The sequence below is a fragment of the Aquarana catesbeiana genome, linkage group LG02 (genome assembly GCF_042186555.1).
Source record: "Aquarana catesbeiana isolate 2022-GZ linkage group LG02, ASM4218655v1, whole genome shotgun sequence".
NCBI classification, from domain to species: Eukaryota; Metazoa; Chordata; class Amphibia; order Anura; family Ranidae; genus Aquarana; species Aquarana catesbeiana.
In genome coordinates, this window is record NC_133325.1 from 592,237,093 (window position 1) to 592,309,181 (window position 72,089).

The 72,089-nt window shown below is 42.6% G+C and overlaps 1 protein-coding gene and 1 long non-coding RNA gene across 2 annotated transcripts; both read right to left on the bottom strand.

Moving 5' to 3' along the window:
• Window positions 1-28,038: 28,038 nt before the first annotated feature.
• Window positions 28,039-43,533, bottom strand: LOC141130032 (uncharacterized). Its single transcript, XM_073618018.1, has 4 exons — window positions 43,087-43,533; window positions 42,224-42,381; window positions 35,346-35,481; window positions 28,039-31,631 (listed from the first exon to the last, which is right to left on the bottom strand). Exons 2-4 carry the CDS (start codon window positions 42,322-42,324, stop codon window positions 30,894-30,896), a joined length of 975 nt encoding a protein of 324 aa, XP_073474119.1. The 5' UTR covers window positions 42,325-42,381; window positions 43,087-43,533; the 3' UTR covers window positions 28,039-30,893.
• A 23,180-nt stretch (window positions 43,534-66,713) lies between these two features.
• Window positions 66,714-67,572, bottom strand: LOC141130033 (uncharacterized). The gene is made up of 4 exons (XR_012241957.1): window positions 67,498-67,572; window positions 67,353-67,415; window positions 66,915-67,003; window positions 66,714-66,825 (listed from the first exon to the last, which is right to left on the bottom strand). It is a non-coding gene; the product is annotated as an uncharacterized lncRNA (long non-coding RNA).
• Between the last annotated feature and the right edge of the window lie 4,517 nt (window positions 67,573-72,089).

Consider the following 72,089-nt stretch of genomic DNA (forward strand, 5'->3'; position numbering starts at 1 on the left):
CCATGAAATTGCCAGCGAATCCGGAATCCAGATGTGCCGAGAACGAACGAGAGGAAGCGCCGACATGAAGGAATACAGAAAGGAGATGAAGAGAAGGTAAGGTGATATCTCAGGGTCTAATACTCCACCTTCCAGATGTATTAGCCCCGAGCATTTTTCCGGAGGAAGAGAACAAGTGTCACGAAAATGACCTTTGACCCCACAGTAGAGGCACAGGCCCAGAGTTCTGCGTCTAGCGCGTTCTTCGGGAGATAACTTGGTCCGGCCCAGCTGCATAGGTTCCTCAGCAGACAGGGGGTGCTCCTCGGATCGAAGAGAAGGGACAGGGAGCTCAGGCTGCCTAAAGAATGGGGAGTGCTGGTGTCTTTTTTCCAGGGCCCTCTCCTGAAAGCGAATATCGATCTGGTTACACAAGGTGATGACACCATCCAGATCAGCAGGGAGGGATCTTCCTGCTAATTCATCCTTCACTCTATCAGAGAGGCCATGTAAAAAGGTTGCAACTAGGGCCTCATTATTCCAGCTCAATTCAGCTGTGAGGATACAGAACTGAAGAGCATATGGTCCCACAGAAGCGGACTCTTGACGGAGATGCAAAAGAGTGCTGGCCGCTGAGGAGACACGTCCCGGTTCCTCAAAGATTTTCCGAAAAAGTTTCAAGAAATCAGACAGGCTAGAAACCACTGGATCATTCAGTTCCCACAGAGGAGCAGCCCAGGCTAACGCCTCGCCGGACAAGAGGGATATAATATAGGCTACTTTCGCCCAATTGGACAGGAAGTTTTGCGGCTGAAGTTCAAAATGAATTGTGCACTGACTAAGGAACCTCCTGCAGGCCTTGGAGTCCCCAGAGAAGCGACCCTGAGCTGGCAGTTGTAATGAATGTGTGGCTGCGACCAGTGCGATAGGTACAGCAGCAGATAGCGGTTGAGGTTGTTGAACCGGGGATCCTAATGAGACCTGAACCTGTTTAAAAGAGGAGGCCAAATCCTGAAGGAATCGCATCACCTGGGTCTGATGCGATTCCTGGGTCTCAAGTCTGCGGACTAAGCCCTGTAATGGATCATCTGCAGGAAGCGGCACGTCAGCCAGGTCCATGGCTGATCAAACTGTCAGGTCACCTGAGACCAGGTGACAGATGCACTCCGTAGGAGTCGGAAGTGCACCGCTAAGATAGTGGACCCTAGGACTGACTACTGCGGATAGTACCCAGGGAGGTTCAGGAAGCAGGTCTACTGGATCACTAACACAAATCCCAGTGGGAGCTAGAGCATAGATTCCCCAGGGTGCGGAGTCTAAGAGCCAGCAGGTGTTCACCAGAGCCTCTAGTGGTGAGGATGGACTGCGCTGCAGTCTGGCTCCAGGTCACGGCCCCTAGGGTCTCACAGCTCATGCTCATGGTAGACTACAGGAGAAGGCAGCAGTAGGCTGGAACAACAAGGATAATAAAAGGATAAGGCAGAGGTCAGGGTGACTAGCAGACAGCAACAACAGAGTACACGCCAAAGGTTCAGGGTCACGGGCAAACAGGGATAGTTGGGGACATGCCAAAAGGTCAGGGTCACAAGCAGACAGGAATAGTCGAGAACACGCAAAGGTCAGTAACAGAGACAAACAAAGAACACACGGCAAGCAGGAAACAGGAAACCAAACACACAATGAATACACAATGGTTGATCAGCACCGCTGGCTTGCAGTGCACGGGTTAATATAGGGTTTCCTGATAGGGGCCTGGGGTGAAGCCATGCTTAGTGGAGAGGTTATAAAAACAGCCAGGTGATTGGCTGGCCTCTTAGTCTGAACACATGAGGAGAGGTAAGCAGACAGAGAAAGATTACTGCATAAACATGACACTTACTTCCTTGTCAGACTATAGGTCATGACACAGGAAGGAGTTGACCAGCTGACCTCATTAGCACACACCCTGCATCATCCACCCTTCTACATACCCACCCATTCCTAGCTGCATGTTTTTTTAAATGAAATGCAATCAATCAGTGAACCCTTCTCACTAAATACACAATACACAATCAGATTTCATAGTGTATGGCCATCTTTATACAAGTACATAGGAAGGAGTGGACAGAAACACTCAGCTGTCCAGCCCCATTCACAACTCTGCATAGCGGGAACCTGCATTCCCACGTGTTTTTTTTTTTTTTTTTTAAGCAAGGGGGAGGCGTTTTGGAGCATTTTCCCTCATCACACATAGGGCAGCCCATTCACCTGAATGGACTGCCCTACACGCAGAAATCGCCCCAAAGAAGCTTCAGAACTATTTTTTAGAGCGAAGCTTGGTGTGTTTTTTACTATGATTTTTAGTGCAGTGCATTTCTGAAATGCAAGGAATCGCACAGATGTGAATGGAGCCTCATTGTTCTTGTATTAACGCGCCATATTAACTTTCCGGCCCCATTCACATCTAGCATAGTGGGAGCGAATGTTTTGTGTCTCGTATTACCTTTGACAAGCAACACGCAACTAGTAATTTTAGGTGTATAAAGATGGCCACACAATATACAGTTAGATTGTAGAATCTCTTTTAGATCTGCCATCAATTATGTAGTGCAAGGGCCTGCCTGATTGGATACAGAGCGATTGGCTAGATAGGTGTTTCCTCCTATTATATAAATTTGGTAAATCTAAAAGATTGTGCAATCAGATTGTATAGTGTATGGCCAGCTTTGTAGACCTAAAATTACTAGTTGTGCTTTCAGTGCCTTTAATTGTTAATGGCACACCAAACAGAAGCAAACACACATTTTGCCATGTGAAAAAAACAAGTGGCAAAAGCTGCAAAATGCAGAGTAAAAAAACGCAACCCACAAAATGCCAAAATATCCCATGAGCCACATGTAGCGCAGCCGTTGAAATCAATAGGCTTTTTTCTCTCTTTCCTTCTCAATATCTTTCTGTCTTTACCTCCCCCTCCTTCTCTCCCTCTCTTTCTCTCTCTCTCCCTCCCTCTCCCTCCCTCTCTCCCCCCCCCCCCTCTCTCTATCCCGCCCTCTCTCTTTCCCTCCCAATCTCTACAAAAAACTCTCCAAAAAAGACATGCACATATCAACACACTTATCAACTGAGAACTGCTATATGTTTATGGGCACATCTTTTTTGGACTTTCAATGGTCACATGCTTAATATTGATTTACACTATTTCTAGCACAGCAGCACCTGTGAAAGGAACCTTCCAACTAGAGGTTTACACATATTTGCACGTGTTTTTTAAGTTTTCACTGGTTACATGCTTGATATATTTTTTGTTTTTTTTTTAATTAATTTTGCACTTAATTTTATATGCATTACAGTTGCACTTTATTGTGTTTATTCAGGCTGTCAGCGCTGTGGTACTCATACCCTTTTTTCCACTCATCAGGCATGACCTGGACAAGATTCAGGAAAGACTTACCACAGCTGAAGACCGTATATTGGAAGTGGAGGATTCTACTCACTCTCATGGTTCAGTTACCCAAACTACAGGACCTGGTAAGATCACTCCAATGTAGAGCTGATGATGCAGAGGACAGGCAGAGAAGGAATAACTTGCGGATGATTGGGCTGCCAGAAGGGACGGATGGCTCCAAGCCAGTCCTCTTCACAGAGCAATTCTTTGCAAAGCTCCTCTTCCTCACTGTTTTACCACCAACATATTTGGTTGAGAGAGCTCACTGGGTCCCTACTGGTGCTAGGCCCCCAGGAGCCCCCGCCCCTGCCCCCCTTTGATCCTGGCTGAGGCATAAAAGCATCAAGATTTAAAATATGAAAATACCCATGTAATGCTGTTCCCTAATTTCTCAGAGGAAACGTCGCTCGTTTATAGATGAGCAGAGGCAGCTGAGGGATAGGAAAATCAAGTCTAGCATGCTGTACCCAAGTAGGCTATGAGTTCAATACAAAATAAAGTTAATTATCGGTGAGTGTTTCTGAAAAGTGCCACATCCAAATATCTAAACAGAAAGAAAAATATCCCCTGACTGGACTTTTAAGGCACTAAAATGTAATTATGTGTAGAAAAGTATAAATTTTATTAATAGTGTACATACATCATAAGATACAGTATAAAAAATATAGGCGAAATGTTAATGATACTGCTTGTAAGTTTTGACAGTCACCACAACGATTGACAGTATTTTCTTATTTTAGTGCCTTAAAGTCCAATCAGGGATATTTTTCATTCTGATGAGTTCAATACAAAGGGTTAGTCAAGTTCTTTGACACTCCGTAAGAGGCCTGTGATTGTCTGGATAAGGAATTATGAGGCGCATCAGTTTTTACTGATCATTTTATTGGATAAGAACAATTTCTAAGTAAATTCCTACTATCTCAGTTGCACCTGTTGTGCCTGTAAGCTGTTATAACCCATATGATGGTAAAGATGGCGCTGTATAGTGGGCTATGCTGAACATTTCCTCCTGTTCTGTTATGCTTTATCCCACCAAGTATCGTAAGTCTCTAAATATAACTATATAACTATACTGTGATACTTTCTGAATGGCGCAAGTATCGGATTCTATTATACAGAGTCTCCCATTGGAGACGCACCAAGACATCTAGAACTGCCGGACTGTAGGGATCAATGGTTAAGCCTCACGGGTTCTTGTTTTTTCTGGGACTAAGCCGAATACCAGACTTTTTCTTTTTGTTTTGTTTGGTTTCTGGTATAACGGCAAGGGTGTTTTTTTAAAACAGCTCACCAGCGTCTATGTCTGTAGCGCCCACCTACTTAGTTGTGTGCTAGATTAGCTAGTTAGGTGTAGAAATAGGCCAAATTACCAGTGTTTTACCCTGCGGTGTAAGCTGGTGGGTTTTATTGGCATGGGAGGTTGATTAGAGTAGAGGAGGGTGTGACCCCCTGCGCTCTGCTTGTGCAGTTTTCTTCTATTTTCCATGACCTATTTGGAGGATGGGAGGAATATAAGTATAGAGTGACAGGCAGTCTTCTAGAGACCCCTCTGGACCAATCATTAATTTGTTTGGGCAGGGGCGGGACTTCTATAAAAGGTTTGGTCACATGCTTCTAGGTTGTTCTGGTCTGTGGGAGTTTTGGAGCCAGAGGAGAAGTATGTAGTTTGGTACAGCTTTGGTGCTCTCCCATGCGGGGGAGGGGAAGCATGCGGTGTGGAGATGAGACTTCAGAGGAAGGATCTTCATGGGACAGATGCTACTACTGACAGACACAAGGACTGGGAGAGGATCCTCTATGTGCTTCATGAATGGTTGCTCAGTAACACACGTGAGTGTAACCCAGGGGAACAGTGCTTCTAAAGACTTTATAGGCATTAGTGTGCGGGTTCAGGAGAACAGGGCTGGGCCTTAGAGAACTAATACCCTGGAGGAATCCAAAAGTCATCTCTTGGACCTTATTCAGAGTATCGTCCACAGAGTTAAACTAGAAGTGCTGTGCAGTCAGGAAATAGTGACTAACTGGAAGAAGGAGAGATGCATTACACAATATGGAACTGGTGCAACATGGAAGTTTTATTCACAAAGGCTTCATATTTTCTGGATTGAATGTTGTATTTTCATGGCTTAAAACATTGGAAGTTATTCAAAGTGGCTTTTCAATGTAATGCAGCATTAAACACCAGAAGCAAGAATAAAGATGTATAAAGTTTAACTGTTCATGGACTCTCTGCGTGTCATATCTGTGAGGGAAAGGGGGTAATGGAACACACTTCAGGGAAGAACGAACTATTATCCCACGGGAGTAGGGCGCTTCATGTCTTTATGGCATCAGTAATTGCTATCTTCAGCCGTTCTTTTAAAGGCTCCAGCTCATTGTGACATAGTGAAACATATATATGCACAGGGGCTCACGTATCTGTGATGTTGCATGATTGAACACAATCTGGGTATATGTGACCCTTTCTGTGGTCAATTGTATATACATAGTCACATACATAGTTACATACATAGTTAGTCAGGTTGAAAAAAGACATAAGTCCATCTAGTTCAACTAAAAAAAAAAAATAATAACGATAATAATACAATCCCATAATAATACCCACAGTTGATCTAGAGGAAGGCAAAAAACCCCAGCAAAGCATGCTCCAATTTGCTACTGCAGGGGGAAAAATTAATTCCTAATTCCCTGAGAGGCAATCCGATTTTCTCTGGATCAATTTTACCTATAAATGTCAGTACCCAGTTATTTTCTGTACATTTAGAAAAGAATCCAGGCCTTTCTTAAAGCAATCTACTGAGCTTGCCAGAACCACCTCTGGAGGGAGTCTACTCCACATTTTCACAGCTCTTACTGTGAAGAAACCTTTACGTATTTGGAGATGAAATCTTTTTTCCTCTAGACATAAAGAGTGCCCCCTTGTCCTCTGTAAAGACCTTAAAGTGAATAACTCAACACCAAGTTCACTATATGGACAACTTATGTATTTGTACATGTTGATCATATCCCCCTTAATCTCCTCTTCTCAAAAGGGAATAGATTCAGCTCTAATCTTTCCTCATAGCTGAGCTCCTCCAGCTAGCACAGATAGATAGGCCTGTCACTGGCTCAGGCCTTAGCAAATGCACTTTGCAGGCAGGAACCACGGGCTCCTATGTTGTAGCAAAAATATTGTAGTCCTTGGTGCTAGCTGTCCACGTGGCTACTGCTCCCAGTACCACCTCTTCAGGCAGCCCTCCTGTCAGCCCTCCTGGCTGCAGCTGCCCCTCTCTACTGCCCATGCAACCACATTCCACTCCACTAGCTCTGCACCCCTCCCAGACTGCAATCTCCCAGTCCTCTCAGGTGTGCCTCCCCAGTCCTCCTGACTGTGTCTCACTCACCAGCATTCTTGGCTGCGACTTGTTGTTCCTTCCCAGAGACTTGCCCGGCAGTGCTTCTCCTGCTGTCCTCTCTTGCTCCTCCTGGCCAGGACACCTCTGTGTGTTGTAGGAGGGTCCCATCTGCACCCGAGCCCAGGCCCAAGGTCACCCCCTAGACTGGGGCGCTCCCTCAAAGACCATGACAGCCTAGCACTCTGGAAAGAAGTGGGAGGTCTGGGTGATGCTGCCTGTGAGTAACCAGCTCTACTCTGTGTCACTCCCAACCCAGATCAAAACACACCAGCCAAGCCTGGAAATGTACCTAATCTCACAAAACTCTAGCCATTCTACTTGTAGCACACTAGAGGGTACTACATAAGGGCAATTAGTTTATCTCCTGGTGTGGCTGGAGTGGGAGAGATCTCATGTGAAGATAGCAGCCACAGCCAGTAACAGAACAGTCACTTAACTGTCCTGCTGTGTGGTGCTGAGCAGTGTGGCTGAAGAATGATGGGGCATGATTTATGTTGAAGTGGGCAAGGACACATTCAACATGTGCAGGCCTAGTTTCCCACATTCATTGCAATTTCCAAAGGTTGATGGGAACTGTAGCTTCCTTTTATTGTAGAAAGAGAGGAGAGGATATGATGTAATCACTGCTGTTTCACCTCCTCTTAGGCAGAGCAGATGCTGTTATCTTTTAAATTACAATGAAGTATAGATATCTCCAACTCCGGCATGCCGTGCAAGCGCAGGTACAACTGTCTAGGCTGGAACACACAGAACATCCGATAATAACTCAGGTACTTAGCGCACAGAATAAAAAAGGCATGATCTCACAAATATATAATACACTCTTATCCAGAACGCAGGATGCAGCTAAGCTTCCGTGTAGACACAGGTGGGAGCAGGACCTGGGAGAGATGGGGGGCGAGGACTGGGAACTGTGCTTACAGTCTCTGCCATTCGTCTCGGTATCTCCATCATACAGGCTCTCCCAGCTATTTATTTTACACAGAACCTACCATACCTCTGTGCTGCTCCTCAGATGGGGCAGGAGTTAATCCCCTCTGTGCCTCAGATGTGGGGGGGCTAATGGGGATCTTATACACCTGATATGGTGCTGCCCCAAACTATTCAGATATAGGAGAGTGGTAGCTGCTACCATTTCATCTGTCTATCAATCCACTGTTCCGCTACACCCTCTCACTTGCTTGCTGGGCGCGGTGCATGAGGAATTTTTCACCCCCCCAACTAATGTAGCGGTTTTGAGATTGCTGTACATTCCCCACAAGCAAATAGCTCGTTTATGGCTATCACCGCATAGCCCAACAACGAAGCAGTGGATTGAACAGGTAAATAATAAAGCTGACATATCAACAAAGAAATGCGGTTAATAAGTTCTATAAAATCTGGCAACCTTGGCTGGACACCACGGGCCTGGCACCCTCTCAGCTAGTCATCAAAAGACTGCTCCAAATGTAACCTTCTAGATGCTTAAACTATTAGCCAATTATTTGCACCGTATCACGATAGTATAAAGCCTTGAGTATGATTAAGGAATCGGGGATCATTATCAATAGCCCCTTCCTTACTGACCAGCCAGTGGTATAGACCACTGCTACCCAATGGGGTCTTGGTTGTGATGGGAAGCTTCAGTTAGTTTTACCTTCCCGATGGAGGGTAGTTAGTTCAGCCACAGTTTCCTTTTGTTTATGACTACCAGTGTGTCATCTACATTGTTGTCAACTTACTAGTGAAATGTGTGGTCCTAAACACAGAGACGAAACACTCCTGATAAAAGTATTATGTTAGCAATGTTATGTTTGAGTGCTATGCTTTAGATCAACACCTGAATACTATACTGTTACTAATGTATATCCCTGAAGTTATATTGCTATATCTGCTAATATTGTACATATGTTTTCGTGACACAATAAGAACCTTTCTGATTAAAAAAAAAAATTACAATGAAGACTTCCTTAAAATTAAGTTAGACTTTTCTCTTTAATACCAAGGAATTTCTCAAGTGTATTAACTGTTTAGTGTTTTGTGTAGGGGAGTGTACCAATGGGTGTTTTTTTGTCTATCCTGGAGTTCTTCTTTAAAGAACATCTAATGATGTCTACCGACCCCTTTATCACAAAGTCTCCTGCCACATTCAGCTATTACAAAGCTGGTCTACATCTACCTCTAGATGCTACATAAGAGTGCCTTAGATCTAGGAGAGCAAAAAAAATCCCAAGAAATTCTTTAAGTATGTAAACAGTAAAAAAGGGAGGACAGACCATATTGGCCCCATAAAGAATGAGGAAGGACATCTGGTTACAAAGGATGGGGAGATGGCGAAGGTATTGAATTTATTCTTCTCCTCAGTCTTCACGAGTGAATCGGGGGGCTTCAGTAACCAAAACTGCAGTGTTTATCCTCATGACACAACACAGGAAGCACCTACATGGTTAACAGAGGACGGAATTAAAATTAGACTTGAGAAACTTAACATTAATAAATCACCGGGACCAGATGGCTTGCATCCGAGGGTACTTAGGGAACTCAGTCAAGTGATTGCCAGACCGTTGTTCCTAATTTTTACAGATAGTCTACTGACTGGAATGGTACCAGCTGATTGGAGAAAAGCCAATGTAGCACCTATATTTAAAAAGGGCCCAAAATACATCCCTGGGAATTACAGACCAGTTAGCCTAACATCGATAGTATGTAAACTCTTGGAGGGGATGATAAGGGACTATATACAGGATTTTAGTAATACGTACGATATCATTAGCAGTAATCAGCATGGATTCATGAAGAATCGTTCTTGCCAAACCAATCTATTAACCTTCTATGAGGAGGTGAGTTGCCATCTAGATAAAGGAAGGCCTGTAGACGTGGTGTATCTGGATTTTGCAAAAGCATTTGACACAGTTCCCCATAAACGTTTACTGTACAAAATAAGGTCTGTTGGCATGGACCATAGGGTGAGTACATGGATTGAAAACTGGCTACAAGGGCGAGTTCAGAGGGTGGTGATAAATGGGGAGTACTCAGAATGGTCAGGGGTGGGTAGTGGGGTGCCCCAGGGTTCTGCGCTGGGACCAATCCTATTTAATTTGTTCATAAACGATCTGGAGGATGGGATAAACAGTTCAATCTCTGTATTTGCAGACGATACTAAGCTAAGCAGGGCAATAACTTCTCTGCAGGACGTGGAAACCTTGCAAAAAGACCTGAACAAATTAATGGGGTGGGCGACTACATGGCAAATGAGGTTCAATGTAGAAAAATGTAAAATAATGCATTTGGGTGGCAAAAATATGAATGCATTCTATACGCTGGGGGGAGAACCTCTGGGGGAATCTAGGATGGAAAAGGACCTGGGGGTCCTAGTGGATGATAGGCTCAGCAATGGCAGGCAATGCCAAGCTGCTGCTAACAAAGCAAACAGAATATTGGCATGCATTAAAAGGGGGATCAACTCCAGAGATAAAACGATAATTCTCCCGCTCTACAAGACTCTGGTCCGGCCGCACCTAGAGTATGCGGTCCAGTTCTGGGCACCAGTCCTCAGGAAGGATGTACTGGAAATGGAGCGAGTTCAAAGAAGGGCAACAAAGCTAATAAAGGGTCTGGAGGATCTTAGTTATGAGGAAAGGTTGCGAGCACTGAACTTATTCTCTCTGGAGAGGAGACGCTTGAGAGGGGATATGATTTCAATCTACAAATACCGGACTGGTGACCCCTCAATAGGGATAAAACTTTTTCGCAGAAGAGAGTTTACCAAGACTCGTGGCCACTCATTAAAATTAGAAGAAAAGAGGTTTAATCTTAAACTACGTAGAGGGTTCTTTACTGTAAGAGCGGCAAGGATGTGGAATTCCCTTCCACAGGCGGTGGTCTCAGCGGGGAGCATTGATAGCTTCAAGAAACTATTAGATAAGCACCTGAATGACCACAACATACAGGGATATACAATGCAATACTGACACATAATCACACACATAGGTTGGACTTGATGGACTTGTGTCTTTTTTCAACCTCACCTACTATGTAACTATGTAATCTAGATCTAATTTTCGATCTAGAGCATCCTTGAACTTAACCGCAAGGTAATGTGTCTTGCCAGTTCCAATAATGATGCATTCACCATCAGACACAACAACAGAAGACTGACCTTTTACTCTGGTCCCTGACATTCTTCATGGATTAACTCCTCCAGTTCCTTAAAGAAGACAAATTAAACTGAATCTTTCTAAAGATTTTGGAAGTACTTTCTGAGCTTGTGGAGAGTTATCTCCATTTCACTACAGGCAATTGCCTCCTTAACTCCCCTTGTAAAAGGCTCTATTAGGCAACAGTCAAAGCCTGTGGCCCCTTTAATGTCTTCATCCTCCAACAAACTTTCTAATATGGACGCCACCTACTGGCTGTGGTTGGAAGTGCTAGGCAATTCAGCTGCCGACTTATGGGTAGGAGCTTCATGTATTGACTCGCAGCAACTTTTGGTAATCTGTGATATTTTGTAGACGGGGAGCAATGATAATAAGAGGTGAGATGATGACCTTGATCAATGTTACCTAGGATGTCTGCACCTAGATGTCAACTTGTCTTGTCCTTTAGAAGAATCACTCCATCTTACAAGAACATTGGGACTAAGGATGAGCTCAGGCGCATTCGCAACCCACACATGCAGAGCCCATCAGAAAGTCGACACTGCACAGCACTAATCACAAGCAGTGAGACATTTTCCCGATCCATGGCTGCAGAGATCGAGAAATGTCTCACTGCCTGTGATTAGCGCTGTGCAGTACCAACTTCCTGGCGAACGCGCCTGAGATAATCCTTAATTGGGACCAGATGCTCTCTTTTTCTCAATAACTTCACTACTTATCTTTACCTTAGAGACAATGGGTGGTCTGACTGGGCATCATTCTCCATAGAGACAGGGTAAAACAACAGACTGAAATGAAACACGACATGACACAGTGATCCTAGAGCAAGCATAAAGAATGAACCCGAGATAGGAAGACCCCAAGTGAATGCATCCAGCATGCATGAGTAGTGCACACCACCATGTGTTGTCCAAAAATGCCTAAACCATTTAAAACTGGCACCTCTGGCCACTAGTGATGATATCAGTGCCTGAGCATGCTCAGATCACAGTCTCCATTCTAAAAGCCATCTTGGAAATGGCAAACCAGGAAACTGGCCACAGCGGCTACATCATTTCCTGTCATGATTAGAGTGTACTTGCATTGCTGCAGCCATATTGGAAATGGTAAACGCCCATAACACAGACAGTTGCAGAAAAGCACTGACAGGGAAAATGCTGCCACTTACGCCAAAGCTTTTTTAAAGCTTTGACAGACGTGCACCACTAGAATGGGACTTCAACCATATAGCTCATTTAGAGATTCTACAAGAAGCACTTGCACCCAGTAGAGGCAGAACCATCCCCCCCCCCTACCACCATAATAGGGCTCCAACCATATAGCTCATTCAGAGGCTGAACAAGAAGGACTTCTACCCAGGAGAGGCTGAACCTAGCTGGGGTGGCAAGTGGTATGGGACACCTCACAACTCCAGTCCTGATCAAGTGAGGAAAAAAAGGAGAAGACCGCAAGCTGTCTCTCTCTTTGATTTATAGTTAACCAGTCCTATCAGGTTGTGGGGCAGAGCCACAATCCATTTTGTGCTGCCATGATGCACGAGGAAAGTGTTTTTTATCCACCAGTTTTTGAGCTCTGCACAGCAAACCACTGAAGCAGCAGTCCTGTTTTTCCAATGTAAGGCATGAGCAGTGCACATACCATCATGGTCACAAGTTGAACTTATCTCTACCCAAACAACTCAATGCAATCCAAACATTAAGATATGTAGTGAAGGTAACTTCTGTCTATCTTAGAGCTCTGTTCTTACTTGTAGTTACTTGGTTTATCCTTCACCTGTAAATATACATGCATTTTTATATATTTATTCACTCCTACAAAATATTGATAGGAAAATGTTAAGAATCACCTCTTAATAGTTCACATAATGCTATGACTTACATTGTGTTAATTTGTAACCTCATACAAGAAAAAGTAAAAAATCAACATCACAGCTGAATTATTTTAAAGCATATATATTCCCACACTTTAATCCCAGCCTGAAATGAATATACTTGTAGCGCCCTGGGGTTTAGTCAGGAAACTCCTCACCAAATTCTAATTCCTCGTCAGAAGTAGCTACCTTAGAGAGCCATTAATTTCTCCCTAAGTTTGGCCTTGTTGTACTTCTCTCTTCTACCATTAGATGGCTGGGCACTTGGTGGTATTGGTGGTACTAGATATGAGAAAGGCAACTCAAGGTCGGGTTATGGCTATATGGGGTATCTCAGCCAATGGACAGGGGTTTACTTGAATCCCTTGGCCTGTTGGGAAAGCCTATATAAATTTTGCGTGGAGTCAGGTGATATAGTGTCAGGGCTGGGCTCAACCCTACCTTCTCTAAGCTGGCCGCTCAGCTGTCGGCTAATTGCCAGCTCCTATCTCTCCACAGTGACTCACCTGCTGATGATATCCTGCTCGTCAGTCCTGCCTACTTAAGCTGTCCAGCCCAGATGATCTCTGCCTTCGCCTTGGTCACATTTCTAGAGACACTCTCCTCCTGTTCCTGTTAAAGACTTGCTTGGCTGACATTCCTTCTGGCTCCAGATCCTGCTTGCTGTTCTACTACGCTCATCTCTGGCTCCCTGACGTTTTGGCTTGTCTGACTATTCGTTTCGGTTCCTGAACTCTGGCTATGTTTTGACTACATTTACTCTATTTACTTTTTTTATTATTATTAAACAAGTGAGATTTAACTGTACTTCTGTCTCTGTCTGATTCATGGTTTCTGACATCTAGGTTTTGTGCCACCTGCACTGCCGTCTAGGTGGACGTGTGTCATCTGCCCGGGCTGCTAGACAAAGATTGGGCCTATATTGGGGGCATCTGGCTTGCAAGCTGTGTGAGGGCCTATCCAGAAGTAAGAGTGCAGTGCAGGGTTGGGACTGTGGTTTGCAGTTCAACCAGAAGTGACGGTTATGCCGGCCGGAGAACCTGTCATGGTCGGAGGTAAAAGGGAGGCTGAGGGACCAACCACCTTTACTAGGGACCACAGTGAGTAACTGAAGCAAGCTTGAAGGTATCCGAAGGGCCAAGCTGGGGACCCAGCAGGGAAGCGTGGGTGACGCTTGAGGGAGATACCACCGCAAAAGCCTTGAGAAGCTTACAGGATTCAGAGTTATTGAATCAGAGGGTCTGGTGAGAGACCAGGAGCTCAAGGGGCTGAAGAACTACAAGTAGAAGTTGTAGTAAAGCTGAGAGAACTGTTACGTTTGAATTAGGAACTGTTAAGTACTGTAGCCATAGGGGACAGCATACCTCCACGTGCAGAAGTGGCACCTTGCTGGGGCCTTTCCCTGTACGGCTGTCCTCCTATTAAAGTCTTGGAGTCTGCCTATTGAAATTGCAACTACTTAAGGATGTCCTGGCCCCAACCCTCTTTGCCTTGCAAAATATAAATGGTCTGTTAAAAGAAATAAAACCTCTTTTGCATCCAAGAACTGTCTGGCACCCAATGACTTTTACTACCTTTACACCCACTATGCCTGACAACCCACTACATATTGAAGGATGTCAGTGGTCTGTGGCCTCAAAGGTTCTCATTAGACTGGAAGAGGTTAGAGATTCTGCTACATACTGTACCTTCAAACTTCCTAAATTACTACCCCCACACATAATACAGAGTGAATAAAATGCATTATGTTATCTCCAATAATTAATCATGTTGCTGAAATGACCTCTACCAACATTCGAATACTTGATCCGGATTTAACTAAACAACAATATATACAGTATAAATGCTTAAGGTTCATTGATGCAAGTCCAAACAATTACAGTATCTGAAAACAACTCACATTAATACATTCTGATTCATTAAGGAATGAGAAGGAAAGTGAAAGGAAACATTAATAAACCATAACTAGCATTCCCAGCACAAAATGATAGTTTTGTAGATGAAAGTCAGCGCATGTTTGCATGCAGCTCAGCATTTTTCTAAACCACAAAAAAAGTACATGCAGGGCCTGCATACACTAGACAAGTGTATTCAGTAAAGTCCTTAAAGCCTATTTCTGAGCAAATTCAAAAGCCAATCCATCGCTACCATCCATTCATCATTTTAAAAAAATCTTTTTTTTACTTTCCAGAATCTACTGTCAGAGGACCCTCCGCAGCACCTCTTCCGCCGGTGATAAAGTGCCACAGTCCAACCCTGCCACTGACCAATCTTTATCCAAGTCCTCGCTTTGTTGTTTTTAGAATAATGTGTAGACACCCATCAATGGACAGCCAATTGGAAGGCTTCATATCACCAGGCAGTGACATGGTCCTTAACCCTTACAGCAAGAAAGAGAACAGTGCTTGCAATTGTTGATTATGTTGATGTTGTAACAATATTTTTATTAAAACGTATTTAAAAATGTGATTTCATATGGCAAGAGCTTTCCTTTGACCTGCACGATATTCTAGTAAAAAACCCTTACAGATTTCTTCCTAAGCATTGTAAATAATAGCTTTCCTTGGCACGTCAAAGATGATCTAGTTGATCCAAGGTTTTTATCTTATAATACAAAGCTTAAATGATTTCACCAGCACATGTGTCAAAGCAAAAAGATAAACATTTATTAACCACCTCATTGTGCTTAGGCCTCATGCACACTGGGTGTCAAATGTTTTTAAGGGCATTTTGTGTTTTTATTTCTCCCTCTTTGTTAGCCTATGCATACATACATAGGAGTCTACAGTACAGTGACCAGACATCCTGGTTTCCGGAGAGAGTTCCTGGACTGAGGATACTGTCCCCAAATCCAGCCTGTCCCTGGATTTGTCCCTGGATTGCAGGTGCAGGGCTGATCCTGGGTGGGTGCTGAGGCAGAGGGGGGCTGTCCGTCCCGGGTGCCACACACTGGGGGGTGTCAGGCCGGCATCACCTGCTGTGGCAGCTTTAATTTGAATTGCCGGGTGCCCACCTTCACACAAGTTCTGCCTCCAATGCTGGGACGTGTGATGTCTATCATAAGTAGGAGCCAACCCAGGGGGTGAGACTTGTGTGACAGCGGGTGCCCAGCGATTCAAATTAAAGCTGTCACAGCGGGTAACTCCAGCCTGCATGATGATCCGGGCGGCTCTCCTCTTCCTCTCCTTTCTCTGATCCCTGGCACAGGTGGCACTGCATTGCTGGGCACTGGTGAGGCTGCATCGATGGGAACTGGTGAGGCTGCTTTGCTGGGGACTGGTCAGGGTGCATTGCTGGGCACTGGTGAGGCTGCATTGCTGGGCACTGGTGAGGCTGCATTGTTGGGCACTGGTGAGGCTGCATTGCTGGGCACTGGTGAGGCTGCATTGCTGGGCACTGGTGAGGCTGCATAGATGGGCACTGGTGAGGCTGTATTGATGGGCCCTGGTGAGGCTGCATTGATGGGCACTGGTGAGGCTGCATTGCTGGGCACTGGTGAGTATGCATAGATGGGCACAGCTGAGCCTTGCATTCTTTATGTAGCGCACTTCTGAGCCCTGCACTCTGTTTTTTCTCTATCTTATCTTCATAACATTTGGTAGTCATATCTCCAAAAATTCTAAGAAGTATCTTTTTTTCATCTCATGGACAAAATATGAGAAATAAGCTATATATCATACAATCATTCCATAAACACATACCACATACACTGCATATATAATTTGAGGAAAATATGCTTATAAAATAGTTTACCATTTGCCAATAAAAAAGAAATGTCCCCGGTTACCATTTTAAAAATCTGGTCACCATAGTCTACAGGCATTTAGAGACAGGAGTGTTTAGAGGCAAAAAAATACCAGCACTTGCACATCAAGGAGAGGAGAGTTTGAGCAGGAAATTCCCTGAATATTCCCTAAATTCGCTAAATGCATTTGCATGTGCGTAAACACGCCTAAACACACCTAACCCTAGGAAAATTCCCTAAATGCATTTGCATGTGTGTAAACACGCCTAAACACACCTAACCCTAGGTGCATTTAGCACTTTCACTGCTCAAGAGATTGCAAATCACTTCAAAAACAAGACTGATGCAATTCATGGGGCATCTCCACTGCACAGATATCTATCCCACTTAACATACCCTGTAGAAAACCACCCTCAACACTCTCCCCTTTTACATAGTTGGTGAGGTTGAAAACCTGTTGTGTGTGTGTATGTATGTGTTTATGTCGATAGTACATCGTTAATCCCTGCATGTTGTGGTCGCTGAGGTGCCCATCTAATCATTTTTTGAAACTATCAATGCTCCCTGCTGATACCACTGCTTGTGGAAGAGAATTCCACATCCTTACTGCTCTGTCAGTAAAGAACCCTCTATGCAGTTTAAGGTTAAACCGCTTCTCGTCCAACTTTAGTGAATGGCCGCGTGTCTTTTTAAATCCACTTTCACTAAATAGTTTTTTTTCCTATGCTAGGGTCGCCAGTACGGTATTTGTACATTGATATCATATCCCCTCTCAAGCGTCTCATGTCCAGAGAGAATAAGTTCAATGCTTGAGAATAAGTTCATTAGCTTTGTTGCCCTTCACTGGACTCCCTCCAGTTCCAGCACATCCTTCCAGAACTGCACGGCATATTCAAGATGTGGCTGGACCAGAATCTTGTAGAGTGGGAGAATTATTGTTTTATCTCGGGAGTGAATCCCCTTTTTAATGCATGCCAATATTCTGTTGGCTTTGCTTGCAGCAGCCTGGCATTGCATGCCATTGCTGAGCCCGTCATCTACAAGGACCCCCAGGTCCTTTTCCATCCTAGATTTTCCCAGAGGTCTCCCTCTTTTGACCTTGCTACTACCGAAGAGGTTCTTAAAGTTTTCTCAGAAGCCCACCTTACCACCTCTCCACTGGACCCTGTTCCCTAGCAACTACTATGGTTACTCTCTTCTTCTATCCTATGCTCCCTCACTCACATCTTCAATCTCTCCCTTTCTATGGGCACCTTCCCTTCCCCTCTAAAGCATGTGCTGATCACCCCCATACTTAAAAAGCCCTCACTGGACCCCACAAGCCTGAACAAAATAAGACCCATCTCCTTGCTTCCGTTTGCCTCTAAACTTTTAGAGTGAGTAGTCTACAACTATCTGAGCTCCTACCTCATTGATAATAACCTCCTTGACCCCTTAAAGTCTGGTTTTCGTTTATTGCACTCCACTGAAACTGCCCTACTAAAACTCACTAATGATTTACTAATTGCTAAAACCAATGTCTACTACTCCATACTCATACTACTAGAACTCTCTGCAGCCTTTGATACTGTTGACCATCCCTACCTTCTAAAAAAACTCCACTCTCTTGGTTCTCCTCCTACCTATCACAGCACTCCTTCAGTGTTACCTACAACTCTGTCTCCTCCTCTTTACTCCCTCTTTCTGTAGGGGTCCCCCAAGATTCTGTCCTCAGACACCTCCTTTTCTCCATCTACACCTCCTCCCTTGATCACTGGAAAAACTCCCATGGCTTCCAGTACCATCTCTATGCTAATGACACTCAAATCTATCGTTCTACTCCTCACCTCACTCCTTCAGTCTCCTCACGCATTACTAACTTACTAACTGACATATCAGCATGGATTTCCCACCACTTTCTCAAACGTAATCTTTCTAAAACTGAGCTCATCATATTCCCTCCTGCCAGTACCCCTTCCCCTGATCAGTCCCTCCCCTCTTGCCAGGGTGCTAGGTGCAATCCTGGACTCTAACCTTCCATTTCAGCCCCAAATCCAATTACTGTCCAAATCTTGTTGTCTTCACCTCCTTAACATCTACAAAATATGCCTCTTTTTAACCATTGAAACCACTAAACAACTGCTGCCAGACTCATCCAACTGTTCAATGTCCGCCACCCCTCTCTCGCAATCCCTTCACTGGCTTCCCATTGCCCAACAAATAAAATTCAAAACATTAACACTAACATACAAAGCCATTTACAATTCTGCCCCGAGCTACATCACCAATCTTGTCTCCAAATATCACCCAAACTGTCCTCTCTGCTCCTCTCAAGACCTCCTGCTCTCTAGCTCCCTTGTCTCCTCCTCACATGCTTGTCTCCAGGACTACTCTAGAGCCTCTCCCATCCTATGGAATTTCCAACCCCAATATGTCCAGCTATCTCCTACTCTGTCCACTTTTAGGCAATCCCTGAAAACTCAACTCATCTCTTCCGGGAAGCCTATCCTTCCTTCAGATAAAAAACAAATCTTCTGTTTTACCCATCAGTTCATTCCTCACAGTAAATGCTTTTTGCTCCATCAGCCCCTCTCAATTAGAGTGTAAGCTCACAGGAGCAGGGCCCTCCTAACTCTCTTGTATTAAATTGTATTGTTGCTGTATTGTCTCTCTTTATATTGTAAAGCACTGCTCAAACTGTTGACGCTATAAAAATCCTGTATAGTAATAATAATAATAATAATAAAAAAAATACAAAATTAAAAGGGTGGGCTAGGGACAGCCAGGCAAGGGCAGAATGGGCTAGATGGTGCTGCATGTCCTCCAGTCAGCAAATGAGGCAGGCTCTATCTGACTTGTTCCAACTTCTATTGCACACCGTGGGAAGCTCATAGTGTGCAGTGAAGTAGTGAAGTCAGATTGAGCAATTTCAGTGCAGGAGAGAAGCTTATCCAACTGTCCAAGTCAGAAGGTAAATCTAAAGTTCAGTTGCTTTTTAGACAACCTTTCAGTAATATATAACTGCACTCTCTTCTCTTCTCTCTCATCAATCCTTTGTTAAGTATAACATTAATAAACAGGTTAACATAGCAAACAGTGTGATTGTGATCATTTTGAAATACTCTTCAATGTGCATGAAAAGTAAAACAGCGTTCTGTTTGACTACTAGAACTGAATAACAGCTTTAATTTTAAAATTTGAAGCTTTTGGTGGCAGAAACTAATTATCTCCATGAATATGATACAATAGCACAAAAAATAAGTAAAAAAATATATATAACAGTAAAAAAAATATAATTGCTAATTTAATAAAAAAAAAAAAAAGTTGCTGTACTTTTAAAAACTTTAGATGATCTTTATTGTCTCATTCGTTACATTTGTAATATTAAAGAAATGATAGAGATAATAAAGAAAATATCTATTTATGCAATTTAGGTACTGGAAGTCACCAACATACAAAAACTTTTCAAAAAAAGATGAATGTCAGCCATAGAACATACAAGAGTTTGTATTTATGTTATTTGTCTAATAGACAAAAAAGGCTTACATGAACACATGAATAGACTGTGTACCTGTATTCAGATAATTTTTATTAGCATGCAGTATATTGAAAAAGGCTAACTAGGTCATATTACATAATATGTCCTTGGACGTTGAAGGGTTTTAATTTTTTAAGACTTTTATGCTGAAAATGAATCAGCGGAGCATGATGTTCACTTCATCACAAGAGTACAGTTCTCTGCAGAATTAAAGCTGAGACGTAGGCAGATATAAATGGAGCTTGTCAGTTTTGCTGCAAAGTTCATGTACTAACAAAAAACATGTTCATAGGAGTAGAGAGCAGACAGAGAGCTTATCAGTCTTCTACCTTTGCTTTCGCTGTCCACTTACAGGCCGAGGGAGGAATAAAACCTATAAGGCGCCTTTCACACGGACGGCTGTTCTGCCACAGTTAAAAGCATATAATATGTTCTGTGAAATTCAAGACTCCAGGCACTGCGATCAGCTGCATTTGTACAGTGTGATTACCTGTGTTTACGTGCGGTTACATGCGGCTGCATTTAGCTGCGGTAGTCATTCCCTAATGTTTTTTTTTTTGGTCCCTTGAATCTACCCATGATGCATTTCGGTCCTCTGTATTTCAAACCATCTATTTCCTGTCTCTTGTTGACTGGCTGAGTGTGTACTGGAGTTTTGCAGTGAGAGGAGTGTTCTGTGTATTGTGCTGAGATCGTTCAAGATGAATGCATGTATGGGTAGTTTGATGGCAATGCTTATATTGCTGCTCATGAGAATGAAGAGGAGAGATCGAGTGGAGGAGATGTCCCCGTCTTTACTGGGTGTCCGTGAACATTTTTGTGATTATTTCCTTACTGACGATGGACAGCTACTGTGGCAGTATGATTATGTTTAGTATTTTCTTTGTTACCCATTTGCATCAACCTTCTTGCTTTCACTGTTTAAAAGATTTTTTTTTTAAATAAAGTAGTTGACAACTTTGTCCAATTAAATTGGATTTATTTTTACCTTTGCTATGTAAACTAACAAAGGGTATAAAAATAGAAAAACCTTACAAAACATTGATGCTTGCATCTGTAGAAAAAAAAAAATTATTTTATTTTTATTCCTTTGGAATGTTGAGATTTTTTTTTATTTTCAAGTAAAACGTGAACAGATAACATCCCATAAAATATAGAGTGACTCAGTAGAACAGATAACATCCCAAAAATCCCTTATATGAACCTTCAAGCAACCACAAATATAGCGTATTCCTGATATGCTGTGTAGAAAAAAAAAAATTATTTTATTTTTATTCCTTTGGAATGTTGAGATTTTTTTTTATTTTCAAGTAAAACGTGAACAGATAACATCCCATAAAATATAGAGTGACTCAGTAGAACAGATAACATCCCAAAAATCCCTTATATGAACCTTCAAGCAACCACAAATATAGCGTATTCCTGATATGCTGTTCTAAAACCATTTTTTGACTACACAGATGTGGACACTAGGTGCAGGAAACTGAACTTAAATATTTTTTTTTAAGATCATTGCTATAAACAACAAGTGGCTTGTTCAAAAGAGGGGTGCAGGTAGCAACATCAGGCATCCATTTTGAAATAAAGTTCTTCAGAGTGTGTCCAACATTCTCCTGAGAGATGGCCCCACCGAAAAAGTGTCAGGAACCTAACCTTGGTCTCCTTAACTTAAAGGGGTTGTAAACATTAGTCCGTGTAAAGCAGGGATCTTCAAACTACGGCCCTCCAGCTGCTGCGGAACTACACATCCCATGAGGCATTGTAAAACTCTGAGATTCACAGACATGACTAGGCATGGTGGGAATTGTAGTTGTTGAACAACTGGAGGGCCATAGTTTGATGACCCCTGGTGTCAGTGTTGCCAACAGCCCGTAAAAACAAGGCATTTTTCCAGTGCCCGTGAAAGCCCGTAGTAAGGGAAAAGTGCCAGTAAAAATGGCGGCGATTGGCTCAGGTCAGAACTGCGCATGCGCAATTCCGTAAATCCCCAAGAAGATCCGATCTTCTTGAGCCGCCGCCGAGTCTCCTCTGCTCTGCCCAGCAACAGCCAGCCCACCCCAGCCAGAGCCAATGATCTAAGTGCATTTTTGCGCCAACACAGCCGCCAGCCCCATAAACAGGCGGAGCCGAGCGGGAAGACTAAACCTCGTGGAGTGGAGAGAGACCTGAGCGGTGGCGGTACGGGGTCGGGGAGAGGACGTCATGCGGTGCACGGAACAGTCGGTCACGGACACGGACTAATAGTCTCCACCTCACCACCACCACCCGAGCAAGTGCACGGGACGACTTGGAGCCGGAGGAGACACGGAGTGGACCCTCACCCCTGCTGCCTGCCCGTCTGACTGAGCCTCAGCCGCTCAGGCCAGCCTGCCCTGCTGCCCGCCTGCCGTCACCATGCCTGGTGTCTCTCGAGGCAGTGGTGAGTGTCTGTCTCTGTCAGTCTGAGTGTCTTTGTCTGATGATAGCTGAGCTGCCTGCAGCCTGCCGCCACTCTCTAGTCTGCATTGCCAGAGTGCCAGTACTTCCACTTCCAAAGTTCCAAAACGAAGCCACCCAGGGCCGTGAGAGAGGCCGCCAGGCGCCAGCCCGCCAGGCCAAATAGCCTGGGCTGGGGGGGTCCCGGGGGGAAGCGTACTCAGCGAAGTCAGTGTGGGGGTGGTGCGGCGGCCAGGTAGCGTGGACGAGAATCTGTCTCACAGACAGTCAGTCTCTTTCGCAGCGTCGCTCCTGGCCTGCTGGTCTTTTATATGCCCTTTAGGCTATTTGAGGCTGAGCATATTATTTATATTAAATTAAAAAAATACTAATTTCCACTGCCAGTGATAATATACTTACTAATACTAATTGCTAAAATACAGAGTGATAATTGCAATGCTCAGCTCTTTTCACATTGGTGAATTTAGTGGTCAAAGTTGATAAATGTCCCCTGTAACTGTTTTGTTGTTGATCAGTATTCAGTATCCCCATATATTGGGAATAAGCAGAAAAGTACTCCACTCGGTCTGTGAGTGACTAACTGTGTCACTGTGTGTGTACTGAGTCTGTGGGGCAGGCTGCCTGCAACGTAACTTGCAGAGGGGAGGGAGGAGGACCGACCAACTTAGAGTCACTGAATGTGAGTGTGACTGTGAAGATCAAGCAAACAGAATTATTCAGAATCATAATGTGCACTTGTGCAGACTGCAGAGGCTCAGGGCAGGCCCAGACAAAGCCCCCCAGTGTTGACCATGACCCTGTGAGTGCTGTGCTTGCTCCCTCCACAGTGCACTCAGTGAGTAGACTGTGGAAGATGCATGGTAATGCTTGCTGCAGTACTAGTAAATTTTGTTGCTGGCTGGGGCCTGGGGGACCCTGGGGTGGGGGGTTAGGAAAATTGGGTTGGGCAGCCATGGAACACTGTGACTAGTCTGATTAGAGCTACCTGAGAGAGGCTGAGCATAGAGACTGGTGGTGCTGACAGTATACACTGTGAAGGACTATCTCTCTGGTCTCTGGGGCCCAGGGGGCATAGCACCACAATCTGTTTGTTTGTGTGTTGTGCAAAAGCGTTCTGTGTCTGTGGGGGGGGGAAGCAGTCTCTCTGTGGTCTGCGTTGGGGACAGCCTGTTTCATGTAGATTTTCCTCTTCTCCCCACTGTGACCAGCCTGCTGCTTCCAGCCGCCTTGGACCAGCCTGCTGCTTCCAGCCGCCTTGGACCAGCCTGCTCCTTCCAGCCGCCTTGGACCAGCCTGCTCCTTCCAGCCGCCTTGGACCAGCCTGCTCCTTCCAGCCGCCTTGGACCAGCCTGCTCCTTCCAGCCGCCATGGACCAGCCTGCTCCTTCCAGCCGCCTAGGACCAGCCTGCTCCTTCCAGCCACCTTGGACCATGTTTTACTGCCCTGGGGAAAGGGTTGCCTGCAAATACCACAGCTACAGATTACGGTAAATACACAGCTTCATTTGTGTGTGTGTGTGTGTGTGGGGGGGGGTTTAATCACTTAGCTGTTTTTCTCATTTTAGGTTTCCTCTCTCCTGTTTTTTTATATAGGTAGATTTTACCAAACTTTTCTTCTTGGACCAGCCTGGTCCTTCTAGCCTTCTTGGACCAGCCTGCTCCTTCCAGCCTTCTTGGACCAGCCTGCTCCTTCCTTCCTTCTTGGACCAGCCTGCTCCTTCCAGCCGCCTAGGACCAGCCTGCTCCTTCCAGCCGCCTTGGACCAGCCTGCTCCTTCCAGCCGCCTAGGACCAGCCTGCTCCTTCCAGCCACCTTGGATCATGTTTTACTGCCCTGGGGAAAGGGTTGCCTGCAAATACCACAGCTACAGATTACGGTAAAGACACAACTTCATTTGTGTGTGTGTGTGTGAGTGTGGGGGGGGGGTTAATCACTTAGCTGTTTTTCTCATTTTAGGTTTCCTCTCTCCTGTTTTTTTATATAGGTAGATTTTACCAAACTTTTCTTCTTGGACCAGCCTACTCCTTCCAGCCTTCTTGGACCAGCCTGCTCCTTCCAGCCGCATAGGACCAGCCTGCTCCTTCCAGCCGCCTAGGACCAGCCTGCTCCTTCCAGCCACCTTGGACCAAGTTTTACTGCCCTGGGGAAACGGTTGCCTGAAAATACCACAGCTACAGATTACGGTAAATACATAACTTAATTTGTGTGTGTGTGGGGGTTTTAATCACTTAGCTGTTTTCTCATTTTAAGTTTCCTCTCTCCTGTTTTTTTTATATAGGTAGATTTTACCAGACTTTCCTTCTTGGATCAGCCTGCTCATTCCAGCCTGCTCCGATTAAGTTACTTCCCTGGGGAAAGGGCTGCCTGCAAATACCACAGCTACAGATTATGGTAAGTACACAGCTTGGGAGTTCTGGGGGCGTGACCAGAAGCGGATGGAGGAGAGAGAAGAGGAGTGAGAGAGCGTGTTCGTCTCGCTCCAAGAGTATGAAGCCCCAGGGGTAACCCAGCTAGCCCACTTCTGTACTGGCAGTATTGGCAGCCTCTTGGCTACCACCTCTCCTGTGACATTGTCCCTGATTCATATGTCGACAGATGGCATTTTTATTGGATACCAAACAAAAGAAAATTTGTCTACAGTAGATGATTTGTCAGCTGTTCATCAGTTCATGGTGCAAGTAACGACATTTTACACAAGAGCTGTAGCTGCAATTAAAAAACGAATGCCTATTGGAAACAGAATTATTCAGCTGTTGGCTTTACTAAAACCTTTAAACAGGTCTACTGCAAATTCTGGGGACATTTTAGAACTTGCCAAGCATTTTCCTCAAATTGTTCCCCCATCTGAATTTGACGCACTGCATACTGAATTTATAGAATATCAAGTGACAGATTTTAGTGATCCTGAGACTCACACTTATGATTCTTTTTGGCACATGGTAGGACAAAGCTGCACTATCGATACAGACAATCTGAAAATACCTAAATTCCCACATCTGGTTAAATTTGCAAAAAATATACTTTCCCTTCCCCATGGGACAGCTGAGGTAGAACGTGTGTTCTCTTCTGTAAAGTTAATAAAAACTGATCATAGGAATAAACTTTCCACTCCAATGTTGGAAGGACTGCTGTCAGTAAAGAGTGGCCCAGGAAAGATTACTCAGCACATGATTGAAAAGGTTGACGTCACAATGTATGACCACAAGGTTGAAACTTTATCAAAACGTAAACATAAGCAACTGTGTGTGTCTTCTGCTGCTGGCAAGGACAAATATGATCTGGTGGTGGAGGAAGAGGAATGACTACAGAAAAATTTGATTCCTTTCTGATGTAATTGTACACCACATTTTAGACAGGAATATTCTGTTCTGTTACATTTAGATTATTTTCTCACATGGATTACTGTTGTGAAAATGATGGTGGATAACTGTCTCCACAAAAGCTGCTAAATGTGTCTTTACCAAAAAAAGTAATTTTGCTTCAGCTTTTGGAAGCTGTTCGTCACTGTTAAGAAAGTTTACACTTGTATTGTTGTCAAAGGGACAAAATTACATATTTACTAAATAGCAGTTGTCAGTGGAACTGGAGGTGAAGCCAAACCTTCACATGGGGACGCCTGTTCCATTGTCCACTGCTGCAAGGTTGAAGTAAATTCTTTCTCACTTTTGTAAAAATGCATTTCTATTTTGCCAGTTATGTTGAAAAGACTGTTTGTTTTTATTGCTGTCTGTGAGTGTTAGGCTGGATTGTGCATTTTTAGTGCATTTTGCAGATTTGCACTACAGAATGTGTTCCATAGGAAACCATGGTAAATGGACTGTAGTGCAAATCTGCAAAATGCAAAATGCACTAAAAATGCATAGGTGTGAATCCAGCCTTAGGGGGAGTTATTCTCTATTTTTGTCCTATTTACTTCTGTCACCAAAAGAGAACTTGATTCCAGAACATGAATAGAGGTGAATGTTCAAAATTTTGTGTGACCATATGGTGTATTGAAAATAATCAACTCTCTTTAAATTCACATTTTGTTGCTTAGTCTGAAATGAAGACAGTCAGTTTTCATTTTATCCAGCTGTATTTACTCATAGCATCCAAGTGAAGGATATAACACCAACATGTCCGAAAATAAAGCAAAAACTGAATCGGTGAGTTGGAAACTATCACAAATACCCTTGTCGGAGTCTAAAATGTGCAATGTTAGTAGAGACATATCCTAACAGACCAAAGGCTGAAATTAAATAAAAAAAGGTGTTTCAACAAAATACTGACAAAGGGGTGGTTCCTTTTTTAACTGTTCTGTTTGATTTTTTTTTGTGTGACATGTTGGTGTTTTTGGCTGACATGTTCTAAGAGGGGCTCCCCACTGACAACCAATGTAAGGATGTTTATGGGGCTCCCCATTGACAAGTTCAACCAGTGTAAGGGGGATGGTACTGGGGTTTTAACACTGACAGCCAATGTAAGGGGATGTTACTGGGGTTTTCCCACTGACAGCCAATGTAAGGGGATGTTACTGGGGTTTTCCCACTGACAGCCAATGTAAGGGGATATTCGTAAGGGCAGAAATAGTCAGCACAAAGCACCACATCCCATAGTAAATATGCAAACAAGAGAAAATGGGAAAGGGGGTTTAACCTCCCTGGCGGTATGATTATTTCGGATTTTAGGTGCTGAAAGCGGTACAATTATTTTGCATGGAAATTTGGCGTTTTATATTGTAGGTCTGTAAATCTTAACAATAACACACTTAAATCTGTCCAAACCAGAGTCTAGTAGATATCCCGGGTATGATAAAGTTTGAAACACAAAAACATAAATTATAATATAATAAATAAAAATAAATAATTAAAATAAATTTAAAAAAATAGTAATAAAATAAATTTCCCCACAATTCACTATCGCTCAATTCTGTAAGTGTTCTAATTTACTATCGCTGTTTTCTAGCTGGTCTAAAGCCACTTTTGACGTAAAGGGACACTTTTTGGTTGCTATGGACAATCTCCAGTTTCCAGGCAGAAAGAACAGTGTATATCATGTAAAACTGCATGCAGGGCATGGGCCAGAGCACTGGGGACAAAAGGGATGTGAAATCATTTCATACAGTACTGTAATCTGTAAGATTACAGTACTGTATGTGTTATGATTTTGACATTTTTTTTAATTTGCCGCCAGGCTCCGCCCCCGTGCGTCGCGCCGCTCGCAGGGAACGGAGCCTGGCACGGAGAGGCTTCGGAGGAGGACGGAGCCCTCGGACACTGCGGGGGACATTGCAGGATCCCGGGGACAAGGTAAGTAACGCCGCCCCAGGATCCTGCAATGCGATCCCGAGTGTGGCTCGGGGTTACCGCTAATGGTACTGAATTTTAACCCCGAGCCACACTCGGGAAAACCGCCAGGGAGGCTACGGTAAACACCCCAGGGATTTTTAAGGTGCTTAGAAACACTAGACAAAAAAGTTAGAGAAGAATGTACGCAATAATTCTAAAAAATGTAATTTTATTGAAAATTAACTCTAAAAACATGTGTCCCTAAAGAGAGAGAGACTCCATCATAAAAAGATAATACATTGATCACAGTAGTTAAACCCATTCATGGGCACATAGAAACAGAGCCACTTAATTCCGTAACAATCTGCCGCTCGACATGTTTCGCTCTAATATGAGCTTCTTCAGGAGTTTATGGCAAAGATTGTAGTGGGCTCTAGACAATGAATAAAAAAGACATATATGAGATATTAGGTTAAATCAGTTAACAATAAGAAAAGCTAACACCAGTAAGGTTTAGCAAAGTAATATATAGACATGAATATACACTTTTAATCATACATGCATGGGGCAATATTGAATATATTACAAAATGTATATGCAAGAGAAATAAAGTATTGATATTCATAGTCTTACCAGGCTGTCGTTTTCAGGCAATACACTGAAATTAGGATAAAATAGCTTGCTGCAGTACTTTCAATATAGAGGCTCTCATAATATGGATTCTCTGTCTTGATATGGCCACGGAGGGATATAAAGTTTTGTATATCCTTAAATTATAAAGTTTATCAAGAATTAATGAAGGGATAGAACAAGGGGCCCCCCTTAGTGTTAAAGTTTTAAAGGAAAAAAGTTTTTATCTTGAATAGAATCAATAATTATTTACTCGAAGCGCAAAAACACCTCCTAGCACACAATGAAGGCAATGACCATAGTGGATCAAAACATTATAGAGGAGCCCTGGTCAGGAATTGAGGAATAGGGCAGGAATGGAAATTCCCATGCAGCAGATTCTACAATAGAGACAATGAAAACATAGTACGAATTAGAGAGACTTGTTAGGAGAAGCTCAAGTCACAGTTTGACCTGGCAACACATGAGACACTTACTTGAGAAGATAGGCGGGCTAAGGAGCGATCCACACACTCCCTGTGGTGTGATGCCTGAGACAGAAGATGTGCGGTGTCTAACCGCCTTTATAATCCCTCCATCCCGCCAGGATGCGGACGTCAATTGAGAATGCCAGGCTACAACAGAAGGGAAGAACGCAGCGGCGTGATAAACCGACGCTCGCTGCGTGCGCGATCGGTAGTGCGCATGCACGGATCAATATAAATGTAATAGAGCCTAAAAAGCCAGCGACGCCATCTTTGAAGAGGGCAAATGCATGACAGACATAGCGGCCTCAGTGTGAATCACTAGATGGAATATAAATTGATAGAGCACAAGTATATAATAAAAAATATTTATATTAGAGAAAAAGAAAAAGAACAAAAGGGCTCAATAACCGAACAACTGTTGTTAAAGAATGGGCGCAGCATGATAAGAAAATTTCAAATTAAGGTATTGCTCCCATATATGCTGCAAAAGGGACTGACATCTCTAGTGCTCCCAATAGAGGAGCGATTGATTGTTCACTCGTCAAACTAGGTGCCCCGGGCGTCCATGTGGACCTGGATAGACAGAAATAACCATACATGAGAAACCACATTTATAATAAAGTATTATTGAAAAATGAACTAAATTATTGAGGTAAGGACAGCCTGTAAGGTAATAATATGAACCCAGTAGGGGGTTATTGCATAGGAAACCATAATATACATACAAATAAACCTGAAAAAAAATTTTTTGGCCGTAGGTATAAATATTCAGAAGAAGCAAGAAGCGTGTGCAGAAAAGAAAAGAACAGAGAAAAGAAAAAAAGAGAAAAGCAGAGTAGCATAAAATTAAGAAAAAGAAAACACTGATAAAAAATAGTGATGATAGTAATAAGTTTACAAAAATGGTTTGAAGCTGAATGCATCATTCATGCCCGGATATTTCAAAGCTGACAATTCATGGATCCAACGAGCCTCCTTCTGAAAGAGTAATTTATCATAGTCTCATCCCCTGTCACCAGGGGGGATGTGTTCAAGGGCAAAGAAATGCAGACAGCTACTGTCAAAATTATGTTGTAGGCCAACATGGCGGCTGATGGGAGTTTCCATTCTCTTTTTTTGTATCAAGGAAACATGATCCCTTATCCAGCAGAAGAAAGGTCGCTTGGTCTTGCCAATGTAAAACATTTGACATTCACATTGCATGATGTATACAATGCTTACTGATTGGCACATTACTTCAAAATTAGGTCTAAAAAGGCAGTATACTTCGTGCCGCCAAAATAAATCTACAGAAGTTGCAGTGATGACAAGGTCTACTACCTTTATTAGTCTCGCTAGCAACTTTCGTATGGCTTTCAAAGTGGCTATGTACCAGAGAGTCCCTCAGGGAACGAGAGCGCCTGAAGGTAATCTCCGGATGAGGTTTCAAATGCTTAGCAACCCTTTCATCCCCCATCAACAAGTACCAATATTTCTTTAGAATTTCACGTATTTGCAGGTGTTGGCTGGAAAAGCTAGTAATAAGTTGAACACCATTGTTGACTCTTGTTGTAAGACTACCGTTGCCCGAGACGATAGGCCAGCCCGGGGGTTTCAAGGGGTTTTTGTGAATCTTGGGGAGTGCATACAAAGTTGGTGTTCGTGGGGAGGAAACATTCAAAAATTCCCAGGTAGATTTATTTATAAGGCCTTTGCGATAAGCTGAGCCAATTAGATGCTGGTAATGATTAGTTGTTAGGGCAAGGTGATTGGATGATACCTTGCGGCACCATTCACGATTTTGGACCAACGCCAGCACCATGGTTTCGTACTGGCTGTTGTCCATCACCACCAAGTTCCCACCTTTGTCCGAAGGCTTAATCGTGATGTTTTTATTGAGTTGTAGCGATTTTAGGGCAGCCAGTTGGGGGGTGAGTCAAATTTGACTCTGATGTATTTCTCCACTTCGTCTCAATAATTTCTTTGGTCACTTGGCTTGTAAATGCCCAAACATTAGGATTCCCCTGTAGAGTAGGGAACCTCTGAGATTTAGGTTTGTAGTTCTGAGGTTTGGAGACAATGGGAGGACGACCTGATGGGGGTGGGGGAGGAGAGGGGCCAAGAGCCATGAGCCTCGAACAGGTCTGTTTCATCAAGGCCTCCCTCCTCCCACAGCTCCATCAGGTCCTCCATGGCTTTGATATCATTAATAGACATGCCCTTCCATAAGGGATTATCCAGAGTGGAGTCCTGAATGGAGGTGGCTGGTTTGTCATACAGGGTTTTGAACATAAGTTTTCTGGAAAATAAGTTAAGGTCTTTTATCAATTCGAATTGGTCCACCTTATGCATGGGACAAAAGGTTAAGCCCAAATTCAATACAGAGATCTGTTCCACCGAATGGGGGTAGGAAGACAAATTGATCACCTCGAATTGGCTTTCGGAGGTTTGGGATTCCCCAGGTCTGGACTTATAACTTTTTTGGACTCCGATATTGCTTGTGAAAAAAATCGGAGCTGAACAAAAATCCAGCTGTGAAGAGATAGCATTAGTGTTGCTTACCTGTGTAGAGGTCAGTGGTAGTGCGCTGTTAGTTGCACAAATATTAGTGATCGGTTCGGAGTGTCCCGGTGCATTCATGAGTGAATTTTTTACCGCACCAGCTCGGGTGACCATAGGTGCCTTAGTGTTGGGAGTGCGCCTGACTGTGCCTGCGAGTGCATTTCCTTTCAAGTGTTTGGGATTTGAAGAACCCTGAGATTTAGTGAATCGCGTAAATTCTTGTGCCTGTAATGAAGAAACAGAAGAGACAGATGAATCGGAATCATTAGGTTCACTAGTTCCTTGTCTAAACTGGCGTGTTGGATTATTCCGTTTTTTCCTTTTATAATTGTTGTGGGCCCAATTGTAGGCCTGTTTATTGTCATATGCCAATTTATCTCTAATATATTTCTTTTCTTTTGTTTTTAGAATTTCTGCGACGTAAATCTCTAAATTTGATTTGAGATCGTTTTCACGTATAGGGAAAAGCCCATCAGTGGTGATCAATTGGTTGTCCTGACATAATTTTTCGATTTCTTTATCAAGTTGGGAGAGTTCAATGGTATAGTGTTTACAGAGAAGCTCCATCATTTTCATGGAGCATCTCTGCAGGTTGTCCTCCCATTTAAGTTTGAATTCTGATTCCATCTGGGTAATAGTTGGAAAAATTTGAATTCTCAAACCCCACGGGGAAATATTTTCTTCTGTGTATTTCCAAAAAGGTCTTGATTTTTTCACGAGCATGCGTTGCAGTCTCGAGAAAAAACGTTCCATAGACAAGCCACCGCTAGAGGCATTCTGCTATTTGTGAATATGATCCATGAGGCTTTCAAAGGCATTTCCACAATAGTTGGCCATTTCTTAAATCTACAATCTACAATCTACAATGTTTTCATTGTCTCTATTGTAGAATCTGCTGCATGGGAATTTCCATCCCTGCCCTATTCCTCAATTCCTGACCAGGGCTCCTCTATAATGTTTTTATCCACTATGGCCATTGCCTTCATTGTGTGCTAGGAGGTGTTTTTGCATTTCGAGTAAATAATTATTGATTCTATTCAAGGTAAAAACGTTTTTCCTTTAAAACTTTAACGCTAAGGGGGGCCCCCTGTTCTATCCCTTCATTAATTCTTGATAAACTTTATCATTTAAGGATATACAAAACTTTATATCCCTCTGTGGCCATATCAAGACAGAGAATCCATATTATGAGAGCCTCTATATTGAAAGTACTGCAGCAAGCTATTTTATCCAAATTTCAATGTATTGCCTGAAAACGACAGCCTAGTAAAACTACGAATATCAATACCTTATCTCTCTTGCATATACATTTTGTAATATATTCAATATTGCCCCATACAGGTATGATTAAAAGTGTATATTCATTTCTATATATTACTTTGCTAAACCTTACTGGTGTTAGCTTTTCTTATTGTTAACTGATTTAACCTAATATCTCATATATGTCTTTTTTATTCATTGTCTAGAGCCCACTACAATCTTTGCCATAAACTCCTGAAGAAGCTCGTATTAGAGCGAAACATGTCGAGCGGCAGATTGTTACAGAATTAAGTGGCTCTATTTCTATGTGCCCATGAATGGGTTTAACTACTGTGATCGATGTATTATCTTTTTATGATGGAGTCTCTCTCTCTTTAGGGACACATATTTTTAGAGTTGATTTTCAATAAAATTAAATTTTTTTAGAATTATTGCGTACATGCTTCTCTACCTTTTTGTCTAGTATTTCTAAGCACCTTAAAAGTCCCTGGGGTGCTTACCTTAAACCCCCTTTCCCGTTTTCTCTTGTTTGCAATATAAGGGGATGTTACTGGGGTTTTCCCACTGACAGCCAATGTAAGGGGATGTTACTGGGGTTTTCCCACTGACAGCCAATGTAAGGGGATGTTACTGGGGTTTTCCCACTGACAGCCAATGTAAGGGGATGTTACTGGGGTTTTCCCACTGACAGCCAATGTAAGGGGATGTTACTGGGGTTTTCCCACTGACAGCCAATTTAAGGGAATGTTACTGGGATTTTCCCACTGACAGCCAATGTAAGGGGATGTTACTGGGGTTTTCCCACTGACAGCCAATGTAGGAATGTAACTGGGGTTTTCCCACTGACAGCCAATGTAGGGATGTTACTGGGGTTTTCCCACTGACAGCCAATGTAAGAGGGGATGGTATGGGGGGAAGACTTGATGTAAGAGGAAACTTTAATGTAAAGGATGAGTGGGGACTCTAATGTAAGGAGGACGCACACAGGGACAATGATGTGAGTACTTTCATGCAAGGATGGATTGAATGCTGATGTAAGTGGGATTTTTTTTTTATTTTTCACTTGGATGTTAAGTTGCACTGAGTAAATGCAGCTGGCTAAAACTGCATCGGTCTTCATTTCAGGCTTTTTTTTTTTTAAGGGGTGGTGATTCTTTTCTATACCCACTACAGGTGCCAAAAATATGGGTTATATTAACCCGCTCTAACGCTCTTACTAATTCAAAAATAAAAGAATATTTTATCTTGAAATCTCCTCTATATTACATTGGTTGTTTGTTGTATTTATGTGTAGCATAAATACTAAAATTTGCACTAAAAAATGTAATTTTTGTACGTTTTGGAAATGCCAGTAAAAATGTGGTTTTGCCAGTAAAATGTGGGTGTTGTGTCAGTGAATTTTATTCTGGTAGGTTGGCAACACTGCTTGGTGTAAAGGTATAATCAAGTGCTTCAGAGTGTGTCCAACATTCTCCTGAGAGATGACCCCACCGAAAAAGTGTCAGGAACCTAACCTTGGTCTCCTTAACTTAAAGGGGTTGTAAACATTAGTTCGTGTAAAGCAGGGATCTTCAAACTACGGCCCTCCAGCTGTTGCGAAACTACACATCCCATGAGGCATTGTAAAACTCTGAGATTCACAGACATGACTAGGCATGATGGAAATTGTAGTTGCTGAACAACTGGAGGGCCATAGTTTGATGACCCCTGGTGTAAAGGTATAAATAACATTGCATTAACAAAAACTGAAAAATAAAACAGTCATTAAAATAACAAAACTACAAGTTTTCATACACTGGGTAAGCGGAATGCAGGGAAGAATGGCTTGGTTCACTGCCAACATCTATATTTGATCCAGATTGGGTAGATGAGGGTGAACTGACTGGGTGTGGCTGCACATGCATTCTTTGAAAACCAGGATGAGATGGGAAAGGCATATACGTTGGTGGCGGTCCTGCGTATGGGTTCATGACAGGTTTGGCCTCATGGTACTGATGACTTGGCATTGGTTTATTCAAAGAGCCACTAGGTGTATTAAAACTCAGACCCCATGACTGAAATCTTGGATATGGGCATTGCTCTTTGCAAGCAGAAACTATATACGTAAGATAGGCATGTATGCCCTGACTTCAGTACGCTTATCAGGAGGAATCTCCCTGACTACACACAGTAACATTCTCAAAAAGATCACATCAGGGTCTGAGATGTTGAGGAATTCACCATATTTTGTGGCAGGGTTTTGTGATTGGTTTCTCATTTCTTTAATTATACGATCAAAATATTCCTCAAAAGGGGCTCTTGCTGATGTTCAACGAGTGGTGGAAGTAGACCGGACTCTCCTATTAAGATTTGCCTGCAAATAGATAGAACATATAGAATATGCTTCTGATGTTGAGGTCACACTTGGTGGACAGCATACTGATAAACCGGATGCTTGTCCAAATATTGAAGTCGTGTCAGAGCTTGCAGCACCTGTTTTGAATAGATCAGACAGAGGCACATGTTTTTGCCCCCAAAAAACGATGTCACTGTATTAGCAGCAAGACCTCCAAAGCCAGAAGTACTGATGTGGTACTTTGCCCAAAAAAAGAAGCTGTTGTACCAACACCAGCTGCCATTGTAATATGTAAGTAATAGTTTTTTTGTGGATGGAGGTTGTGACGTTTTGAAAATACATACCGCAGGTTCTTGATTGACTGGTTGATAATCTTGGGATGAAACTGTCTCTGAATTGGTTTCTTGACTTGGGTCAGCGTCATCATTTTCTGGTGATGAACTTGCATGCCTTGCTCTTGCAGGAACACTTGAGACAGTTCTAGGTAAGAATAACAACATTACAAGATTAAAAAAAAATACCATGGTTTTAGTGTTTACAGAATACTGTCATGTGTATACTACAGAATAGACCTCTATCTGGAGCTGGGGGAACATTAAAAAAAAAGGGGTTTAGACACCTTTCACACTGGAGCGCTGTGCTGGCAAGACGCAAACAAAAATCCTGCTAGCAGCATCTTTGGAGTGGTGAAGGAGCGGTGTGTATACCGCTCCTTCACCTCTCCAGCCCATTGAAATCAATGGGACCGTGCGGCTATACCGCCCACAAAGTAAAATAAATAAAGTTAAAATATAAATATATATATATATATATATATATATATATATATATATATATATTATATAGCACTAACTCATGGTGGAGCTGCTGGTTTAAAGCGTGCTGTTACCGTCACCTTCGTTACCTCTATTTCACCAAAACCAGGTCTAGGGTCCGTTGAGTTTAATACCAGACAATGGAGGCACCGGACACTTGAGTATCTTTTCCAATGCTTTAATAAACATAAACTGAAGGAAGTAGTAGAAAAGCGGTAGAAGGAGAGTTGCAGGGAAGTTCAAATACCTTTTCTTGGTGTAGTATTAGGAATTGAGAGCTTGCAGATGAATGTACTCTCTCTTTATAGTTGAATCTTTGCCCGCCTGGATAGGTTTCTCTCCCTAACCTAGCAGCCAGTACGCAGCACGAACAAAAGTCTCTGCCACAGACTTGATTGGAACAAAACCATTACGATCCTCTGCCACGGGATGTAATGGTTTATGATGAATAGCAAACACAGCACTAGAACCTTTAAGCCGACACGGCAGTACTATGCGGTAAGATTATTTTAGGATGCGTCCTCCAACCGAGTCACCAGGCCCCTCTCCAGACCAGCACTCTGCATGATCCTTCCATGACGGGTCCTCCCCTGGGATCTTCTCAGTTGTCCAGCTTCTTCCCATAGGACAGACAGCTCAGGACCATTCCTCTGCCACTGTGGTAGGCCCCAGACAGGCTTCTGGGCTTGCCCACACGCTGCAGCGACGTGGGCCTCCTGGACGGAGGACCACGAGGTAGTACTCCTAGCACATACCTGTCGGCCAGGAGGGCCAGCAGGTGGAACGAAAATGAAACCCTAAAACATGGCGTCTGTCCCATAAATACCCTCTCCCAGAATACAACTCGGAGGACCACCTCCACCGAGGACAGAGGAGCACTCATACACTTCAGCGTGTTGCCTTTCCAACACGACCCATGGTGACAACAACGCAGTGCGAAACTACATGCAACTCAGCCAAGCTGGAACAGAGGCAAATCTGACTATGTATGAACAGATAACCCACTAGATTCACCTATAAGCGGTAAATTGAAAATCTAGCGCTACATATACATATATATTATATATATATATATATATATATATATATATATTTGTAGTCAGAGTCCTCCTGTACCGACAATAGTGATTTACCAAGACCTGCGGTGTGCCTTGGTCTGATTGGTCGGTATACCTGAAAAGAGGGCAAAAGACACATGAGTAGGTGTGAAGCATAGAGAGTTTAATGAAAATGAGATAACAAAAGATCAATCCAACAAAGAGGCAAATGCCCTAATGACCTCCGTATGTGGTTCAGGAATGTACCTGCTAAAACAGGAGGATCTCCATCTCCCCATGTGCTTGATGATGAAAGGAGCTACCCCCTGTTTGGAAGTGGCAGATGCCGCCCCGATCCTGAAAGAGTGGCCGGTAAATAGTGTTAGATTTAAGCCTAATTTAGCGATCAGGATCCTAACATGTGCCATGAACTGTTTGGAAGTTAGAGGATCTAAGGGAAATGGCAACAATGGGCTGCCCGGTGAGGAAGTAGCCAGAAATCTGGAAAGTGAGTCCAGAACCTTGAACGGACACCATCTGCTATTGGTGCCGTAAAACTTGACCACATGACCTTGACCCACCTGTCTGGTTTTATTGTTGTTAAGCTGCAGGGCGAAATGGTCCGGATACCTACTGAGACTGCCCTTGGACAGGAAAGGTGCCTGAAGTTTGACCCGTGAAACCTCCCCTGGTCTGAGTAACCCAAAGAAACTTAAGTACACAGCAGCCTTAAGCACCAGACTGGGACCTATACCAAAAGGGGATGATGACAGTAAGTCCGAAATATCCCTTACCATCTGACCAGTGATAGGCAGTCTGGAAACCTGCACTTGACCCTGTGATTTCAGAATACCCCTCAACAAGGCCTTGAGAGGGTGAGCAGCAAAGATAGATGGACTAGAAGGGTCTTGAAGGGTCTTGAAATGCTGTACGCCTGCCAGATACAACTTGATGGTACTAGCGGACATAGCCAACACACTGTGGCAATAGGCCGCAAATGCCATTACAGATTTGATGTCCCACGGACAGCTAGAAGGATGAAGCTCCAAAAATTTTTGAAATTTCATCCAACCCATGGAGTACGTTTTGAAAGTGTTGCTGGATAAAGATGCGTTGGCCAAACCGATCGCCTGTGTCCAGAACCTTTTCAGTCCATGGTGAGCAGGGAAAATGGAGGAACCAGTTTGCCCACCCTCTCTGCTTCTGGGTGCTGCAAGAAAAATTTATCAAATTTAAAACGAGACAATGCATCAGCCGCCCTATTGAAATCCCCACTGATGAATTCCCCCTGGAAATGGAACCTGTAGGTCAAACCTAACCAAGTCAACCTGCGCAAGAAAGACATGATAACCAGGGACCCTGACCTGCCTTTGTTGATAATGTTGGCGGTAGCCAGATTGTCCGTGAAGAAAATCACTGAACTACCTGCCCAGCCTGGCCCCCAAGTGACAGCTGCCACCACAATCGGGTAGATTTCAAATAACGCTGAAGTCTGTGTAAATTTAGGTAAAAGGAAAACTTCCTGGGGCCAACGGCTAGCCAGCCATTCAACCCCACACATGGCGGCGAACCCCCCTGATGCAGCTGCATCAGTGAAAACCCTGGGCGATGTGCTGGAAGGCTGGGGAATGAGCAAAGAAATGCCATTCCAGTCCCACAGAAACTGGTCTCACATGACCAGATCAGCGCGTGCGTCCGCTAGCAAGCTGGCACCAGCAACACCCTCCTGAAAAAGGGGCAAAAGGGCCAGCAACCTAGAGACAAAAGCCCTACCTTGCGAAATGATCCTCATTGCATGATTTAGCATGCCCAAGAGTGACTGCAACTCCTGCTTTGAGCAGACTGGAGACCGGACGAATGCGTGTATGGTCTGCCGAATTCTGTCCAACTTCTCTTTGGGCAGACTAGCAATCATGCGATCGGAATCCAACATGATACCTCAAAATTTAATGATATTGGCAGGACCTTCCACCTTGTGAATTGCCAGTGGCACATTCAATTCCGCAAACAGATCCGTGAGACACTGCAAATCCCTGGGTGGCCGGCCAGGGTCCTCGACGAGCAAAAAATCACCAAGGTAGTGTACCACACCAAGACAACCTTTGCAGTGACCCAAGATCCAATGTAGAGCCTGGGAGAAAATGTCGAACAAACAGGGACTATTCTTTGACCCAAAAGTTAATTTGGTAGCAAAATAGTAATGGCCCCGCCACATGATGCCGTGCCATTGCCAAAGCACAGTACTAATAGGCAGAAGCTTGAAGGCATCAGCAATGTCAGCTTTTGACAACCAAGCCCCCTTACCCAACTGAAGAATGAGCTGAATGGCTGAATCCACAGAAGAAAATTTCAACGAAAATTCCTCAGAGGGGATCAGTGAATTGAGACTCGGAACGTGCGAAAAATGAGGTGCAGACAAATCATAAATAAGACGATGTTTATTAGAAAATTTTCCACACACAACCCCAATTGGACTGACCCTCCACATACTGAAAGGTGAAGACTTGAAAGGCCCAATCACAAACCCTTTATCCACCTCTATAGCCAACAGATCGTCTACTAGCGAAGCATGGTGGTCTGCGGACAAAAGATTGCTACATTGAAAGGTCTCAGTAGGCAAAGTGATTGACCCTGTGTGGAACCCAAACGTGAACCCATCTAACAGGAATTGCCCGACACCAGAGGATGGTGACCCTCTAGATAAGCCCCTAAAGTGGAAACCTCGACTCAGCTTAGTCATGCCGAACTGAAGGGTTTGACCAAACAGGAAGACTTGGGATGTGCCGAAAGCAATTAGAACACACGTGCAGGAGCCTACACTGGTTGTAATTGCAGCCGGAATGATTAAAATTGTTGCATACCTGCGATTTGCCTAAGAAATGGATGGTCCTACCCAACTTGTCCACCTGTCCGGACGGTCCTGTGGAGGACACACCGGCCCCTGCTTGCTAACCCCTGGCGGACCTGGGGCCTCAAAAACTGCACACCAAGCGGAAGTATGTGCAGAGGACTGGCAGGTGCTGCATACCGGAGACTTCTGGCTGGCAAAGTGCCTACAGAAAAGTTCCATGTCGATGTTGCTCCAACACATGACCACCTGGAACTGAGCCCAAGTGGCCACCGCTTTGGCCAAGAAAGAGTGGTGATAGTCGTAAAAACTACACCCTCTGTACTTGTGCGCTAGAGCCACCACCTTGTGAAGACACAAATCTAACTCCACCCTCCTATCCGGACTGACCGCACAAATGATAGCACGAATTCCGCCACACTAAGCTTGTGGTTGAGCCTGGGATCTTTGGTTTTTAAGACAACCGACACATCACCGCAAGCATAGGACTTGTTTTCCGTGATATCTTGTGAAGCTATCAGCAGGGAAGCCAAATTAACGTCCTTCCCTTCCAATATGTCTTTCTTAAGGTTGGCAGGAATGAAATGAGATGGCGAAACAGATGGGAAAGTTGCTAAAGGTGATGGAGTTGCCACCGGCAAGGAAACAGCAACATAACCTGCAGGAACACTGGGAAGAACTAGAGCTGGGGGTACAGGTGACACCTAGGTTCTAGCCGCATGTGCTTCCACCACCTCCATTCTGTCCTGCATCTGAGACATGGATGTGGAAAGTGTATTTAGCAATGCATGGATCTGCGTGAGCGAATTGTGCACCGACACCTGACTTAAACTGGTAGAAGGGAGTGGCTGCACCAGATTGGGGAACAATAACCTAAAAAGTTCCGCCTTCCTGGCCGTAGCTGGAAAAGAAATGACCTTACGACGAAGTTCTGCCATGAGCCTGGGCACAGTCCAACTTCTTAGTGACGGGGTGCTGCCCTGCTCCGAACCCCCAGTAAGGGATGGAGGAATCAAGGCGAACTCATCGCTTTCTGACACGTGTGACATGGTTGAATCTAAGATGAAAAACAAGAAACATTTGAGAAAAATACGTACCGCCCATCCAACCCTCCCCCCACCCCTCCCCCTAAATGATCAGACTTGAGAAACGTGGGTGCAGTAATGTGCCAAACAGCACGTGAATGAAACTTAATGCGCAACCACCCTACGTGTGTGTACTGAGTGAGCCCGAGCAACCTGTAGCGCCAAGACAGGCAATTGAAAACGAACACTCAGGGCTACAAGTACCCACAGAGCGTGGTCGGTACAAAAATGAGAATAGGAAGTGAAAGTGCAACGTATGACGTATAAATGTCGGTCGAGAACCTGTATTGACACTTACAAGTGAATTCTGGTCCGTAAGGATCTAAAGTCGTGATAGATCCTGATTTGTGAACTGACTGTAACCCTTCGTGACCCAGAATGACAAACACACACCTGTTGCTTTTGGCGTAAAAGCTGGGTCAACATGAACGAATCACCCGCGAGGTGATGCACCTAAACGGAAATTGACAGACAGGAAAACCAAACTAAAACACTTACCCAGCAAAAGAAATGTGTCCAACAACAACCCCTGACAAACCTACTGCTCCAACCCTCCTTGGACTTTCTCTTTTTTTTTTTTTTTCCAAAACCTGAACACACCTGATGCTTCCTGAGCAACACAATGATCCCTGTGAACAAACACTGTACAGGAACAGAACCTGAAAAATAAACATGAGAAATGCCATGTCAGCAAGGACACCCCAGACATGCCGTGGCAACCCCCCCCCCCGCAGTACATAGCCCACCAGAAGGAGTGGCGCTGTACTAGACCCCCTGCGCAGAGCCTGCCCATGCCTGCAGACCCACACACAGAATGCAGGCCAAATACAGGGAGCGATTCCTGCTGTGATCACCCCCTCCCCCAAGCCTCGTCCGAACCTCCAGTGACCAGACCACATAGAGAAGGGTCCCCCCATCCCCCAGCATACCTGGGGGCCACTCAGATGTGCCCCCCCTCCAGGACTGCAGCTGTCCAGGATGACCCAGCCCGCTGAGCCTTTGCACCTTGATGAGAAAACCTGGCCAGCCTGCAACCCCCTCCCGCACCCCCCGGCAGTCAAACTATGCATCCATGCCCACTGAGCATAAAGTGACTGGCCGCCCCTCCCCCTTCCTCGGCCGCCTGATCTAGGCAAGCGTATAAGTCACATGCCCTGACACCCCTCCGAGCCATCGAAGAGGGGCACCCCCCTCACCTACCTTCCGCCCACATGACTGGATGACTCTACAAGGTGCTGCGGTGCACGGAGATGAGTGAATCCACCGGAAATGACGTCGGCAACCCGGAAGTTGAGCCGACGCTGAAACGCTGAACCCGGCTGTGAAGGAGGGCTATATAGCCCTGGACTCCTCCCACAAATGCAGCCTTTCAAAATATTATATATATATATATATATATATATATATATATATATATATATATATACATACACTTACGAGCGCATCTCGGAGGTGTGCCTCAAAAGTGACAAATCCTGTACATGGGGGTTAGGCCTACGACGAGTTGTGGGTGCTTCTATCTGCAGACCTCTCTTCATTTAGTTCCTTCTTGTACCAGTCGCGTAGGGACCTCCATCATGTATAAACCTCCTTTCCTGCAATATATATTTCATTGTATAAATTTGTTATATATCAAACATAACGCATGTTAGGAACAGAAGTTGAGAGAGATCTGCTCTCACCCCCCACCCAAGTAACACTTCTAGGGGAGACACCAACCATTTGATTTCCCATTAGTATTGACCCCTTTCACTGCCAGTGACATGAATACAGTAATCAGTGGCTATTTTTTAACTGTGACTGCTACTGTCACTGGTCCCATAAAAAAAAAGGTCAAAAGTGTCCAATCTGTCTGCCAAAATGTCGCTGTCTCTCCCGCAAATTTTTTTTTCCGCGGATCACCTTACTAGTACAGACAAAAAAAATACAAATGCTATAAGATTGTAAGCTCTTCTGAGCAGGGCCCCTCTTAATCCTCTTGTATTTTATTGTATTATAACTGTATTGTCTCCCTTTTATATTGTAAAGCGCTGCGTAAACTGTGTTGGCGCTATATAAATCCCGTATAATAATAATAACAAACCTTTCCCAAAGACACTGTATTTGTGTAGAAAAAAAAAACGAACAATTTTGGTTTGTAGCATTGCACAATTGTCAGTGATGCAGTGCTGTATCGCCACAAAATGGCCTAGTCATTTAGGGGGTAAATCTTCAGCTTGTGGTTAAAGTTTGGTTGGTATGGGAAACAGCTATGATGCATGTGTAACCTGCTACATAGACACAACAAACGTTGCACTCACCTCATTTATCCTGTTCAGTTGCAGACATATCGTCCCAGTTCGGTGTGACAAATCTGTATACTTCCTCCCATTTTGATCTCTTCAACACTCGGTCGGCATATCCTGGGCATTCTGAGTCCCATAACACCGGTCTGGCATACACCAGTGCTATAATGGCCTCATGGGAGATATCTCATGCCGCCATACTACCTTCTCCTCTCTCCTCTATCCCTCTGAACTTCCTGTGTCATTTCCCAAGTATACCTACTGATTATGATGTGCTTCCTGTTGTTCTTTTTTTTTTTCTCATGCTGCTATCCGCAGTTGACACAAAAGACTGAGATTACCTGCGGTTATGTGCATATAGCTGCACTAAATCGTTCCTGGACACAGCAATTCTATTTTTTCTATCCTCACCAAATCGCATGTAACTAAATCGCAGCTAAACTCAGTGTGTGGATGGGGCCATAGGAAAGCATTGTGTGCTTTTAGCTGCGGTAGAAAACTAGAAAATCCGAAGCTGAAAGCACAATTCTATCCGTCCGTGTGAAAGGGGCCTAAGTGTAACTTAACGGCAACAGGTCTCATTCCCTGACAGACAAGTCTGTGCTATGTGGCAGAGTTGTGTAAATATCAGGACTGGGTGGGCAGCAAAACAAATCCTTTGGCAAGTGAAACATTATCCAAATGTGTATAGTAGGAGTAGGAGGATTCCACATTCATGCCTCCCAAATTTAGAACTTAAGAATGAGGGACGCTTCAGGGAGGTAGTGACCTGCGATGGGCATAGCACACTGCTGCAAAAAGTAAATGTCGCCAAACTGTTAACTGTGGAAGGGGCCTAAGGAGTATAGTTAAACAAAACCAAGGCTTCCTTGTACCTATAAAATATTCTTTGATTGCTGTGCCACAAGCAAGAGTCCCACAGACACATATAAACCTTAGCACAATCAATACACACTGAAAATAGATAGAGTTAACACTTTGCCTGAACCCACCTTAACCACCTTAACCAGTCCATTATAATACTATGTCTGGGCAGAAGCACTGTTATCTCGGGTGGACGTTATATGACATCCTCCCAGTTGCACGCCTTGTGTATGCCCTAGTGGCCGCATAGTGGCGCTATCTGTCACAGAACACACATCGTAGTACTGGGCTGACCCTGGTATCATGTGATTGCTGTGACCAATTGCCTTTCACTAGATCAGCCTTTTTCGACCAGGGTGCCCAGCACCCTGGTGTGCCTTGCGGTTTCTTCAGGAATGCATTGGCAAAATGCCTAAAAATTGCCCAAAAATGTATACAAGACAGCAGGTGGATCTCATCTGCCTTTTAGTTACACAAAGCCACAGGTTTTTATTGTGCACCATTTCAACCTTCCAGCCACCGGCATCCTAAACGAGTGGTGTTGATCACTTACACAGCATTCTTGTTTGACTTTCCCCTACCCCTCTCCATCAACACTGGGGTCACATCAGCTGAGTGATGGAAAGAAACTGAGGGAGAGAAGAAACATTGGAATACTAGTTGGTACTAGTGTGCAGTATTTGCTTTAGAAGAATAAATCACCTCTATTGTTGGGTGTCCTACGCATGGATGTTGATGCATTATGTAAAACTATTAGAATAGTTTTTTTTTACATTTTAGAATAGGGTGCATCGAGACTGTACATAATTTTAAAGGGTGCCTTGGCTGAAAAAAGGATGAGAAAAACTGCCCTAGATCAACTGTGGGTATAAGATTGTGCACATGGAAGATTTCTATTTGTGTTTTTTTCCTCTGTGGGTTGAACTGGATGTACTTTTTTCAACCAGACTAACTATGTAATTATGTCATTTGTCATAAATCCTTTGCCAAGTATTACATTAACCACTTCAATACAGGGCACTTTCACCCCCTTCCTGACCAGGCCATTTTTTAGCTTTTAGCGCTGTCGCATTTTTAATGACAATTGCGCAGTTATGCAACATTGTACCCAAATTTTTTTTTCTATCTTTTTATTCACACAAATAGAACTTTCTTTTGGCGGAATTTAATCACTGCTGGAATTTTTATTTTTTACAAACAAAAAGTTTTTCTTATTTTCTGTCAGTAAATTTAGTAAATTAGTAATTTTTCTCCTTCACTGATGTGCGCTGATGAGGCTGCACTGATTATTATTATACAGGATTTATATTGCGCCGACAGTTTACGCAGCGCTTACTGATGGGCACTGATTGATAGACTGCACTGATGGGTACTGATGAGGTGGCACTTATTGGCACCGATAGGTGGCACTGATATGCGGCACTGGTGGGCACTGATAGGTGGCCCTGGTGGGTACTGATAGGTGGCAGTGGTAGGCACTGATGGGCAGCACTGGTTGACAGTAGGGATGGGCTATCTGTTCGACTCGAACATGAGTTAGACTCAAACATTGTATGTGTGACTCCGCCCCCTCTGATGCAAAGCAGGATTCCCGTTGCATCAGAGGGGGCGGGGTCACCCGTACACGTCACTGGGAAACCCTGGCATTTCCCCTTGTCAGAGGGGGATGGGGGGGTCAAGTGACCGGTGGCCCCACCCTCAGCTACATAAGAGCTGTAAAGCTAGCGCCACGTCATTGGCTGGGTGCCTCCGGTGGAGGCAGGATCCTGTGCGTGTTCCTCGCTGGAGATCATCTATCGCTGGAGATTGAGAATTGGATTACATTGCTGGAGTAGGAGCATGGATTTATTGGATTACATCGCTGAAATCTCTTTTTTGTTTTTTTATTTTTAATAAAGGACTTGTCCCAAGCCGTCTCCTGTGTTTTTTTAACATTTTGACACTTTCTTTTTGTGAAATGGTAGGGGTATCTAGGTGTCTAGGTGTCCCCTTTGTTAAAAGGTGTTTCCAGATTCTGATAAGCCCCCTGCCCGCAGACCCCCACAACCACCGGGCAAGGGTTGTGGGGATGAAGCCCTTGTCCATCAATATGGGGACACCCTCCCCATGTTGAGGGCATGTGGACTGGTTCGGTTCAGGAGGGGGGCACTCTCTCATTCCCCCCTCTTTTCCTGTGGCCTTCCAGGTTGCGTGTTTGGATAAGGGTCTGGTATGGATTTTTGGGAGAGTCCCACGCCATTTTCTTTTAATTTTGGCGCAGAGTTCCCCTTAAAATCCATACCAGACCTTTTTGGGGGGGAAGCCCACACCATTTTTTTTTTTAATTTTGACGCGTAGTTCCCCTTAATATCCATACCAGACCTGAAGGGCCTGGTAATGGAATTTTGGGGGACCCCCACGCATTTTTTTTTTAAATTTTTCAATGACTTTCAATGACTTCTATGTGTATTGTCGGGACCGGCACTAGGGCTAGTACTTTTAAATGACTTTTTTTTTCTTTAGAAATGTCATTTTGCTCTCGGACTGTTATAAACACGGGAAACATGTACTACTTTACAGGCATACTATAGACACCCCCCAGGTACGAAATTTAAAGGAATATTTCACTTTTATAGTTTCACTTTAAGCATTATTAAAACCACTGCTCCCGAAAAAACGGCCGTTTTTAAAACTTTTTTTGCATTGATCCATGTCCCCTGGGGCAGGACCCAGGTCCCCAAACACTTTTTATGACAATAACTTGCATATTAACCTTTAAAATTAGCACTTTAGATTTGTCATGTTTGTGTCCCATAGACTTTAACGTTGTTCGAACAAATTTTTTGCCTGTTCGCATGTTCTGGATGCAAACTGAACAGGGGGGTGTTCGGCCCATCTCCAGTGGACAGTGATAGGTGGCATGGATATGCAGCACTGATGGGCACTGATGGGAGGTGCTGATGGGCACCGATGGGCGGTGCTGATGGGCACCGATGGGCGGTGCTGATGGGCAGCACTCATGGGCACTGATTGGCAGCACTGATGAGCAGGCACTGATGGGAGGCACTGACTGGCATCACTTATGGGCACTGATTGTTGGCACTTATGGGCACTGATTGGTGGAAATGCTGGGGCTTTCCTCTAATCAGGGAACTTTGCGAGGAGATGCAGCTGATAGGCACTCCTCACCACACACTCTGCCAGTGTGAGGCGAGGAGAGGCGATTCATGGGCCTTCCGTATTTACTGTATTTATTGACACAGCCAATCACATGGTTAAAGAGCCACGGCTCTTTACAAAGATCGGGGTCACTCGTGTCCTAGCAACACGGTACGGCCACGATTGTTGCTCTGCTCGCTCCCGCATCGCGTGATAGTGGCCGTTCTGGGGCACTGTCATATGACGTCCTGCCAGAACAAGAGCCGCACCATTCCTCCGTCATTTGACAGTGGGCGGGCGGCAAGCAGTTAATAAACAGATTAACGCTAATCAGTGTGATTGTGAACATTTTGAAATACTCTTCAATGCTCATGAAAAGTAAAATAGCGTTCTGTTTGACTACTAGAACTGAATTACTTTAATTTAAAAATGTCAGGCTTTTTGTGGCAGAAACTGATTATCTCCATGAATATGATTCAATAGCACAAAATGTAAAAAACAAATATATTATTGCTAATTAAAAAAAAAAGCTGCAGTATTTTAAAAACTATAGAAAATCTTTGTCACATTCGGTACATTTGTAATATTAAAGAAATTATAGAAATGATTTAAAAAATAAAGTTAAAAATATCTATTTATGCAACTTAGGTACTGGAAGTCAATATACACCAACATAGAAAAACTTTTCAGAAAATAATGAATGTCAGCCATAGAACATAAAATAGTTTGTAGGGCATGTAACTATATCAGTTGTATACAATGGTTTTATTTAAAGCCAATCATCATGTACTATTGTGAGCTCTGTGATTGGTCAGTGATTACATGTGCAGGTCCAATCACAGCGGAATTGTACCATGTGATAGCTGTGGCCAATCACAACTATCACAATGGAACATACACAAAGAAAAATGATTTAGATATTATAATATATTTCGCGCAATATTAAAAGTAAATAAGAATCAAAATAGTGGAACAGTATAATCAAACAAATGAATTAGTGACAATGGTGATAGTGGTGGATATAGCCTTTACTGCAAGGACCAATTGTCTCTATGTTGCAGTTAATTGCTATGGCCACTATCTCCTAATGGTGACGATGTATAATACAATAAAGTGCATCTAGGTGAACGTGTTATATATTTAAAATTAATTTGTGAAACAATAATAGTGCAAGTGGCATAAGCAGCCTATATTTACCAGGACCTATTGTCTCCATTTTAAAATATTTTCCTGTGGTCACTAGTATCAAATGGTGGTGGTAGTGCAAGTGGTGCAATCAAAATGCTATCAAAAATGGATACCGTAATATCCTGCGGTCATTGATAACAAATTGTTAATGATGAGTGCAAATGGTGCAATAGATATTATCATAAAACACCATAATCATATGAAATATAGACATAATAATTAAGAGTAAATACAAAAAGTACACATTGGTGCTAAATTATAGTGCAGGTAAATAGGATAAAGTCCTCTGGAGAAATAGATGGGGTAAAAATAACAGCCAAAGAGTCTATGGATATGTAAGGGATTCTTCTAATCAATACTGGCACATATAGTATAATGAGTATGTGACCCTGCTGATGGTGTCTCCTGTGTGTGGTCTCACAGAACCCTCACCTTCAAACTGTAGTAAAGAGACATTATGGGGCTGTGGATTTCTGGTGTAGACGCTTTCAATGAAGTCCTTGCATTCTTTTCTTTTAATCCTTCATCACTCTATACACCTCCGGTCTTGTTGTCTGAGCGGTGGGGGAGAGGAAACAAATGAAGGGAGGGAGAGAAAAGAAGGCTCCACTAGCATGATAACGTTTAAAAGGGGGGAATATTTATTCTTTCTCTAGGTAGTGCTCTTACATGATAAACATTAAAAATAGGCAGAGTAATGAGAAAACAGTTCTGGCGTTCTCAGCACCCTCTCACTTGTGCTTCTATCCTGTGTATCGCTCCAGCCAATCCCTACGCGTTACGCGCTACGACACCGTCACGTGTCTTCATCTGGGGAGAAGTCCCCAGATGAAGACACGTGACGGTGTCGTAACGCGTAGGGATTGGCTGGAGCGATACACAGGATAGAAGCACAAGTGAGAGGGCGCTGAGAACGCCAGAACTGTTTTCTCATTATTCTGCCTATTTTTAATGTTTATCATGTAAGAGCACTACCTAGAGAAAGAATAAATATTCCCCCCTTTTAAACGCTATCACGCTAGTGGAGCCTTCTTTTCTCTCTCTCCCCTCATTTGTTTCCTCTACCCCACCGCTCAGACAACAAGACCGGAGGTGTATAGAGCGATGAAGGATTAAAAAGAAAAGAATGCAAGGACTTAATTGAAAGCGTCTACACCAGAAATCCACAGCCCCATAATGCCTCTTTACTACAGTTTGAAGGTGAGGGTTCTGTGAGACCACACACAGGAGACACCATCAGCAGGGTCACATACTCATTATACTATATGTGCCAGTATTTATTAGAAGAATCCCTTACATATCCATAGACTCTTTGGCTGTTATTTTTACCCCATCTATTTCTCCAGAGGACTTTATCCTATTTACCTGCACTATAATTTAGCACCAATGTGTACTTTTTCTATTTACTCTTAATTATTATGTCTATATTTCATATGATTTTGGTGTTTTATGATAATATCTATTGCACCATTTGCACTCATCATTAACAATTTGTTATCAATGACCGCAGGATATTACGGTATCCATTTTTGATAGCATTTTGATTGCACCACTTGCACTACCACCACCATTTGATACTAGTGACCACAGGAATATATTTTAAAATAGAGACAATAGGTCCTGGTAAATATAGGCTGCTTATGCCACTTGCACTATTATTGTTTCACGAATTAATTTTAAATATATAACACGTTCACCTGGATGCACTTTATTGTATTATACATTGTCACCATTAGGAGATAGTGACCATAGCAATTAACTGCAACATAGAGACAATTGGTCCTTGCAGTAAAGGCTATATCCACCACTATCACCATTGTCACTAATTCATTTGTTTGATTATACTGTTCCACTATTTTGATTCTTATTTATTTTTAATATTGCGAGAAGTATATTATAATATCTACTTGATTAAGTGTTGTTGTGAACACCCTCATTTTGCTGCAATATTCTTACTAATTTTCTATGAAAAAAAATTTTTTATGTGATTTTCAAGCTTTCACGTTACAGTAGTATAGAGAATATTTACATATTCTTTACGGCTACCATCCAAGATGAGCGCGAAGGACACTTTCCACTAAAGAAAAATGATTGCCTATACAGTGATGACTACTGTAATATGCAATCATAGTGTAAAAACAAAAATCCTGATCACCTCCCCAGAGCAGTACAATTTCACTATGGTGACACTGTACTGCTCTGATGACAGTATGAAAAAAAGAAAAAATGTGTAAATAAACAGAAAAAAAGTTTAAAAATATTAGATTTTTTTTTATATACTGTCACCAGTCAGTGACCATAGTCTCTGCTACACCAGTCATATAGTGACACTGTACTGCTCTAGTGACAGTATGTAAAAAAAAAAAGTGAAAGTTTTTTCATTTATTCATTTTCTAAAAAATGGTGACAAAAAAATTACAACTTCAAAAAACTCACCATGCCTCTTACATTGGTCTACTTTCCAAACAGGGGTCATTTGAGGGGCATTTTTACTGCCCTGGAATTTTAGGGTTTCAAGAAATGAGTTAGACAGTCAGTACATCAGGATTGATCAATTTTCAAATGTATACAGTATATCTATTTTGTAGACTCTAACTTTTACACAGACTAAATAACATACACTGATTTGGGTTATTTTTTACCAAAGAAATAAAGCATAATACATTTTGGCCTACATTTATGAAAAAGGGTTATGTATTTGCAAAATTTTATAACAGAAACTAATTAACTTATTGTTTATATAGCAAAACAATAAAAAAAAAACAGTGTTGATTAAATACCATCAAAAGAAAGTTCTGTCTCAAAAAAATGTTTAAAATGTCATTTGGGTACAGTGTTACATGACAGAGTAATTGACATTTAAAATATGACAGCTCTGAGAACTGAAAATTGGCGGTGCAAGTGTCCAGTATTAAAGTGGTTAAAGAAGAACCTTATTAAAATAGTCAGGGACAGTTTGGTGAGAAGTTTATATTATACAACAGGGATATGCAATTAGCGGACCTCCAGCTGTTGCAGAACTACAATGAGGCATTGCAAGACTGATAGCCACAAGCATGGCACCCAGAGGCAGAAGCATGATGGGACTTGTAGTTTTGCAACAGCTGGAGGTCCGCTAATTGCATATCCCCGATATACTATATACAGTAGTGTATGTAATTCAGGTGTCTGTAAGACAGAATGCAGGGGTCTGGGGTGTGTCCCCCCCAATACAAATCCTTCCCCTTCAGTTCAAATCCTCCTTCGCTCCAATCCCCCTTCCCAGAAATAATCCTCTTCTTCCCCAATCATCACAAATTCTCTTCCACCCTGCAAATCCTCCCTCCCAGTTCAACCACCACCTTCCCGTTCCAATACAAATCCTCCTCCCAATTTCCCTGCCCAAATCCCCCAGGCACAAAATATTTCTTCCCCCCAATCTCCCCTCCCAACACCACAAATCCCCCCAAATCCCCCCTCCCAGCAGAAATCCTCTCCCTCACTTCAAGCACAAATCACCCTACTTCCAAATCCCTATAATTCTATAATTCTATCACCAATCCTCCCCCTCCTAGCATAAATCCTTTCCCCAATTTAAGTACAGGTCTTCCCCCCAAAATTCCACCTTCCAGCACAAATCTTCCTCCATCCCCAAAATCCCTCCTTCCAGGAACTTTATCTTGGCACAACCCCCCCCCCCCCACCCATTCATTCCCTCCCAGCACAAATCTTCCCACTCAAATCCCCCTCAAACACAAATCCTCTCCCCCATCTAGTAAAAACCTGTGGCCCCAACCCTCCCCCCTTTCTAACAGAAGTCTTCTCCCCTCTCAAAGTACCCCCCAGCACATATCCTCTAGTCTATGTCTATGGAGCATGCTGACAATGGGAACAGTCCATTTTCAAGACTGCTGGAGTGCAGAGGTGCAGGACGGGTCTTGTACAGGGAGGATCAGCAGATCTGCCATAGAATAAAATGGCCAGTTAATCTGTGGAGTGTAGGCATAGCCCCACTGCGCAGGAGAAAATGAATTTGCCCAGAGTTCAGCTTTAATGCTGCTCTCTCTTACCCTGCTACCTTAGGCACTGGCCCATAGCAGACATTATGTGATTATGGGGTCCTGGGGCCTATTGTGCACTTTGGAGAACACTTATCAATGAAAAGAAATTTTTGCTGACAACTCTCAGTGCCCACTTTTTACTTGTACTGACTTTCCCAACTAATTGATATGTACAGTTTATAAAAAACTATTTTAAATTCTCTGAATTCTTTGATTAATTTCTGAGGATGTGTGAGCCATACTGTGAATTACTGTAGTGACAATCACAATAATTTGAGTTGCAATTACTGTACTAAAAAAAGGCCTACTATATGAGCGCTATACATAAGATTCAGTCCCAGCATCTACTGCTAGGTGTCATCCATGAGCAATTTTTAATACTCTTGCTACTGATAGCTCAGTCATTAAAATGGTGAACAAAATATTATCTTCCCTTTCTTTATATATGGTTGGATATTCCTATAAAGTTAATTTTCACCTCATTCATTAAGTTAATATTTGACTTTGAAAGTGAACATGTTCCACTGCTTTAGTAAATTAGAGTCAATGAGGCTCTTTTACTAAAAGAGTTGAGAGTCTGTGCTCAATAAATTGATTGGCAGCACTCTTCAATTATCCAATGTGAAAAAGCATATTCCTATTTATGTATTTCATCTGCCGACGGTTGGGTGTTCAAAGTAACCACAGCTATATCTTATTGAGTGAAGATTCTCACCTTCTTTAGTAAATCCACTCTAATGGGGCTGATTGATAGAAGTGAAGTAAACACTTTCAAAATCCAATTGGTTATAGAACAAATTTTCCTGCACACCTGATTGGGTGTTTGAAGCAAAAAAAAAATGTTTACCCCACTGCAACATAATATAAAATATAATTATAATAATAATGATGACAACAATAATAATAATTATATATCATTATTATTATCTTCTGCACTGTTGTAGTTGGGTAAGAAAAACTGCCCATGGTCATGACTTTTTCTTTAAGTTCTTCCTACACCAACTAGAGCTTTCTGCTCCAAACAGCTGCGACCCACATAAATGAATTAGACTTTCCACTAAATGAATGAATAAAAACTTCCAACTACTGCTGGCCTTTTGTATGTCCCAAGATTAGCACCCCCAAAAAAGGAAATTGTTAAAAAAAGTTGTAATATTATCTATGGGAAAACACAATTTTCCTTTATCTTAATGTTATCTACTGTAGGTACTTTTTCTACTTACCCATGGATTTCCTGTACATAGCAAACACGGGTCCACATGCCCATCATATTGCTGCTGCTCTCAGGGTATCAAGTCCCAGGCTCCGAGGGGGAGGGTCTCAGGACTTGTGCAGTGGAGAGAATTGAACAACATCCCCCCCCCACCCCCACCACCACCACCACAACTCTGTGCTCTGCCTGGCCCAGGGAATCCTCTGTGCAACTTTTTCAGTCTCACACACCAGATCTCTGGTACATTTCAACTGATATTGCATATACCCCCCCGCAAGCCACCTCACAACTCCTCAGCAATGTAACCTGCTGAAAAATCCCTCCTCATCCACCTTACTATCCCCCCAGTAACATACATTCCTCCCCATCCACATCACCAACCCACCTCACCCCCTACTGCTGACAGACATCCCTATCCAGTTGTCTCCTCAGCTGGCAGACATCTATTCCCACCCACCTCACCCCACCGAGAGACATTTCTCTCCAGCTGTCTCACCTCCACATGCACATCCCTCTCTATACTCCTCATTTCCCCACTGATACATATCCCTCACCCAGTGCAGCTGATAGGCAGTACAGCCAGCCCTCCTATACAGGGCCCGGTCAGGCACCACCAGTTCAAAAGGGGGACCCAGGGACCTGCTGAACAGGAGGGCTGGCTGTATTATCTTATTGCAGACACAGATCCTCTCTTGCCTCTCCCTGCAGTGCTGCCAGTCTTTCCTCCTCTTTCTTCCTCTGGCTGCACTGCAGGGGGATTGGTCCTAGCACATGTGTCCCTGCCATATGCTGCCCTGGTCTCCCTGTGTGTCCCTTTCCCCCACAGCGATTCTGGCTTCTCTCCTCTCCCACCAGCAGCTGCAGCGGGCACACAGGGGGATGTTTCAGGATAGTGGGGAAGGTAAATATGTAATTACTGGCCCCTTTCTTTCCTGAATGAACACAGTGAGCGATCAGTACCAAACACTCCTGTGTCCATTCATCACTAAAGCACAGCAAACTGTGTTTACTATGCTTCAGTTTGTGAATGAGCAGGAAGCCTCAGAGCATTATCTATTCATTCATCTGTGCTGCTGAGGCTGCATAGAGAGGGACTGATAAATCTATATGCTTGGTCGCTTTCGGCCGAGGGGGGGGGGGGCGGTCAGGTAGGCTGTATGGGGCCCAGTGATATCTAACAGCAGCCCTGCCCTCACGCACTGACTTACAGTCTTACTCCAATCACCTTACCCCCTCCCCACTGGCAGACATTCCCCAGACGCTTTACTTCCCCTGTACTGCATGCATGCACACTATCATCTGCTCCATACTCTTGTTCTGTACATACTGTCTGCTGCCATAAGCTCTATATTCATTTTCAGCATATAATGGCTGCTGTGATACCCTCCATACTCTTCTCCTGCACATATTGTACACTACCATATGCTCCACATTCCTCTTCTGCACATACTGAATTCTGTTATACTCTCAGTATTCCTCTCCTGCATTTTTCCCACCATTGTACCCTCCACACTGCTCTCCTTCACAAACAGCCTGATCTCATTCATGCTGCACTCCTGTCCTGTAATGCTTCCATTAGTGTATGCTCCACACCTCCCTACTGCGTATACAACCCTTAATCATACCCACTTCACTATATATATATATATATATATATATATATATATATATATATATATATATATATATATATATATATATATATATAGTGCCTTGAAAAAGTATTAATCCCATACACCTTGGTATTTCCCACATTTTGTCATGTTACAACCACAAAAGTAAATGTATTTTATGGGGATTTTATGTGACAGACCAACACAAAGTTTGCTTTGTATGGTGCTTTATCGTCATTATTGCTGAGCTTTTAACCCCCGCTAGCGGCCGAATAAAGGGTTAAAAGCGCCCACAAAGTGCAGCTGCTGAGGCACTTTGCAGACACTTCGGCAGCGCTGCCCATTGATTTTAATGGGCAGGGGCGCTTTAGGAGCAGTGTATACACCGCTCCTTTAAGCTCCTCTAAGAAGCTGCTTGCAAGACTTTTTTTTACATCCTGCCAGCGCAGCGCCCCAGTGTGAAAGCAATAAACAGGAACTGATTCTGGACAGCCGCACTCTTGAAAAATAGCCTTATTTATTTGGAAAATTCACATCAAAATCAATGATGAAAATCACAGCAGACAGAATCAGTTCCTGTTTATTGCCACTAGCAATTGCCAGCACCTACGGCTTCCGAACCGAGAGAGAGGTTTACTTTCTGTCTGTCCTCCTGGAGCGGTGATATCTTTCGTTTCCAGTGTGAAAGCACTCAGGCTTTCACACTGGGATTACAGATGAAGCTTTTTTCAGGTTCTTTACAGGCACTATTTTTAGAGCTAAAGCGCCTGAAAAACGCCTCCAGTTTGAAAGGGGTCTTAAGAGGGCTGAATACAAATGCACGCCACACTTTTCAGATATGTATTTGTAAAAAATTTTGAAAACCATTTATCATTTTCCTTCCACTTCACAATTATGCGCCGCTTTGTGTTGGTCTACCACATAAAATCCCAATAAAATACATTTAAGTTTTTGGTTGTACCATGACAAAATGTGGAAAATGTCAAGGGGTATACATACTTTTTTTTAAGGCACTATATATATATTTACAGTATATATATCCACATAGATATAAGTATTGAGAAGCCTTCGTGGTCTGTTTAAATTGAGAGAGGTATTAACAAGGAAAGAGAAGCAGAAATATATGAAAAGGGAAGGTAATAAGTAAAGTGTTCCATTACAAATGTAATATTCACTTTGTCTCATACTGGCAAAAGAATATTGAGTTATTTTATTGTCATTTCATATAGCCTAATATGACATACTGTAGATATATATAAGGTCATTAATCACATTCTATTCCATGTATGGAGTGCACATATACACAGGAGAATAATGAGATTTAAAAAGCAATAAACATTTGATACAGAATAAAACCAATGTATGTATAAAAGCTCTGCTACAAAATGAATATTTGTGACATCACCTGTTGGAACACATCTTCTTTAGCTTTTGAGATGAAGTCTGACAATATTAATAACTGGGTTATTTTCATAGTTCCTGCATTATTTGAGAACACAAATGTTCCAGTATACCAGGTATATTCCAGTATTCCAGTATGTCCAGGGACAGAAATGTATACAGTATATTTGAACAGCTCCACCATGAAGATGATTTCTTCTGTCTTTCTGAAAGAACCCAATGTATGTTATGGTCAGGGGGTGTAACTTGAAGCTTGTGGGCCCGATGCAAAAGTAACCTGGAACCCCTCACTACCACCCACTACTTCCACCGTGCACTAAGATACTCAAAAGTTGCCAGCTGCACATGCACACAAGGTTGGGACAGGCAGGCCACACTCTGAGCTGCTGGATTAAAGCAGTGTGCTTGTATGTAAAGGAGGAAACTCAAAGGACCCTCTGACTTCCAGATACACATACAAGCCCACCGCTTTTACCCTGCAGTTTAGAGTGTGGCCTGCCTGCCCCAACCTTGTGTGCACATGCATGGTTGACCAGGGTGGGTAGCAGCTATACTGGGCTGGATGGAGTGGCTGAGCAGAGAGTGTGCCGCTGGGGGAAAGGACTTACCCCATCACGCTGTATAGGTGTAACCGGAAGGGGTTAAAGTGTCACTGACCACTAATGATGATGGAATCTTTTCTTTTTATAGGTCGGGGTTTTTAAGTTTCTTAAAAAACTTTTATATGGAGACTTTAATGAATTTACTCCATCAGTCACTGACATATCTAAGCAGATGACTGGAGCACTGCCTTCACCATGCTTGCACAGTCACAAAGCTACATCCTGTAGACTGGGTGATGCAGTTACAGGGGCACACATAGTGCAGGAAGGACAGCTATGCCCTTAGACCAGCCCACGTCCTACACCTCAGATCACCCAATTCCTGTGCCATCACACCTCAGATCACCCCAATTCCTTCACCTTCACAGTATTTGGGGCATCACCCCAAATATTTCACCTTCACACTTCAGATCAGCCCCAGTGCCTGCACCTTCACACCTTAAATCACCCCAATTTCTGCACCTTCAAACCTCATATCAGCCCCAATTCCTGCATCATCACATGACAGAACAGTCCCAATTCCTGCACCTGTAAATTAGTAGTTGCCAATAGCTGGTCAATTACAGGAGCAGTCCAAATTTAAAACAGGCAGCTCGGGGTGTCTGACTCAACACCAGCCCAGGACCAGTTCTAGCCTGTCTGATGTGGGGATGCAGTTAAAAATGTCAAGGTGGCAGAGGAATGAAGGTCAGCAGGGTAGAGGATAGGCTCATCAGTCTGTAGGGGAGTGTACAGAGGCCAGCAGGGCAGAGGATGGGAGGTCAGCAGGACAGGGGTCTGCGGGGCATAGGGCAGGGGCCTGCAGGGCATAGGACAGGGGCCTGTGGGGCACAGGGGTGTCAATGGAACAGAGGATGGGGTCAGCAGAGCAGAGGACAGAGGTCAGTAGGGCAGAGTATGGGGTCAGCAGGACAGGGGATGGGGTCCACCGGGTATACGACGGGGTAAGCAGGGCATAGGACAGGGTTAGCGGGGCAGAAGATGGGGTCAGCGGGGTATAGGTTGGGGTCAGTAGAGAAGAGCATGGGGTCAGTGGGCAGGGGATGGGGTCAGCAGGGCACAGGATAGGGTCAGCAGGGTATAGGTCAGGGGTCAGTAGGACAAAGGAAGGTGTCAGTAGTGCAGGGATGAGGTCAGCAGGGCGTAGAACAGAGGTCAGTAGGGCAAAGGATGGGGTCACTGCTGGCAGGGCTCTCAGCAGAGCTGTTCCTCCCAACACTGCACACAGCTGAGGCTGGATTCTTTTACAGACACAGCCTCAATCTGCACAATGTGTAGCTGGCTGTTGCAGCTCTGCTGCCTTTCCAATATGAGGATTTTACAGGTCACAACTGCAACAGCCAGCTTACATACAGTGCAGATCGAGGTTTTATCTGTACAAGAATCCAATCTCAGCTGTGTGCAGTGCAGGTGGGAGCAGCTCGGCTTTATGTCCTGGGTGAGGCTGAGTACAGTAGGAAAATGGGGGGTCTTACCAATCCTGGCATACAGTGTCAGCTGCAGGCAAGCTGAGTGAGCTGGGCAGGGATGGACACAGGGAGCAAATGAAGTGAAGAACCAACTGTGCTCCCTCCTGTGTAGCCAGCTGCAAAAGCCGAGCGGCTTTGCTAATGTGTGGGAGCTGGGTGTCACAGGCTTTCCTGGCCTGCCATAATAATTGCAGCAGTATTCCCCCCCTGCAGTAGATCGAAACCCACACAGGCCCCACGGTGCACGATGCTGCACAGGCCCCCCCAGAGCATTGGCAGGGTTGCCAATGCGAATCCTGCAACCCCTGATGCTATGCCCATGTTAGAGGTGTTAAATACAGTATATTGCAATAGAACATTTTATGAAATTTATCATGCTTTTACTGGATGTAGAGAGAGAGAGCTTATGAGGAAGAATGCAGATGTATTATAATCTTCAGAAATAAAAGCTTAACCTAAACTTTATATAAACATTCTTATTATGTTTCTTATTATATAAGGGCCACAGTGAGCAAAAAAAAAGTGTTAACCATTCCCCACCCTGTTCAAACCTGAAAAACGTTAATTCTTTACATACTATAAAGTATATTCAAGTAAATATGTACTCCAAAGCTTATAACCAGTTTAGTAGACACAGGGATTGATTTACTAAAACTGGAGAGTGCAAAATCTAGTGCAGCTGTGCATGGTAGCCAATCAGCTTCTAACTTCAAGCGTTTGTTAACCCCCCCCCAAAAAAAATTAATGATCCTGTTCCCTTAAAACATGTTATACAGCACAGTGCTTGTGCTGTGTCATTTGGACCCCTGTACCACCTGAAATACCTGGCTGATCCTGCCTAGCTATGCCCTCCCCTCTGCAAACAGACCATGATAATCATGGCTGCTGAGCCCCTGACATTGTGGTCTGTTTGCATCATGCTATCTGTCTCCTGTGTCCTTCTCCTCCTTCCTTCCTCCTCTCCTCTCTGCTCAACAGTGACCGCCCCCCCTCCTGCTCTCATTTTCACATATTAATTTCTGCCATCCTCTTTGCAGGATTATATTAACTGTCCCTGTGCCTGTGTAGTGTAAAAAAAACTGCAGGATTGTACCTGTATGAGCTCCGCTCCCACCTCTCAGCTTAAGGGCGCTTACATTACTGTTTACGGACGGATACTTGCATAATAAGGGCGGATACTTACATCAGATTTTAACCCCTTCAGAACACGATAGGCTATGCATTTATACACGTTTTAATAAGGGCGGATACTTGTATAATAAGGGCATGTTTAAGGGCGGATACTTTTATGTTTCTATTTATCCTTTCATGATACATCAGATTTTAACCCCTTCAGAACACGATTGGCTATGCATTTATACACGTTTTATGCATGCATTTAAACATGTATTCATCCATGTATGTCTAATATGCATGGATGGATACAGCGCTCATGGATGGATGGATGGATGCATACAGCACTCATAGATGGATACAGCGATGTATATACCAGTCATAGATGTATGGATATAGCATTCATAGATGTATGTATGTATATAGCGTTCATAGATGTATATACTGGTCATAGATGTATGCATATAGCGGACATAGATGTATGGATATAGCGGTCATAGATGTATGGATATAGCGGCCATATAGCGGCCATAGATGTATGGATATAGCGGCCATAGATGTATGGATATAGCGGCCATAGATGTATGTATATAGCGGTCATAGATGTATGGATATAGCGGCCATAGATGTATGGATATAGCGGTCATAGATGTATGGATATAGCGGCCATAGATGTATGGATATAGCGGTCATAGATGTATGGATATAGCGGCCATAGATGTATGGATATAGCGGCCATAGATGTATGGATATAGCAGTCATAAATGTATGGATATAGCTGCCATATAGCGGCCATAGATGTATGGATATAGCGGCCATAGATGTATGTATATAGCGGTCATAGATGTATGGATATAGCGGTCATAGATGTATGGATATAGCGGCCATAGATGTATGGATATAGCGGTCATAGATGTATGGATATAGCGGCCATAGATGTATGGATATAGCGGTCATAGATGTATGGATATAGCGGCCATATAGCGCCCATAGATGTATGGATATAGCGGTCATAGATGTATGGATATAGCGGCCATAGATGTATGTATATAGCGGTCATAGATGTATGGATATAGCATTCATAGATGTATGTATGTATATAGCGTTCATAGATGTATATACTGGTCATAGATGTATGCATATAGCGGACATAGATGTATGGATATAGCGGCCATATAGCGGCCATAGATGTATGGATATAGCGGCCATAGATGTATGTATATAGCGGTCATAGATGTATGGATATAGCGGCCATAGATGTATGGATATAGCGGTCATAGATGTATGGATATAGCGGCCATAGATGTATGGATATAGCGGCCATAGATGTATGGATATAGCGGCCATATAGCGCCCATAGATGTATGGATATAGCGGTCATAGATGTATGGATATAGCGGCCATAGATGTATGTATATAGCGGTCATAGATGTATGGATATAGCATTCATAGATGTATGTATGTATATAGCGTTCATAAATGTATATACTGGTCATAGATGTATGCATATAGCGGACATAGATGTATGGATATAGCGGCCATATAGCGGCCATAGATGTATGGATATAGCGGCCATAGATGTATGTATATAGCGGTCATAGATGTATGGATATAGCGGTCATAGATGTATGGATATAGCGGTCATAGATGTATGGATATAGCGGCCATATAGCGGCCATAGATGTATGGATATAGCGGCCATAGATGTATGTATATAGCGGTCATAGATGTATGGATATAGCGGTCATAGATGTATGGATATAGCGGTCATAGATGTATGGATATAGCGGCCATAGATGTATGGATATAGCGGTCATAGATGTATGGATATAGCGGCCATAGATGTATGGATATAGCGGTCATAGATGTATGGATATAGCGGCCATATAGCGCCCATAGATGTATGGATATAGCGGTCATAGATGTATGGATATAGCGGCCATAGATGTATGTATATAGCGGTCATAGATGTATGGATATAGCATTCATAGATGTATGTATGTATATATCGTTCATAGATGTATATACTGGTCATAGATGTATGCATATAGCGGACATAGATGTATGGATATAGCGGCCATAGATGTATGGATATAGCGTTCATAGATGTATGTATGTATATAGCGTTTATAGATATATATAGCGGACATAGATGTATGTATGGATATAGCGGACATAGATGTATGGATATAGCGGTCATGTGTGCCGTCATGCAGCGGTCATGTGTTATGTTTGGATAGATGGACGGACCGGATGGATACAGCGCTCATGTATGAAGGATAGATGGATACAGCTGTCATGGATGTATGAGATGCATGGATACAGCGCTCATGTATAGATGGATAGAGCGCTGATGGATGGATACAGCGGTCATGTATGGATACAGCACTGATAGATGGATGGATACAGCCGTCATTTTTTGGCGACATGGATATATACAGGGGCCATGCACACATTTTCTTTCATTTATTTAATTATTTATAATTTTATCTATCTATCTATCTATCTATCTATCTATCTATCTATCTATCTATCTATCTATCTATCTATCTATCTATCTATCTATCTATCTATATATATAGATATATACACACACACACACACACACTTGAGAAACCACATATAATTGTTTTTACACATATGTGATCTCATTACTCAGCGTGCACATTTGAAGAGGATATACTGGTCTGCCTGCATTAATAAGACATATACTGGACATCTATTGACCCCTTAAAGGCACATTACTAAGGATCGGTCAGAGCTCTGTGTAACTCTATAGGGCAGGGATGCTAATTTTTTGCCAGGCCTCAAGGGTTATTCACCACCAGTGCCTCACTCAATCCCTAACCTAACATGCCCCTCACCTAAACACGCCCTACTAATTCACATTAAACATCCCTTAAATGTCTTATGCACAGTCAATTTACAAACATATATTTACAACAACTTCATCAGTGCAGCCTCACCTGTGCCCCCATGTGAGGCTGCAATGGGCACAATCAGGTTGATAGATAGAATGCATCCCAACTTTGGATAGCCGTTCTGTCTATCACAGGCGCACGGCAGCAGGAGAGCTAATAATAATGTTAGCTGTAACAGCGTGCAATCACGCGGATCAATTCTTCCTACATGCTCTTTTCCCACATGGGTCAATCAGTGGGAGAACATCTCCCGATCAACCACCCGAGCGGTGCTTAACCCCCTCTCCCATGCAGCCCAGCTCCCAATACCTTTTTTTCACTAAATGCAAGTGAAATATTTGAGGCCTGCTATAAGATATGTGTAGCCCAAAACTAAAAATTTTAAAGGAGCCATTTGTTTCCCCCATAAGCTACTCAGTGTGAAAGGGGTTAGAGGTTACAACGCTCCACACACACTATCATCTCTCAATCTCTAGGTGACAGATCGAGAACCAGTCCCACTCTTTGCCAATAATTACACGACATTCTGCATCAATTCAACACGTTGTTAAATGACTGTGCCTGACGCAGAGTGCATTGTTTCCCCCCCAAATCCTAATCAGTGTACCTCACGCTTCGTCATAATGTGCAAGCCCCTCATTGTCTGTCAGACAGTGACTGATACACATTAACACAGACACTGCCTGCCACTCACCTACTGTGTCATTTCAGCTGTCACACTGAGAGACTAAGCTTTGTCAATAAAATATAGAAATTGTTTGCCTTCTATCTACATAGAAGGCAAACAATTTCCATGTTTTATTGACAAAGCTTAGTCTCTACAGCTAGACCAAAATCAAACTCCTCATGCTGCATTTATAATCACTCTGACAGCATTTGTCCTCATTAGACTAAGATTTTTTTAGGAATACTTTTTTTTTATACTCAAGTAATCAGAAACCCCTACCTTATGTTATAATAAATGTTCTACTTCATTACAGCCAAACCCCCCCCCTAATAACCATACTAAATCATTAAGGTGACATAAATAAAACTTTTATTATACAAACTATTTAAAAGGAATATGAACTTTATTATAAAAACAAAAACATAATTTCACAACCTTTCCAGGAAAGGGCAAAATAAACCCCCCGTATTGCAAATAGGAGGAAAAAATTCCCTTTCGGCCCCTGTATCTTCTAGGCGATCAGACTTTGGTTTTATTGTCCCTGGAAAGCGACAACATTATTGTTGAGCAGGGTTAAACTATATCTTTGGCAGTTTGTCGAAATTAAGTCCCAGATAGTCTCTTGCCCGTCATAAGGAAACACTCAGATGAAAGTCCACTCCAATTCATCCACAATCAGGAAATCTGACGCATCTTCCTCTGGCTGTCTTCTGGTCTGCCTCCTCCCATCTAGCATGGTCTTCTGCTCTGCCTGCTCCACCTCTCGATGTTCAGTACCTCAAATGAGTAAGGCTGGATTCACACTTATGCAGTTTTAGTGCTTTTTGCATTTTGCAGATTTGCACTACAGTCCGTTTAACATGGTTTCCTATGGAACATGTTCTGTAGTGTAAATCTGCAAAATGCAAAAAGCACTAAAAATGCATAGGTGTGAATCCAGCCTAAGAGACAAAGCAGATTATATGTTCCTTACAACTGTGCCAAAAACATAGCTCACATTTCTACAATCAGGAAATCAGACTCATCTTCTTCAGGCTCTCTTCTGGTCTGCCTCCTCCCATCTAGCATGGTCATCTGCTCTGCCTGCTAAACCTCTCGATGGTCAGTAGCTGAAAAGTATAAGAGACAAAAGCAGATAATATGTTCCTTACAACTCTGCCAAACACATAGCTCACATTTCTCTATCTGCCCATTTCTTAATGCTAAAGTGTAGTACGCTGCCCACTGTTGCCTTGAAAAACTTTCATAAAAAAGGCATCCACTACCAACGCAACTAATAAACTTGCATTTCTCTCCAAACACAGGCCTGCTCATCAGCGTCCCTGTGTTTGGACAGACATGCAAGTGTTCTCAGCATGGTATATTTTTGTTAAGTGCTCCATTTTAACACAACATAAATACTAAATGTGACTGAATCTACCATTCCCAACTACTTGCTTTCACTTAAGCAATGCTGGGGTGGTATTACCATCTATTTCCTCTCTAGGGAGCCCCACCTTAACTAAATCAATACATGCATCTCCTGGAGATCGGTAGAGGGCCTTCCTTGTATCTCACTCAACTCAGCCATTTGAGTTGATCAAATCCTCTGCTTCCCGCTTATTGGAAGTAACAGTGGCACATGTCCTACTTATGATTACAGGCTTCGGCTCTTTGCCTTTTGTTATTACACTTATTCATGAGGGTGGCACACCGGTCATTTAAATCTCCAGATCAGCCTACAGGGGTTTGAACACACTTCTAAGCCACTGCAGCTTTAACTTTTATGAACCAACTTGACCTTTCTTCAAAACACTTGTATGCTACTGCAAGCTACTCCTTCTGTAAATCTCCAATTCTGCCTTTTCCCTCTTTTTAGATTCTACATGTAGAGCATGCGGGAAGTGCAAGCCAAACACAGCAACTGCCCGCATATCTCACTTCTGTAACCCAAAAATGGAGACTAATATCCAAGGAAATATCTGACACTCCATCTCAAACTCTGTTCAAAGGAGAAGCATATCCAGCCAGCTCCTTGAAAACATCCACCAACTAGTTCTGGCCAACATAGAAGGGTGCATCGCCTTCTAGCCCTGCTGGACACCAGAAACCCTTGCAGACTAATGCCCCGAACACACGGTTGGACATTGATCGGACATTCCGACAACTAAATCCTAGGATTTTTTCCAACGGATGTTGGCTCAAACTTGTCTTGCATACACACGGATTACACAAAGTTGTCTGAAAATCTGATCGTTCTGAATGCAGTGACGTAAAACACGTAGGTCGGGACTATAAACGGTGCAGTAGCCAATAGCTTTCCTCTCTTCATTTATTATGAGCATGCGTGGCACTTTGTGCGTCGGATTTGTGTACACACGATCAGGATTTCCGACAACGAATTTTCTGTTTACAAAATTTTAGAGCAAGCTCTCAAACTTTGTGTGTCGGAAATTCCAATGGAAAATGTGTGATGGAGCCCACACATGGTCGGAATTTCCCACAACAAGGTCCTATCACACATTTTCCATCGGAAAATACTATTGTGTGTACAGGGCATAACTCTTCCTAAACAGTGTACGCAGCATCTTCCACCAGCACAAGCAACAAATCGCCACAGAAAACCGGGCTTCTTCTGTTGAGATTTTTACTTGTATCAGTGCTTTACTAAACAGGAAAACCTGCACATGCAACCCAAGCCATACCTTCCAAAAATATGCCAATAAATTTAAGTATGTACAATATGTACGCATTAATTAGACAGAACAGTTACTCAACTTAGGGTTTCAGATTTCATCTTTTCTTGGTTCCTTGATCAGTTATCCAACTTCCTGCACTTGCTCAGCCATGATGATCTAAAATAAATATGTGAATTTGGTAAACCGGTTTCACAACATCTTAAAATGTCTGGCAATCATTTAGAAATAAATACATTTTAGACAACGTGATAGATTCAATGTTGATTTTTTGGCATATTCATTTAGACCAGTGTTTCTCAACTCCAGTCCTCAAGGCGCACCAACAAGTCATGTTTTCAGGATTTCCCTCAGATGAAACAGCTGTGGTAATTACTAAGGCAGTAATACTGATCAAATCACCTGTGCAAAATAGTGGAAATCCTGAAAACACGACCTGTTGGTGTGCCCTGAGGACTGGAGTTGAGAAACACTGATTTAGACTAACAAAGGTTTCATGCAGTTACTGATATGACTGACCTTTATACTCCAGTAGGGTGCATGCTATTTGGAGTCGTGCATCCAAAATTGCTTCGGGTGAGGTTTTAACATTATTTATACTTCTACTTTCTAAGTACTCTTTTGCAAACTGTAAAACATGAAAAGTTCCTAAAAGCAATAGTTTCACTTTCACAATATTAACACTTTAACATTTAATTATTGACTGAAATAAATATAATGTCAAAACGAAATAATTACCATCAAAATAAGAACTCCACAGCTACTGCTGTCCTGTTGTTTGCTGTGGTTGAGAACATACATTTTCCATTGGACAATCTGATCTTTGCGAGTGACCATCCGCAGGAACAAACTATTAGAAAAAAAATATATATATATAATTGTGCACATATAGTTTTTTATATTGTTTAATCAAATAACTTTTTCAAGAGGCACACTTACCCCCAGTTATTGTACAATGTGGCTGCATATGCAAGTTCAGCTCCCATTGGGTCTATGACAAACATGGCCTTCTGTGTCATGTTGAAAATCTAAAAGACATTTTTAATTTTTTGGTAAACACAATTCACATTCACAATTAGGCCTCCATAGAGCAGATGCACTCTGCAAGGTCATTGTGTTAGAGTTGAATATCGATATACACATAAGTTTGAAACCTGTCAAGGATTCACCAAGACATTTGTGGTTTCAAATTGTGTCCATTGTTAGGATGAAGATGTGACCAAAGTTTGATATGAATTTAGATGTCTACATTTTATGACTTTTGCTTAGTTATTCTGAATTTCCTTTCAAGATAAGGTGGCAAACCTACATACATGACAGAATGAAATAATATAGTCCAATAACATGAGTAAAGAAAGGTAAACTTAGAATAAATACCACTAAAATCCAGTGCTGTCCAACGTTAACGGGACACACCCAAATGTCCTCTGGATACATATTCTGCGCAAAAGTGTTTAAATGAAGTTAGTAATCAATGTGATACATTTCTTACATATAGCTGTAACCGCAATAAGTAACCCACCTTTCCAAGTTTCTGTATTTGCCCATCAAACAATGCTTTGGCAACAACTGCACAAATTTGACGAACTGATTCCTGTGTAAAATCAAATGTAAATTTATCATGCTGAACAATAAAGACAACACAACCACACATAGTTCACTGAAGTCACACTTGCCTGCTGTTTTTTAATAATGAGATGTAGGTAGGAGTCAATTACCTGTATTTGAACAAAAAGAATTTCACAATAAGAACACATTTGGCTTGAATATATTTTCAACTGTTCTGAAGTAGTCTCTTACCTCATCTACCAGCCACTTTGTTGCACGCAGCGTTTTAAATGAGGAGACAAACAGCGGATAAGGCCCTACAACAACTACCTGTGATGTCTCGTCTTCTCTCTGCCATAACACTTGAACTGGGTAGGCAATGGTAAAAAATGAGCATGATTAGCAAATCTTTAAGGACTGGATAAAAAGTAATGACACATTTTTAGGAAATGGGGGAATGGGCAAATGATGGCAAAGGCAATACCAACAGGGCAATGCCAATATTCACCAAAGAGGTCCAAGTAGCAAAAGAATGGAGTAAAACTATGCCAAACAGTGGCAACTTTACACACAAATAAAAAAGGCCATACCAACAGGGCATGGCCAAACATATGACCAACGGGGTCAAACTTTATAAAACTACCTTTCTCTTCTATGGTGTGCTCGACTTTCCATGAAGTATCTATTGAGGGCTTAAAATTCAACATTCCCATTCAATTACACGTATAAACCATTAAAAAATTTTTATAACTGCATGGAGGTTAAACAGAGTGACAAAATGTTGGGAAAACATAACCATAAAATGATATCTTTGTATATATCTTATGCAGATATCGAGTTCACTTGTACCTGAATAGTTATCATCATGTTATCCTTCGGTACTTCTGCAGCATCACTTTTGACAGAAGGTCTCTGTTGAGCGGTATTAGAACTGCTGTGTCCTTTTGGCGTCTTCATAGATTGATCATCACCTTCCTTGTCCTCATTTTTTGTCGTCAGGAAAGGCTTTAGGTGGTCAACATTATATTTGGTTTTTAGAGGAACTCCAGCATCATTCAATAATGTGACAAGCTTCCCTGATATTGCCTCTATTGTGAAAGGGCCGTTGAAGTCTGGTTCTATCCTTCCACCTTTCCTGCCTTTTTTCCTCATGTTAAACACCATCACCTTTTGCCCAACAGTATAAATTGTGCTTTTATACTTTTTCTGTATTTTTTTATCATGGGCTTCCTTCTGTCTGTTCTGGGACTTGGCAATATTTTCCTTTGTGGCTGCTTTCACTATCTCCATTGCAGCTTTCTTCTCCTCCATGAAAGAAACATAACTAGTCTCATCCGGGAGAATGATCTGTAAAAGCTAAACCAAAAAGAAATTTCTATATATTTTAATTAAGCGATTTACCAAAAAAAAAAAACACACACAAGAGCTATATTGACTTGGTAAGTCTAGAAAGAGAACAGCCTATAAAATTATACATAAGCCATGCAGCCTTAAATCACCTCTACCCCACAGAAATTGATAAGTTTGCATATGTGAGCACAGAATTGCACAGTTGTACAATAACTAACCGGCATTTCAACAGGAACTTCGGCGGGGAAAACTGCCTCCCTTCCATACATCAATTGAAATGGCGAAAATTTCGTGGTGGTTTGTATTTTTGAACGCAAAGAAAATAATGTAGGTTCCAAATACATATCCCAATCATCCTGCTTATCGTTGACCACTTTCATTAGAGCTCTAGAGTGAAACAAAAAAAAGAGATTTAAAAAAAAAAAAAAAAAAGTTTACTTAACACCACATTTACAGCTCTCTAGTAAACATTCATTCATGCAACGAGCCCCATACTCAAGAGAAGTATGTTCTATGCTTAACCACTTGCAATAGCAGTGGAATGCAAACACAAATTGATTGGAAGAAACAGAATGCAGTAATAAAACGTAAATCCAAATACTAATTAAACTTGCCGCTTTATGTTGTCGTTAGTTTTCTCATCAAGCCCATTTGTTTGGGGATGGTATGCTGCTGTCACACTCCTTTCTATTCCCAGAAGCGTACAAAGCCCATTGTTGAGCTGTAAAAAGAAGCATGTTTAAAACAAAATGAAGGTAGCAACATAACTCTTATATCATTTCTACTACTATGCTATTTTTGAAGTACACCTACTTGATTCACAAACTCTCTGCCTTGGTCAGACAGGATTCTTTTGGGACATCCGTGTCTATATATCATAGAGCAAAGGTGTTGTCCCACTTCAGCAGCACTTTTCGTTTTTAGTGGGAACGCCTCCACCCACTTAGAAAAATAATCAGTCGCCGTGAGGATATATATATTTCCATTAACAGTTTTGGGTAGAGGTCCCGTTAGGTCGATGCCAACGAGTTCCCACACATTTGACACCTAATGGGATGGAATAATTTCTTTGTAAATGAATGAATGATACATGTTGACGCTCATCATATCTATTATGTTTAAAAAATAACACAGCTTTAACAACAATTACCTTAATAAACTGCAATGGTTGGCTTGCTTTCAATGGTTTTCCCACCTTCTGACACTGCTCACATTCCTGTACCTTCAAGAAAAACAAATTGTAAAAATGTGTACAGCTTTTGTGTATGTGTATATAAATACAACAAATTTAGTAGATTGCATACCCATTTCTCAATGTGTACAGTCATTGCGTTCCAGTAAAATCTGGAGCACACTGCAGAGCGCGTTTTTAGAATGCCAGTATGACCGCCAATAGGGGAAGCGTGAAATTGATGAAATATGCTCTTTGCCTCATCTTTACTTTGAATGGCTATTTTATTGCCATACAAGAGCTTTCCTTCTATAAAACAAAATTGACATTAAAAGATGCATTTCTGAAAGAGCGATCCCACAATCTGTTGTCGTGCATTATCGTTTATGACACTCACCATTTATTGAAAATTTGGAGGCATACCTCCGAAGAACGCGTTGTTCATTTTTTGAATACGCTGATGGGTACGTTCCCTGAGCGAGGTAATTATATACCTCTTGCCACTTGTTCTCCATACCTGAAAATATAGCAGAGCACTATTACATAACGTTAAACATTACAACCTGTGCACACATTTTGGTAAGATCTTAATAAAAAACAAATGCCAAGTATGTTTTCCAGCCACTAAATTGGAAATATACAGAACATTTAACAGCTGGTAAATAAACTAAGTCTATAATAAATTATCATTATTAAAAATGGTCTTTATAAAAAAAATGATAACACGCCTCAGAAATTAAACTAATTCTGATATTACTCACTAGTTGCTGGAGTCTGATAGATCGGGACTGCAATGCAACTGACCGAAACCAAATGCAAAGCCTGTAAATAAAAAAAATAACAAAAAAGGGAAGATGCATAGATAAAAAAGGTATATTAAATGCTATATGGACCATCCACGTTGCAAAGAGCATGACAGTAATCAAATGATACTCACTAGTCGGGGGAGTCTGATAGATCGGGGACTGCAATGCAACTGACCGAAACCAAATGCAAAGCCTGTAAATAAAAAAAATAACAAAAAAGGGAAGATGCATAGATAAAAAAGGTATATTAAATGCTATATGGACCATCCCACGTTGCAAAGAGCATGACAGTAATCAAATGATACTCACTAGTCGGGGAGTCTGATAGATCGGGACTGCAATGCAACTGAACCGAAACCAAATGCAAAGCCTGTAAATAAAAAAAAATAACAAAAAAGGGAAGATACATAGATAAAAAAGGTATATTAAATGCTATATGGACCATCCACGTTGCAAAGAGCATGACAGTAATCAAATGATACTCACTAGTCGGGGAGTCTGATAGATCGGGACTGCAATGCAACTGACCGAAACCATATGCAAAGCCTGTGAAAGAAATAATTTAGAAAGATTAAAAGGATACATAGATAAAAGGTATATTATATGCTATATGGACCCGCAACGTTTCAAACAGCAGTACAGTCTTAAATAATACTCACTAGTCGGGGAGTCTGATAGAGTGGGTCTGCAATGTAAGTGACCGAAACCAAATGCAAAGCCTGTGAAGGGAAAAAAAATAAAAATATTATATGCTTTAAACTGTACGATTAATGGCACACCACACTGATTAAAACACAACAATCAGATCATAGTAATGAGAGCACATATCAGTGTGTGTATATTATTTAGGGCCCCAATAGGCCTACACCTATAGGGGCCCTATATATATATATATATATATAATAATATATATATATATATATATTATATATATATATATATATATATATATATATATATATATACACACTGATATGTGCTCTCATTACTATGATCTGTGTATTAAAAAAAAAAAACAACATGTAAGATATACTCTGTTAATACTTATTGAAATAAAGGAAAAAAAAAAAAAAAATTCTGCATATCTTCTATTTGTCTTCCTCTGGGGGCCCATACAGAGCTGTGTGTTTTATGTGTACTGTGCGCGTGAGAACATGGATGCAATTTTAACCACTTCCCGCCCGCCCTATAGCGGATTGACGTCCGGGAAGTGGTTGTGTTATCCTGACTGGGCGTCAT

What these genes read in the sequence shown, in the direction of transcription:
- LOC141130032 (XM_073618018.1), bottom strand. Translation starts at nt 42,324, where the DNA reads ATGAAGAGAGGTCTGCAGATAGAAGCACCCACAACTCGTCGTAGGCCT. An exon ending in CACACCTCCGAGATGCGCTC is followed by an intron (nt 35,482 to 42,223) that starts GTAAGTGTATGT and finishes ATTCTTACCTAG; the next exon opens with AACTGTCTCAAGTGTTCCTG. An exon ending in CAGTCAATCAAGAACCTGCG is followed by an intron (nt 31,632 to 35,345) that starts GTATGTATTTTC and finishes TCTTCATTACAG; the next exon opens with GCACAAGAATTTACGCGATT.